General features: G+C 38.5%; 1 protein-coding gene across 1 annotated transcript; it reads right to left on the bottom strand.

Moving 5' to 3' along the window:
• Window positions 1-10,777: 10,777 nt before the first annotated feature.
• On the bottom strand, window positions 10,778-49,573 carry ccnd3 (cyclin D3). The gene is made up of 5 exons (XM_060845396.1): window positions 49,157-49,573; window positions 47,821-48,036; window positions 33,842-34,001; window positions 32,246-32,388; window positions 10,778-21,272 (listed from the first exon to the last, which is right to left on the bottom strand). The coding sequence occupies exons 1-5, from the start codon at window positions 49,352-49,354 to the stop codon at window positions 21,117-21,119; spliced, it is 873 nt and encodes a 290-aa protein (XP_060701379.1). The 5' UTR covers window positions 49,355-49,573; the 3' UTR covers window positions 10,778-21,116.
• Window positions 49,574-72,089: the final 22,516 nt, after the last annotated feature.

The following is a 72,089-nucleotide window of genomic DNA, read 5'->3' on the forward strand; positions in this document are numbered from 1 at the left end:
GAATGCAAATCTCAATTCAAATACCCTTAGTACAAATCTAGCACCTTTTAAAAACATAAATGACTCAAAGGCTGAAAAAAACGAATCGGTCAAGAATATTTAGACAATCTCAAGGTAGGAAATATAAATCTCCACTTGTTATTATTGAAAGCAATCACTATCTTGATATAAGGCGATAAATTGATATTTTAAAGTATATAGCCTTCGCTTCTCAAAAGCTGCATCTCTACACAATTTTCTTTTGCATTGCTAAGTATAAAATAAGCCAGTAGATGTCACCTTTCCTCTGCGTAACGAAGCCTATGCCCGAAACAAAATATCTACTTTATTTCTATGTTAAAAATTTCGAATGCGGGTTGGGGAAGATAAATAAAGGCTAAAAATGCACGGAATAATTTAATGCAAAGGACTCTGTATATTGTACCGTGTTTCATTGTTCTTAACTAGTAAACATTTCGGATGGCTGCAAGTCAATAATTTCAGCGAGCAACCTTTTGAGTGAAGGCCAATAAGGGGTTAAAGAATCCCGCAGAAATGTAGTGGATATTCTTCTATGTAATATTTCGTGCATTCACTCTTCACTCAGTTGAATTTTGTCTTCAGTAAATAAAATGTTATATTTAGTAGCTATTTCATAAAAGAAAGCCCAGAAATTTCATTTAACATAATTTTAAATAGATATTGTAAAAGTAAGTTTCGAGGTTTTAAGTCATCTTAAAGAGTTCAGAGATTGAAAAAATGCTGAGTATTGTGTGTAGTGTTAAGAGTTCACTGCTGTGCAGTGTGCTCGATTCTTAGATACTTGACAATTGTGCATTTTTTTGGCAACTTTGCTACATTGCGCTTTGCTACTTTGTCGATGACGTAGACAGGAACCTCCTCCAACTGCGCAGGCGTGGCAGCTGCAGCCCAGCTGTTGCCGGGCAGATCTGTGTCCTGACGTGACCTCCCGTACACGCATGCGCCGGCGCCTCCTGCCCATATATGGGGGTTACAGCAACGTATTGCCGGGCGGCGGGGGGGGGGGATGCCAACTCGCGCAGGCGTGGCCGTGCTTTCTTGTTGCAGGAATGGCGCTTAGCATCCAGCGCCATGCAGTTCAGCCGCCAGGTTTTGGGGCGATTTTAGGGGCAGCCTCTCCAAGGAGGGTGACATTTGAAGTCTGCTGTGGACATGCCAACAGGTCCACCCAGGAAGCAGCCGGTCCTTGAATGGAAACACACATACCTTTCCCTCAACCAGGGGTAGCAAGTTGGATAAGAGTCACTGCAATCATTTACCAAAGTTCTTTCAAAAGATGCAACCTCAACCCTTAGAACCTGGGGGCGTAGATGGATTGGAAAACGTGCAATAACCCCTCCAAGTTGTGTGCTATGCTGAATTGGAACAATAATGCCCATTCTTCCTGATCAACACCAACACCACATAGACTGGTCAAGAAGGCAGCTCTCTACCACCTTCTCAGGCTCAATTAGGGATGGACAATAAATGTTACTACTGCCCATGAATAAATGTTTTAAAAAGCACAAAGTGAAAATCCAGACGCTGATATCACATGACTATTGGTTTCAAACACGTCAAGAATAGGAGCTGGAACAGAGGCCACATAGCAGATTCAAATCTGCTCCACCATTCAACAAAGTCACGGTGATCTCCCTCAGCTCCTTCCTACATCATTATATCTGTTGATGCCCTTCATCACAAAATATCTTTCAATCTGTGTTAAATACATTCAATGACTGAGCACCCACAGCTCCATGAGGTTGAGAACCCCAGAGATTCCTAGTCCTTTGAGCGAAACCCTACAGTGTGGAAAGGGCCATTTGGCCCAACAAGTCCACACTGACCTGCTGCTAAGTAACCCACTCGGACCCATTCCACAACCTTATTACTCTGACTAATGCACCTAATCTAGCCATCCCTGAACACTATGGGCAATTTAGATTAGATTACTTACAGTGTGGAAACAGGCCCTTCGGCCCAACAAGTCCACACCGACCCACCGAAGCGCAACCCACCCATACCCCTATCCCTACATATACCCCTTACCTAACACTATGGGCAATTTAGCATGGCCAATTCACCTGACCCACACATCTTTGGACTGTGGGAGGAAACCGGAGCACCCGGAGGAAACCCACGCAGACACGGGGAGAACGTGCAAACTCCACACAGTCAGTCGCCTGAGGTGGGAATTGAACCCAGGTCCCTGGCGCTGTGAGGCAGCAGTGCTAACCACTGTGCCACCGTGCCGCCTAAGCATAGGCAATTCACATAATCTACACATCTTTGGATTGTGGGGAATAAAACCAGAACACCTGGAGGACACCCACACACTTTCCCACCTCAGTCCGTAACAAGGTCCACAAACCGCAAATGAATGAATAACCAGTTAATCTGTTTTGTAATGTTTGTTGAAAAAGGAACGTTAGTCAGAAGACTAGCAGAACTTTATGCTCTTCTTCCAACAGGATATCAACTGGAGTTGCAGATGGTACCTGAGTTTACTGTTCTTCCTGAAAAGTGACACCTCTAATAATACATCACCCTAATTGGTGTATTGATACTTTAGTCTGGCATACATACTGATTGTAGGGATTCTATGTGGAAACAGGCCATTCAGCCCATCCGACTTTCTGAAGAATGTTCCACCCAGACCCATGCCATTCCTGTAATCCTGCAGTTCCCATCCTACTCCACCAAGCCTGCACATCCCTGGACACCATGAGCAATTTACCATGGTCAATATACCTAAACTGCACATCTTTGGATTGTAGGAGGAAACTGGAACATCCAGAGGCAACTCACAGAGATACGAGGAGAATGTGCAAACTCCACGTATACAGGTGCCTGGGGGTGGAACTAAACCTTGGTCACTAGCACTGTGAGGCAGCAATACCAATCATTGAACCACCATATTGTCTTAAACACTGAATCCCTAGTTGGACTCCACTTTACTAATCAAGACAAGCTAAGAAGTTTAACTAACTCAACTTACTTTCCACATATGACTAATACGTTGAAGTTGCATTGTAATGTGAAATCATGATTCTGGGTTCCATATGGAATTTTGGCTGTGAGAGAAACAACTGATTCCTTTCTCATTCCAGAAAAGGGATATAAGTCCAGTTTAAAACATTGACTAACTTGGATTTTTGCAACATATCTTGAGTATACAGTACATTTAGAAAAACTATTTATGCTTAAATCCTTATCAAAACTAATTTTGTTGTGTAGTAAAACTGCTTGGACTGGATAAATTAAGTTTCAATAAGAAGGTTAAAAAATAATAGAAATATGGATTTACCATAATTAGTTGAGCAATAGGATAACAAAAATAGAACTGTGAAGTTATAGGAAGAACCTAGAAAATCAATATTAAAGAAGGTTATAATTCTAGAGAAGATGCAAGAGCAGACAGACCTGGATGTATATGTTTGTAAAGCATTGAAGGAGACAAGATAGGTTGAGAACATATTAATAAAACATTCAACATACTAGGCATTAATAGTGATAGTGTATAAAAGCAAGAATATTATGTTAAATCTATATAGAGCACTGATTCTACATCAACTGGAGAATTGCATTTCGTTCTGGGAGCCACACCTTATAGGAAAGATGGGATGGCATTACAGAGAGTGCAGAAGAGATTAATGAGAAGAGATGAGGAAGGTCAGTTACAAAGAAAGACTGGGAAGGTTGAGTGGAGATTTGATAGAGGTATTCTGGACCACAAAGGGTCTGGACAGAGGAGATAGGGAAATGCTGCTTCCACTGATGGAGTGATCAAGAATGTGAGGGCACAGATTTCAGGTCATTTGCAAAAGAAACAATGGTGATATGAAGGAAATGTTTACACACAATAAGTGTTTCAAATGAAGTGAAGGAAAGTTCAGTTGTGACATTCAAAGGAGAATTGGATTATTATCTGAAAATGAAAATTCTGCTCTGAGAGGTAGAGGATGACACTCAGTGATTTGTTTATTTAGAGAGTTGGTATGGGCATGGTGGGCTGAATAGCTTTCTTCTGTGTTGCAATAACTCAGCAATTCTCTGATAAAAGTACATACATAATCAATGTCAAATATTGCTCTGGAAAGGAAGTAATTTTTTTTCAAGTCAACAAAAACATTATCAAACAATATTAGATCTCCAGCAACATGAGGAGATATTAGAATAGAATATTACAAGGTACAGGAAAAGGTAGAAGAATAGCATTAGGTCATGATGCTCATTTGGAGAGCTAGTGTATGAAGGGTTGAATGGTCGCCTTCAGTACCATAACACTTTATTGATTTTGTCAGATGATCAAATGCTTCTTCAAAAAGGTGGCTTTTAACATGTTTTAAGGAAGGAGAGAGGTAGAGAGGTGAAGTGGATTGGGGAGAAAATTCAGCTGAAGCTATAGACATTGATACTGGAGTAAAAGCAGCTGTGGATGCAGAATAGACCAGAATTGAAAGGATGTCGAGATCTCAGATGGTTGAAGGACATTGCAGAGATAAGGAATGGTGAGACCATGGAGAGATTTGAAAGCAATAAAGAAAAATGTTAAATTATCACCCTTTTCCTCTCTGATTAATGCACTTGAATACTTTGCATTTTAGCAGCATGCCACACAAAGTAGAAACTTATCAAGAATCTTTAAAAATGATTGGTCAGTTGAATAGGTCAAAATCCTGAAAATATTTCTCGAAAGACAATATGAATCAATCCACAGCAGGTGGATTTCAGCAATTCAAGAAGGCAGTTCACCACTACCTTCTCAAGGGCAACTAGGGACAGGCAATAAATGCTGGCCCAACTAATGACACATCCATGCCACAAATAAAAGTAAAATTACCAAAAAGCTACTAATGTGAAGACGACAGCACCCGACATGGCTCACTTCAGCTACTCCAGACACCACGTTAAGAAGCACAGCATACCACAAAAGCAGATTTGATGGACCAAATTACCAGCTCCTGAGTCTATTTCAAAATGTTCTTACATTACAACTTCATGGTCATTTGCACTGAGCTGGTGACAGGAGTCTGAAGGGCAGTTGCGGTTTCCCCCTTGATTGCTCTATCTGGGCTATGGTGAACAGGAGCTGTAATATACACAAGCCTTACACAACTAGATTCAATATGTGCTGGGGGCGAGGAATTGAATTCACAGAAGCTTGATGATTACTTCACAAAACTCATTGTGGACAAGGATTCTATTGCCAGAGTCTAGGATATACTGAGAATATACTTATTAGCTGGGTCATGGTATAGGAACAGATGATACTGCTGCCTCACAGGGAGGGGCTACTTCTAGCCAGCAGCCTCAAATGACTAACAAATGGGAGACAGCAGCTAATGCCGCATCAAATGTGTGGCAGAAGTCACAGGGATATCTAATAAAACAGATCAGAGATAGAGACATCTGCAAGCAACTGACAGTTAAGCACCACACTTATGTCCCTGTCCTGAAAGTTACAACTCTCAAGAGATATTGTTCTTACACGGTCAAAGGAAGACATGGAGATGAAAAAAAAGTGGAAGTTTTAAAATAAAGTCTTTACATGGGCAGCACAAGGGCACAGTGGTTAGCACTGCTGCCTCACAGAGCCAGGGTTCCAGGTTCGATTCCAGCCTCGGGTGACTGTGTGGAGTTTTCACATTCTCCCAGTGTCTGCGTGGGTTTCCTCCGGGTGCTCCAGTTTCCCCCCAGACCAAAAATGTGAAAGGTTAGGTGAATTGGCTATGCTAAATTTCCCGTATTGTTAGATGTAGGGGAATGGGTCTGGGTGAGTTGCTCTTCGGAGGGTCGGTGTGGACATGTTGGGTTGAAGGGCCTGTTTCCACACTAAGTAATGTAATCTAATCAATTTAGTCATGTTCATTTATGATGGTGCAGAATAAGGTAGCAACAGATGAAAGGATTGATGTGGATGGCAGTTGGAGCAATTAGAAGTTAGACTACATCCACATTTAGTGAAAGGTTAGCTAAAGTCTAGATTAGCAATTTATTTAGTTTCATCATTCTATGCTGCTGAATTGTTGTTGATGTGTGTATTTTTCCTGCCCAACTTATAGAAAATATGTGCAACCGACAACAGCGTATCATTTTCAGTTTTTTTTAATATTGATAAGGCAAACTTTTCTCTGAAAGAAAAAGCGGCTATAGAGGTGAAGGGACTTAAAGACAGCCCTTAAAGCTTACCTCTTAGAACATAAGAAATAGGAGCAGCATCATTCGGTCCCTCAACCCTGCCCTACCGTTCAACAAGATCATGACAGATCTGCTCCAGGCTTCAACTCCTCCTTTGGGCCAGCTCAGCATAACCATCAATTCTCTGATACTTAAAAAAAAAACTCCCTTCTCTCTAAATACATTTAGTGAGCGAGCCTCTGCAACTCTTTTGGTTGGAAATTGAAGACATTCAGTACCCCCCAGGAGAAGAAATTATTTTTCATCTCAGATTTCAATGTGTACCATTATGCTGAAATTAATTGCCTGTTAGTGGAAACATCTTCTCAACACCTACCCCGTCAAACCCCCTCAGAATTTGTACGTTTCAATAAACATTCTTCTAAACTCTAATAAACATAGTATTAACTTGTTTAGCAATTCTTGATAAGCAACCTCTTCATTCCAGGGATTAAACTCGTGAATTTCTTTTGAACTGGCAATAAATCCTTTTCTTAAAATGTGGGGACCAAAAATGATCTCACTAAAACTCTGTATGGTGATAGCAAGATTTCCCTATTCCAAAATTCTAAATCTCTAACAATAAAAGGTCAAAATTCAATTTGCCTTCTCAGAACCTGTATGAACTCACACTTTGCTACATTAAACTCCATTTACCAAGTTTTTGCCCATTCAGACGACCTATCAATTTCTCTTTACAGATTCATGTTCTCATCACAATATACCTTTCCACCTATGTTTGGTATCATCACTAATCTGGATGTGTTATACTTCTCCTCCAAGTCATTATTATAGGCAGTAACTAATCGAGTCAAAACGTGTGGCGCTGGAAAAGCACAGCCAATCAGGCAGCATCCAAACAGCAGGAGAGTCAATGTTTCGAGCATAAGTTCTTCATCAGGAATGCGTAACTAATCGAGGTCCTAAGACTGATCCTTGTGGTACTCCACTCCACTAACTAGGACTTCAGTTAGTTACACATTCCTGATAAAGAGCTTACGCTTAAACCTGAAAAAGAAAACAAGAGGTCCTGACTTTGCGGTGTATGAACAAATCCTCAATCCATGCCAATACATTACCCCCAACACCATGGCTGCCTATCTTGCATAATAACCTTTTGTATAAGCATTGGGGAACGCTTTCTGAAAATCCAAATGCCCTACATCTACCAGTTCTCTTTATCAACTTTAATTCTCAAACATGATTCCTTTTCCACAGTCATGATGACTTTGTTCGTGTTTAAACTAATCTAAATGTTCTGCTTGTGCTTCTTTAATAATAATTGACTCTTTCATTTTCCCAACTAACTGGACTGTAATTTTCTGTTTTTTTGTCTCCCTCCTTTCTTAAATAGGGTCACCCCATCATCAATTTTCCAAAATGCTGGAACCTTCCTGGAATCCAAGGAGTTTTGGAATATTTCAACCAATACTTACACTTCCTTTGTAGCCACTTTTATACTCTTTTGATGTAGGCCATCTGGTCCTGAAACATGTTCGAGTCCCATTAGATGTCAAATACTTTCTCCCTCAGTTTTGGATAAGGCTGAAGGTAACAGAAACTGAGAAAATGTTTTACAATGGACTGTAATGTGAATGGAATTATGCTGAGTCATTCAACATATATTGTTGTCTCTCAGAAACGGCCAACAAGAATATTGTAACGTCTTTCCTACTATTTACACCTTGTTTATCCCGTACCCTAGGGATGCTTATGGTCTTCTCCACTGTGAAGACTGGGGCAAAATATTGATTTAAGTTAGTTACCATGACCCTGTTTTCCATTATTAATTCCCCAATTGCATCCTCCATGCATTCCACATTGACCTTAGCTCCTCACTAATTTCTTGTATATTCATAGATGATTTGTTCATTTGTATATTTCTTGCCAAATTAATAAGCAATTTTCTCCCTCTTCATTAGATGTGTAGTCACCAGTTGCTAGTTTCTGAAAAATTATCCAATCCTCTGGCCTACCATTAGCATTTTGCCACTCTATGCCTTAGCTTTGGATTGGATACCCTTTGACCATCTTTGTTTATCGCAGATGATTTATACATCACAGAGTCTTTTTGACTGAAGTAAATTTTTATTGATCTGAATGAAATACCTGCTTATTTTTCACTGCTCCATCCACTGACCTTCCCCTTTGTCCACATGCCCAACCCACTTTAGATAACTTTTTTTTCCTATCTCTGTAGCTACCCCCATTGAAGTTTGAAGACCCTGGTTTTAGACAAGAGTTGCTTGCCCTCAACTGGAATTTGAAATCTACCATGTTGTGCTTGCTTCCCCATAGAGGCTTCTTAACTACGAGATCTTTACCTTGTTACAAAAATACTAAATCTAAAATAGCCTGTTCCTAGGTTGGTTCTGCAACATACTGCTCTAAGAAGTAATTCTTGATGCACTCCACAAATTCATTGTCCACGTTACCTTTGCTCATCTAACTTGTCCTGTCAATATGCAGACTAAACTCCCCCATGACAATTAGTGTCCTTGCACAGTTCAATTACTTCCCAAATTTGAGTTTTGTTCTTCAATAAGCCAACTCTTTGGGAGTCTATAAACAACTTCCACTCGTTACTTTGTCCCTTGCTATTCCTTATTTCCATCCAAACTGATTCCACATCACAATCTATTATATCACGACTCAACACTGCACTGGTACCTTCCTCTATTAACATTTCCCAACCCCCTTTCCTTTTTCCTACTTTTCCAAAATGTCACATACCTTTGAACTGAGTTCCCATTCTGCAACCACATCTCAATAATAGGTATCAAGTCATATTCATTTATTTTTGTGTTGTCAACTCATCTATCTTGTTAGAAATGCTGTGTGCATGCAGATAAAGATTAGGGTATGCTTTTCTCTCCTTTGACTTAAATCAGACAAAGCTGGATACTGTGAATCTGTGAAGCAGTAGGACATTATAACTTAATGCACAGGAAATGTGATAGAAAAATAGGTATGAGGCTGCATCTGGAATTTTGGTCTCCTGATTTTAAAACCAGCTTTTGCACTCATTTTGAAAAATACCCACACCACAATGTTTTCATCAGTAACATTTTAGCTTAATTGCATGGTTCCAGTGTAAAACTTAAAAATCTTGTTTTGACATTGAACACATTACACTGTTTTGCAGTTACGCAAAAGTGAGGACTGCAGATGCTGGAAACCAGAGTCTAGATTAGAGTGGTGCTAGAAATGCACAGCAGGTCAGGCAGCATCTAAGGAGCAGGAAAATCAATGTTTTGGGCAAAAGCCCTTCATCAGGGTAATGTCGATTTTCCTGCTCCTGGGATGCTGCCTGACCTGTTGTGCATTTCCAGCACCACTCTAATCTAGACACTGTTTTGCAGTTGCTGTCGCACTTTGGAATTAAGAGGACTTTTGAAGTCTTATGAAAGCCCTGAATGACAAAGTTGGTTCAGCACAAACTTCAATTACTCACTGGAGATACTAAAATCACGAATAGCTCAAGTAATAGCTGACCCAGAGTGAAGAAAAAAAGCACTTCTATTCACATCTAGAGTCAGTAGTGAATACATTTTGACATCAATGCATCAGCCAGCTTAGAAATAGATATCATTTCAAATACATTGATCCCTGAGTTAACACATCTTTATTGCCATGTCATTAGGAGGCAATTTCCCACACCAGAAGACAGTGGGTAAGATATGAGTGTTCTTTGTGAACAATAATTATGATGATCTGGAAGTGGCTTTCCAACTTGACCTCAAAAGGTACAGCAATTGCAGCTCCAGTGCAACACATACAAAGTGAGAAAGTAGAAAGGTTTTGGACACTTAAACAAAACTGCATGCTATCCTACAGCTCATGTTTCCAGGACAATCCATTATTGGCTTCACAGTTTAAATCTTCTGACATGCTTCTTAAATAAAAGACAGAATGATGCTTCAGTGACACGACAAGGACAACTAAAGAATGACATTTGCACAATAGCAAAATACTTCTGCATATATATTGCATTGCACTGTGTAACATGCAATGTTGATTAAAAGGTAAGGAGGATCTCTTAAATTATTACCCAGAAATTTAAACAAAACTTCAAAGGCAATTGTAATGTTCACTATCGGTCTTCTTCAAATCAACACTTAATGAATGCATTGGCCTCTTAACTGAGATTACTTTATTCATGCTGAGGTTTGTTTCAAATTCACTATGCATTTTATTGATTAAACTTCTCTTTTGTTCAATGCCATCAGTGTGTAAATCTAAGTAACCAGGAAAACACAGCACTTAACTTCCTTCGAACCTTATTTTGACATTCTAATGAACCAGTGTCTGCAATTGTTCATTCCCGGAGGGCTATTACTCATTGAAACCTTTTTGTAGTCTACTTTAAGCCACATTGCTAAAAAAAAGGCACACGTTGAGTACAAAAGTACACTAAATCTGATGTACTACGGATGTATGCATCCAGAAGTGCGTGGGAGGTGTAAGGCAGTGAAGAGACACCTTGACTGAAACCCAAGTCTCTAGAGCAAGAAACAATGAAGTGAGACTTCAGGTCACTCAGTTTCTAAAAAATTCATGATCTCAAAAATAAAACAAAATACCAGCACACGGTCAGTTTGGAAAAACTGCATTTATTGTTCAGCACCTCTGCCTATGTCTCACAATGATCATACATTGGAATCATGCAGTCAACTAGGGACATGACTACACATTCAACTCTTCAAAGTATTTTGCATGAGCTTTGATTACATCTTTAGGTTTATCAATGTTAGGTGAAAGCCAAATAAACTCTAAAATATACCCATTACCTTTGGTGACAGTAGAAAATTCTAATTGAAATTAACACAATAGAGGATATTGTATGAACGTTACATTTAAAATAAAACTGATTTCTTCTTTAAAAAGTAGCAGACAGTAATTTCACAGAACTGCAATGAACATTTTGGCAAAATCACTCTGTACTTTTATTTAGGTGGGATTGTTTGCTAGATTTACTCTTAGAAAAAAAATTAACATACTCAGTTGTGCATAAATACAAATTTTATACACACATCCATATCAGCCACAAAACCTAGAATGAGTACAGAAGAGAAAGAATTGTGAAACTGAAGGCTGAACACCCTTTATCTGTGATGCAGCCAAGGCAAACTATTCAAGAAAGGGCTGATGTAACCAAATTGGGGCACTGTAACACCAAAATAGCAACAGGCCTCGAAGTCAAAAGATAAATTTTTCTTTCTACAGATTTCATTTTGATATGCATACCCAATCAGCAACCAGATTTTTGACATTTTAAAAAAAAAATCTATTGCTAAGATAATGCTGTGAAGAGTACAAAACAAAGACAAATCTTACTTAAAGATGTGGTATTCATGACAAACCTAAAGCATTCAATAATGAACAAAAAATACATTTTTTCATTAAGTATAAGTGACAAAATATGAATAACGGACTGAAGCATTATAATTATGGCAGACAATGTCAAAAAATTAAATCAAACATAAAACTGAATGAAACATCAAAAATACCTTCATTATGTGCCATTGTTATGAACACAAGTGAAAGAAATAGCAACTGGAGAGCCCAAGCCCAATGTGTTCGCTTTAGTCTGCTAAATTTGATAACCCTTCTCAAATCTGCTTTACCTCCTGAAAAGTTTCCATTGCTGAATTAGCAGCAACAGGAGCAAGCATTTCAAATCATTTGGCACTTCAATGACCTTCATCGAACTATTTAAAAAGAAAGTTCTCACACTGCTCAATACTCAGGTTGGATAAGGGTACCACTTCAGATAGTTCGGTAACAAACATTTGAATAATGAACAATCGTGGAGCCCCAATTCACTAGGAAAATGTACTGAACAACACAATGAATGAGAAATATAAAATGCCACAACGAAGCACTCAAAAATAAAATGTTGTTGTACTTGGAGTCAACAGGTGAAGACACAAAAAAAACTTTCACAGCAATGAAGGAAGTCTAAAAACATACAGAGTTTGAGACAATAACGTTATGATCCGCCAAACCCCAGTGCACAGTGTTTCTCATTGTAGATGGCTAATGGTAATTAGATTCAGCAACTTTTAATGATGCCCCAAATATTTATTCTTTCCATTGCTCAACACTTATGCATAGAGCTGTGCTAAACCTCTAAGTTTAAATACGATAGATGTAAGAGCCCCTTATCAGAGCAGAGAACAACTTGACTGAAGGAGATTTTAATATAGTTCTATACGTGACAGTCAACCTGTCAAACGTCTACATTTCATGTTAAAAGCCCAGAGTGACTGTGGAGGAGTGATTTTTAACTGCTCCCTCCTCCACTCCGTGCCCGATAAGCAGCCAATCAAATTAAAACCTGAGGTTGGGCAACTTTCACTTGGGCCTAACAATGGGCTCCTTGCACTGGAAACCCCACAGCCAAAGTATTGGTTAGCTGAAGCACCAGTTGACTTCCTGCCTCATCGACTACTGTTGCTGCATGGTCCACCTACTTCACAACTGAATGGAATGTATTATTAAAAATGCCCTAGTGTCAGGAGACATTACAACCAACTTTCATCTGATTTCACTTCATGCAACGGACCTCTTTTCTGCTGAATGCCAAGACTCTGATCATGCAGGTGGGTGGCACTGTCAGTGTAATATTAATGCTTCAGTCCTGCATAACGTTAGAGTATATTTTCCCATAGATAATCTTAAGTAATAATTAAACTATTTTAAAAGAAAAAAAATTCCAATATTCACCTGTTTCTGGTCTAGCTTCCCCAGTCCTGTTACTTTCAGAAATCCTCCTTTAGTCAAGACGACAAACATGGTGATTCGGTTAAGTTGCTTTATAATTGTTGCAGAAGTTACTCTATCATCTGCTAAAGGAGGCTCTCTGGTAGCAGGTTGATAGGGTCATATCTGTGGTCTGCTGTTCTTCCACATTGGAGGATTAAACAGACTCATCTAAGCTCTTCCAGATAGATAGGACTGATGTATGCATCCTCCTATCCCCTGAACTGGTTGGACAGCTATTGTCAGACTTTAATTGCAACTTACTTAAACTCATCATGTTTTTTGCTGTAGCTTTCTTAGATTTACATCTGATTGTAATAAGGGTTTAAGATTACAAAGGAGAAGAAGTTACTGCAGTGATTACAACATTTAAGGAATTTACATTAAAATGGTCAATATACTGGAGTATAAATCAACATACAAACAAAAGCATTACCCTATAAAAATCCAATTTTTTCACGTCACAAAGCTTCTCTGCACCTAATATCATACTTTGTCTGGTATCCACAAATATGTTTGTCCCCTCTCAAAGTTGTACATTCATGTTAGTTGTTGCTTCATTACTGTAGCTCTGAAATTTCAGTGGAAAGGCTCACCCTTTGTATTTATAAATTGTAAATTTGTCTTCTGCTTCATCTATAACATCTTTCGTTACCACCTTGGATCTAAGCAGTTAAGTCATTAGTAAAACATCCTAATGCTGGAAAAACCAGCCAAGCAACAGGTAGACAATGACTATGATTAGGGAGGCATTGATATGGTGCTGCATTTAGTCTTCAGAGACATTCAGAGGGAAACCAACCACAAGCAAAAGCTAAATTCAGATACAATCCACAGATAAGATAACCATCCCTACTGGTCACATCATAAAGAGAGAACTGAATTTCTAACTTTATATTCAAGTATATACAATAGACACAGATGAATTCCAGGCATAACTACTTTCAAGCACTCATTTGTCATAACTCGAAGCTATAATTATTATTGTCCTCCTGTTAATTATTGTACAATTTCTTTTTGTCACAACTTGTAAAGCAATTTCAACATATTTTTCTTGTTGTGCATTCAAGTTTTGACAAGCAGTGGAAAAAAAAGTAATTCATTCTTGCATGCTATTTTGATAAAGAATTAAACCATATTATTTAATAAAGAAATTCAAAATAGCCTGTTATGTATACCAAAAAGGACTTCTTAATGCTAGTCAGGTAATGCACTGATAAAAATGACGCAACATTATGACATGCAACAATGTTTGTACACTGAAATAATCTTAAAATATAGTAGATACTACTTAAACATTGAAGATGCAGTGTCGTCTTTTGGTAAAAGACTGGATGAGTATTCAAATTTCATTGCAGTTACACAGTTAATACTAAATTAAAGCAATTCAATTTTTACAGCTGGCTCACTGTCACCACTTTTGTCATCTAAAGATGAGGGAATAATCTTTACTACTTAATCTAATTCCATCCTCAATTTTATGCCATTGACGCTCAAAGGACCAGGTTTCCATAAGTATCAACCACCCTCTCGTGCCTTATCCAAATAGCTATCCTTTTATGTACACATCTTGGCAACAAGTGTTAGCAGTGCATTTAATGAAGGAGAGGTCACCACAGCTGAGCCTAATTCTATTCTCACCTAACTCAACGCATGCAGCACTTCAGCAGGGGCAAGTGAGAACAAGTAAAATATAAGCACTAGCCATCTTTCTCCGCCAAGGGTAACAAGGCAGTAGCAGGCTACTAAAATAACCATATTGCCACCAGTACCTTAACCATCATACCAGCAACATTAGTCAGGGGTTAAGTTCCACAAATTTGTGAACCAGATGTTTTACCTACATCATGCATAACTAGTAATCGGCACATTAGGTACACATCTATGGAAGTATTATAGTGGACTTAAGTATTTTCAAAAACCAAAGTTCAAATCACTAACATTTATTTTCTGAATGTTCAGAAACACAAGTCAGTTACAGAACAATTGCCATTTCAGAGCAATTGAAATCAAAGCTTTTGGTTTATCTAAGAGTCAGTGAAATGGTTGGAGAATATTACTTTTAAATACAATTCCTGTATTAAGAATAATCCAACCATTCGCTAAAAACTTTGGTCAAGGTGGTGTCATTTTTGGACCAGTTATCTCAAACTGTTTTCATCGCCAAAGCATTGTGACCTTCCCTAACTTTACACAATGACACTTTTACAAACAATACTGTTGCAGGAATTCATTCTACAATCTCAAAAGAAACCATCTGCAACACTTGCTGTCATACGTTCAGGATATTTTTGTTAGTTTTCAAAATGTTAATACCCAAGTATATGGTACATAATGAATCTGGCGGCACCAAATGAGGAAAAGTAAAGTACCCCATCAAAATGATACCAACAGATGCCCACAATGAATAAGACCAATGGTTTACCTGACCAAAACATTTGCACCAATGCCTGTCCCCGAGAAAGGCCTTTCAAAAATGTTTAGCCTTAGGGCATTACAGAATTGTGATGTTTAAAAAGTTGCAAAAAGGATACTGTAAAAACTGTTTAGTAACCTGAGATATTGTAAGTGGAACATCTCCATATAGCAAAGTCTACTGAATCAAGTCAAATTTACATAGGTATTTGAATTAATTAATTTTCTTATAATTCCATTTGACTTGTGACTTTTAACATAAGCAGCAAAAATGTTGACTTTAAAAAAAACATAAAACAATGATTCATAACCAAATGGACTAGTTATAATTGACCCCAGACCTTGAAACACATGCAAAGAACAGCACATCAGAAATGTTCAATATAGACCATATGCCCTTCTCACCAATAATTAATAAATGTTGATTTAACTCCCACATTTACCATATTGATAATACCCAAGACAATTACAGATCTATCTCAAAGTCTTACTGTACAAACACTACTGATCTTCCTCTCCTTCTGAAAACTACTGCAGCATTCAATATCACTTTGAAAACACAACAGGTTTTCAAACAGATTTGATAATTTAAGTATGGCAATTTTAATAAACTATATCCTTGAGACACCAAGATAGACATTTCACTGTCTCTTGAACCAACAGATACTTTGTTGTACAATCCTGTATATAAAATAATCATAGCAGCAAGATTTATTAAATGACAACTAAAAAACATAAGACATTGGCCCTTTTAGCAGCGCAAAAAAAGAAAATAAATCTTGTTCGGTCAAACCTATTAACATGACAAGTTTCAGATTGTTCAAACTTAGCCTCCTGTAGGCATGGTCACAGGTACCAATGTCATGAGCCAGAGATTGCTTTAGTTGTTGAATTTTGACACGATTCCTTAAGTTACCACTTCTTAAATCAGCTTCAAGTTTTTTTTAAATTGATGACAACCCAGTTCACAAACAGGACTATATACCATGTATGCATTGACTAGCAAAGATTAATATATTAAAGGTGCTCCAAATTGAAAGGAGAAAGTGAAGAAATATACGACATTTTTTAAAAAAGAAATTGAAATTGCATGTGCCCCAGAAATTGCGAAACCATCAGTTTTGTCCTCTTTGCATTTTATCACTTATATCTATCTAAGTTTGATATGGCACAAGTATTTGAGCATTGCTGGAAAAAGGTTTGTCGAAGCTTTTCATCTTGCATTGATCAGGGTAAAATAAATACTAAACATAAAAGGGAAAATAGCATTTATGCTGTAGGAAAGTGCTGACTAGTTAGCAAGAGGACTCCTGATTGGTAAAGGTGTTGCCATGGAGAATGTACCAGTTAGATGATGACTGGCAATTAAGTGCCAAGTTATATTTAAAATTTAAACTAGAAGGTTGGCTGACTGGTTAAGGCATTGCCGTGAGAAATTAACTAGATAACGGCTAAGACATCACAAAATTACTAAAGAGCTTCCACATAGCAAATTACTCACCAACCTTTTTATTTTAAACTAGAAAATTTAAGATGTTACTAAACATATCAGAACTATTGTTCAATAGTCTAGAATCTATAGCTTTGACAAGTGTCAGACGTTAATCAAAATATGAGTAATTAACCCAGGAAGGTATGCACTTTTCACAGCATACAGGACCGAAATGCATTACTGTTTCAGAGGCAGCTTGCCAATGTTACATTTGCACTTAGTGTATATCAAGTCTTTGAGAGCGATGGTTGAGTACACCTTGAGCAGAGATGGGTGTCAGTGGGAAATATTCCAGTGCCATAAGCACATATTCAAAAATCACACACTGTACTACCCAAATACACAAACCAGGCAAGCCGTAGACAGCACTACTAGTTAAGAGTGGTGTCTTAATGGTGGCACACCTGTAACATTTCCAATAATAGGCTATTTGAATATAGATCAACAATCTAAAAGTAGCTGATGTACGGCTTAAAATCTCTGCCATAGAGAGAATGTAGCACATTTTCCATTCAACTTGGGTCCAAAATGATTGCTGAGGCAGCATGCAACAGTGTTAGAAGTGACAGGCTCACCATCTTGGCTGTCACTGCAGGTGCAAAATCTATTAAAGAATCAATTATCTAACAACAGATAGCACCTATAGAGTAATGAGGCAACATTAACTTTTAGTTTGTCAGCATATAGTACTCCTAAAAGTGACTGCACCTTTTTCCAAAAGCAAAAGCTGCATGTAAAACAAAAGTATCCACAGAATAGAAATGAAATTCCATCTTTACATGCAGCTTGGAGCAGGAGGAAATGTTCTCAGGATATTATACAAATATAATTCAGAAGAGATAGAACATCCTGTTATGCCTGCTCTTTGAATAACAGACTTGATTTTTTGGAATGTGGAGGATGAAGGAGTTAAAGAGATACAGTTAAGAATCTAAGTGGATTAAATTAACCATGTCATAGCTAGTATAAGCAAGTTCACACAATCTAGTTTCTGCCAAAAGATAATTTTCCATGGTAACATAGGCCCTCAAACTCTCACTAAATATCTGGCTATATGAACTACAAAAACAAGAAGGTACTTCAGTTCTCCTGTTAATACCTCTGGTTCTTTTGGGATACTACTGATCATCTACATTATGAGCAAATATTGCAGCACTCAAAACAATTAAAAATTGGCAAACAAGAACTTTTCACTAACTGAGGGAATAAAGAATGCATAATTACAAAGCAGAGTTAGGAAAAGTAAGTGGCAGCAAATCACTAGATATAATCATTACTGTGATCAATGTCTAACAGACACTTACATGTTTCAATTTTAGGACATTTTACCAAAGCATCATATGCCTCTTAAAGTTGAGTTCAGCATTATTAAATTATATTTCCAGAAAGATACTGCAGTAAGGGATGGCCAGAAACATCAAGGACATGGCTTAAAACGAGCCCAGAAAAGATCAGATGAAACTGAAAAAAAAGTTTGCTCATCACTAGTTCATATCATTGAAAACACCAAAGCACACAAAATTTCCTTGGTTGAAATATTGTGTCTCTTCTGTACAATCTACAGCGAAAAGGATGCTGAGACCATAAAGAGAATGCAGAAGATATTTTCTAAAGAGGATATGAGAGATGATGAGCTTTAGCTATGAGGAAGGTGAAATCTGGAGGTCGCTCAATAAAATAAAGAAAAATTTCCAGTAGCTGCTAAGTCAGTAAGGGGGCAGAAACTAAAAGCTTAGCTTGCAAAATAGAAAGGTTAGGATTTTTTTTTGTAGAGGTTTGTTTACAATTAGCAAAAACAAATATATAATGGAAACAGGTTCAATATGTGTTGAACAGCAATGAAGAAAAACTTAAAAAGGAAATTGCAGTAAGTAGGCAGGTCTTCTAGAGGCTACACAAACCTAATTTTACCTTGCACTTATATGAATTGATTTGGGATAATTTTCTGTTCACGGGGTTATATATAAATGCAAATTGTTGGGCTGGATGGTTGCCTCCTTAGCTGCCAAATTCTATGATGTTACCAACAGTTCCATAAATGTAACCAGTCATGAAAATCAATCCAAAGATTTTTGTATTGAGGGGACTCTGTTTTTAAGCAACTGATCCCGACCTATCACATTTGTTTTTTCATGCAGCTACGCAGACACATGTACACCTCTAAATTAATTTTGTGTACTATACTTCTGATGATTGGAACTGTAAATGAGCTTTAATCTACAAATTTAAATAATTATCTATAAATGATGTATACTGGAACTGCACCACACTCCTGCTCACCAATAATCCCCTGCGAAATAATAGCCAAATTCTCAAGCATACAACTGCCTTCAAAAGGAGGGGAATTTCATCAGGAATGACTTAGTACAACATGGGCTGCTCAATACTTTTCCTTTCACTTGTTATATTTATACAAGGCAGAAATCATTCATTAAGCTGAACTGCCAGTAATTAGCTACTGCACACCCTTTGGCCACTATGCTGCAACTGTACCTGTACTATTTAGTGCATTTATCTACTTGAATATTTGAGCATGTTATTAACTCCATGAGGTGACAAGTGTCTACTCATTAAGCAAGTGATGCTTTGCAGAGATTGTTCTTTTCATAATTCAGCATGGCTTACTTACAAAAATGCAGGCAATTCTTATGGGTGCAGTTCAACAAGTTTCATTAATCTGTAATATAGAACCTGAAGCTCCTCATTCATCCTCAACTCTTCTCTTTATAAAGGACTTGCCACAGGTTGATATTCTGGAAGCAAACAGCTTTAATATTGATCTTTTCCAAAGGACTAAATAGTTTCTGTGCCAACTAACATTCCCTATAACATCACTGTAGATGAAAAAATGCACTTTATTTTAGAGTAATTTTTGATCTATAGAAAAAAATTGTAGCTTTGTGCACCCCATTGTCAAGCTAATATTTTAACAGCTCAGCATAAGTGATGTTATCATAATAATGCTTCAAGAACAATATTGACAAGTCCACTGTAATCTTTACAATAATTAAGTTTAAAATAGATATGAAGTTTGAACTATAAAACTGTAAAGATTATAGTGGACTCTCTCAGCCCTCTGATGCTCTTTGTTTATATACCAACACTTCTGGTATCTGTAAAGTTGTGTAAAAGTAACTAAATATATTTCATTAGATATAAACCAGTTGGTACATATTCTATTATCAAGAAACCAGCACTCCATTTATATGTATGTGTGCAAGTATATATAATATATATATTTTTAAATAAGGGCTGCATCAGTTTCAAAACTTCCAGCAGAAACATTTTGTATAAAGAATTTGGGTCAACATTGCCTCATTTCTTAATTTCTTGCCACTAGGAGAAACAAATCCAATTTCCTGTTACAGCCCCATTTTAAATATATTATATACAATTAGATCCTTGTACATCATTGTGCAAAGCAGAATTGAAGCCTGATGATTTAACTGGTACATCACAATGTCAATGTCCCAAATGAGAGATCCCCACAAAACAAATAAGGCGTATTAATTTATACATTATAGAATTCCCTCCTACACTGTGCAAAACAGTCAAAGTCTGTTAAATGGGTCATTACGACATAAACCTGAAACGCCCCATTTATCAGATTGTCTCCATTAAACATTCAGCATGATATGATGCTCAATGATCTCCTCATTAAATGAAAGTCTGTATTAGATTTACTTTTTTTGAGGTATGTGTAAAGATAGCATGTTTGTTAAATCTAGGGATGAACTCCAGTTAAGAGGAGACAATCTTCATTTGTCCACAACTTTTTGCTTTTTGTTTGAGTGAGACAGAGAGAAAGAGAAATGCTGGATGTTATCAAATATTGTGATAGTACCAATAAGTTAAAGGTCAAATAATGGCTTTAAAAACAAGTACCTTGCACATTTTCTGAGCTATATTTTTTGGGAAGACACTAAAAAATAAAATTTAGAAACCTTCAATATTTATTATAATTTGATAACCATTCAATTTGGAGCTATATTCATGTTGGCTGGTCAACAAATCACAATCAAGGCTTCAGCTGTAGGGTGGAGGAATTTCACAAAATGATAATCACCATTATATTTCACGTGATCCCAAGTGTGCTTTTCAGCATTTTCACCCTACATGTTTGTACAGAGATAGAGCTCATTTATTGTATATACAAAAAAGCAATGTCTTTTCTTCTATCAAATAGCACTAAGTAGTACTAAAAGAGCATTAGATCTGCATCCAAGGAGTTGCAGTTTTTGTCCCCAAAACTGCACGTGGATGATCACAGGTTGACATCCCTTACGTCTGTAGGAGTGCTGATTTGGTCTGGTTCGTGTACAGTTTTAGAGGACATGTTTTGCTCTTGCTGTTGTTGGGACTGTTTTAAGCTCTCTGCCAGGGCAGCTTCAATCTGTTCTTGGCAAGCCTTCAGGCAGTCCTGGTATAAAAAAGTGACATTAAATGAATAGGTAAATGAGATCACACATACATCAAAAGAAAATAAAGCTCCAAGTTGATTCAATCTCTCAGAGTTGGAGAGAACAAGGTGACAGCTTAATAGACTAGTTCCTTCACTGTGCCTTGCTCAATATCTATCCCCTAACCAACACTGCTGGCCACATTACCTTGGTCATTATCAAACTGCAGTGAGGGTGCTTTCCGTACACAAACTGACTGTAAAGTTTGAAATGAAAACACATGGGCTGGAGAAACAGCAGACTGACAGCATCTGTGGGAGAGAGTGTTAATGTTTCAAGTCCAGCATGACTTTTTTTTTTAAAAAGGAAGGTTCTGAACGGTCATACTGGACTTGGAAAGTTAACTCTATTTCTCCCTCTCTACAGAGCCTTGCTGAGCTTGTCCACCACTTTGTTTTTAATTCAGATTTCCAGCATCCGTAATATTTTGCTTTTATTTACCTGTAAAGTTTGCTACATTTCAACAGTGACAACATTTCAAGAGTGTCTCATTGGCTGTAAGAGGAGACTGAGGTCCACCTCCTTGTGGAATATGCCTTTGCAAAGAAGTTGTCGAGAGACACGCAGTGGCTCCTGTCAAGGTTCATTCTGAGAAATTCTAAGTGTTCTGTGGCTGTTCACATGGATGAACACAAAGCCAAGCAACTGCCCCTGGAGTACCATCAATTTGATGAAAGATATTCTTTGCTTTACCCAAAATGTGATGGTCTTCTAATGTAAGGTGCTGTCCTCAAACAAGTCACAGACTAGCACATTCCAAAGTTCTGGGACTACATGCTGAGGGACATACTAACCCTTTGGGTGGCTTCTGCAAAGACATAACTGATACAAGGTCGCTACCTAAAACCTTTTGGCCACAGTGCAAGAAGGGACTAGAAATTATAGAACCCCTCTGGCAGTAAGCCTTCCACAAAAAAGTGTGCTAAATCCAAGTACTGAAAATAGGCACAACAGAATGAAACAAGTTGTGTGAAGAACTTTATATATTGCACTAAATTCCAATTTGAAATGTTTTGCCCTCAGGTTGGATATCTGACATGGAATGCACTTTGCAAATATTAAGACAGTTACAATTGAATTGAGTGGAACATGCTGGATTTATTGCAATTACTGCAGTTTTTAAGTTGAAATCCTTTTGTAACATTTTTGTTTGTAAAAGACTGAAGGTTCTTTAGGATACTCTAAGGTTGGGAAAAATGCTACTCAAATGCGAGACTCTCTCATTAAGATACTGTCGTGCTAGATACAGCAGCACTTAGGTTTTTGATGACTAATTGCAGGGGCAAGTAACTAAAACTATGTATTGCTCAGCCCCAATAGCGAATTAGAAATCCCAAAATCAAATTAAAATTTCACCATTGTAAAATTATTAAAAATCAATTTATATTGTCTTACTTCAAAGATAAAATATGAAATGTATTTAGATTGGATTACCTTCACGCAGTCCAAGGTGCTTAAAAACAGACTGTGCAAACAGAAAAATCCAGTACAGAACTGAACTCCAGCCTACAAATTCCTAACAACTTAGGCTTAGCTGCAATATTAGTGTTTAAAATTAGACAATCGAGAATACTTAAAGTGCAATTAAACTATTGCTAATATACACATTTAAAGCAGGTAATTCACGTGATCCTAATAATGATGTTGCATTCTTCACTAGAAGAGGAGATGGAGGTATACAGTGCAGGCACTTTCATGATGATACAACACAAGTTGAAATCGCAACAGGATAATATCTTAGTTAAGTTTAACTTACACTACCCCTTGCCCTCCAGTCAAGAATGTTTTTTTCTTCAAACACTACATTTGACAAACAGGCAGAAAACTAGCCACCAGGATACATGAACATCAACTAGCCACAAAAAGACATGACCCACTCTCACTCGTATCTTTACATACAGATGAGGAAGGACTCTTCAACCGGGTCAACACATCAATCTAGGACAAGCCAGAGACATGCACGGGAATTTCTGGAAGCAACTGGAACTCTATCCACGAACACATTAACTTGAATCCAATTTACCACCCCTTAAGAAAAAGTACAGGAAATGACATCACCTCTGGAAATGGCATCCACGATCCAAGGAAACCTAAACACAAATAAAAAACGAGCCATACCATCAGCGCTTCACTGGAGGCTCACTGATGTTACCTCATGTGGTGACGAAACATCTGAAAACAAACCTTGTAGCTACATCAAGCAAAGCATGATGTCTCAACAACGGCAGATGGAGTTTAATTCAGATAAATGCACGGTGCTGCATTTTGGGAAAGCAAATCTTAGCAGGACTTATACACCTAATGGTAAGGTCCTAGGGAGTGTTGCTGATTAAAGAGACCTTGGAGTGCAGGTTTATAGCTACTTGAAAGGATAGTGAAGGCGGCGTTTGGTATGCTTTCCTTTATTGGTCAGAGTATTGAGTACAGGAGTTGGGAGATCATGTTGCGGCTGTACAGGATATTGGTTAGGCCACTGTTGGAATATTGTGTGCAGTTCTGGAAAGATGTTGTGAAACTTGAAAGAGTTCGGAAAATATTTACAAGGATGTTGCCAGAGTTGGAGGATCTGAGCTATCAGGAGGGGCTGAACAGGCTGGGGTTGTTTTCCCTGGAGCGTCGGAGGCTGAGGGGTGACCTTATAGAGATTTACAAAATTATGAGGGGCATGGATAGGATAAATAGATAAAGTCTTTTTCCTGAGGTTGGAGAGTCCAGAACTACAGTGCATAGGTTTAGGGTGAGAGTGGGAAGATATAAAAAAAAAAGACCTAAGGAGCAACTTTTTCATGCAGAGAGTGGTACGTGTATGGAATGAGCTGCCAGAGGATGTGGTGGAGGGTGGTACAATTGCAACAGTTAGGAGGCATTTGGATGGGTATATGAATAGGAAGGGTTTGGAGGGATATGGGCCGGGTGCTGGAAGGTGGCACTAGTTTTGGTTGGCATATCTGGTCAGCGTGGACGGGTTGGACTGAAGGGTCTGCTTCCATGCTGTACATCTCTATGACTCTAACCCTGTAGTGGCACTGAAGCCTATATTACGTTATCCTTGATTTCTTGATCCCATTTCTTCATTCTCCATTCTTTCTGACCTGGACCATACAATGAAGCATCCACCTTCGAAAGGTCAGCTGGCACTGTAAGAGGCTTTTCTCTTTCTTCTCAGATTGGACACCTTCATCGCACAAAAGACCCTTCTGTCCTGGTAAACCTTGTTTTCCAATCTTCCATGGCCTCACCTGTCTAACCAGTGAGCTCAACAAATTTCCTCCAAATCTTGTCTTTTGAGTATACATCCATCCCTTTTCTCATTATTGGCCTCATCTTCAGCACCTTCTGAGCCTCCGCTTAGGAATGTCTTTCTTAAATTTCTCTCATGCCTCCTTAGAGATATTAAAACAAACTGCTCTTTTCAATCAAGCTTTTCATTACCCATACTGATCCCTCCACCTCTCCAATAGCAGTTTTATTCAACATGTTCCTATGAAGCTCCCTGGGACAACTTTCTATGATAGATTCACACTTAAAACTAGTTATTGGGAGATTCAAGATGGCGGCGACTCAGCAAGTCTGAGCCTACGGTGCTCCTTCCAAGACTTGGGCAAAGTGGATCTCCATTTATACTCAGGTGTGTGTGTGTGTGTGTGTGTGTGTGTGTGTGTGTGTGTGTGTGTGTGTGTGTGTGTGTGTGTGTGTAGGGTGCTCACTGTTAACTCTAGCTCGGTATTATATCTGAATTCTCCTCATCCTATTAAGGAGCGCCTGGGTCAAGGGTGGGGCACTGGTTGGGAGAGGATATGATGGACTGTTGGAAAAGAAGTGATACCCCCTGGGAACCAGGGGGATAATCTCCATTCAAATATGTTTTTTTTTATTATTTAGAAATAGTTTCCTTTTTATCATACTGTTATGAGTGTATTAGAGAACCTTTATTTTTGTAAATTCTATATGCTCTTTGCTCGGGATGTTTTAGATAGGGTCTCCCCTTCCGGGGGGTCTCGGATTTACCCGGATGATTATGGTTGACCAGTCGGTTAAGTGGTGCACCTGGAATGTCAAATAGGAAGAGATTATTTTCTGTTCTCTCTTTCCATATAAGGAAAACTATTTTAGTAAACTGGGTGGTTGAAGGTTCCCCTGGATTTTCAAATTGGCATAGATTAATCATGGAATGTATTCCCCTTGACTTCCTTATAAATATGGTGCACCGAAAGACCGAATTATTTTTTATAAAATATGGCAGCCCCTTTACATAGATATTTTGGCTATCCTAACAAGGGCTTTTATTTAATTGAGATTACAAACATGGCTGGTCCGGGGCCCCTTAGGAGAGGAATCCCATACGAATACGGGTTTTGTTATATATGATATTAACACATTCCGAGCAAGTATTTTAATATCCAACTTCTATGTTAATCGTTGGGGTTTTTTTTCCCCCCACTTTTTTTTTTCTCTCATTTTCTCTTATTTGAAAGATGTAAGTGACTCAACTCTGGCTAATTGTAGGTTAGATTAGTAGTTAATTGAGTTTTGTTTTTTCTCTTTCGGTATTTTTCTTTTGTTAAATTTTGATTATTGTATATTTAAGATTTATTTCTATATCAATGTTTGTACTTGAGAGTTTTGTTTATTTTCGTAAATTTGTTAAAATGTTAAATTTCTAATAAAAATATCTATTAAAAAAACTAGTTATTGGTGTATCCCTCCCTGTCACACGTTCACCTACATAGATAGCAATGGTATCCAACTAAGAGTTAAACAAAACAATCTAAAACCATACCACAGACAGAGTATCAGCTTTTGTTGATTCTAGAGTGAGGTGCCCAACCACGAATTTCCCCATTTGGTCCCCATTCAAGCTGAACAGCAGCTTGCAAGAAAGTCACTCAATAATTTGGGGAGTGTTTTGATTTCTCAAAGGCAGTGCATTTACCAACTACAGAAACATATTCCCAGCAAAGGTTACTGAATTAGTCTGTGAGAACCACCAAATTCCCCCAGTTTCAGTACCCTACACAGTGTCATGAACCATATCATTTTGCAGGAACATGCATAACAAAAGTAGGTGACCTTTTAAGCAAGGAGTAGGTGGCTGCAGTGGTCACCGAACAAATTTAAACTCAAGCTAACTCAGCTAACACACAAACTCGGTGAAAAATTTGTACATATAAATTCCGTCACAACTGCTACTGTAGAGTTTTTGCACATTCCACGTGTCAAAGTTTACACAGCAACTAAATTTCACAATCATCACAAGAGGAAATCTACAGAGTGGATTTGTTGTATAGATTCTGCTCATATGCTTTAACAACTTATGATTTTATTCTTGGATATTTGTGTTTATTAAGGTGAGGTGGAGCCTCACCTTAATAAACACAAACCTTGCACTCCTCTTTATGGGAAGTTTATATCGGAAATTTAGATACACAATTTTACCCAAGACAAGTGGAACAGGAATGGAACAGCACAACCCCCCAACCTCTGCTCTGAGCTTTGAAAGGTGAGCAAAGTCTATGTAAGGGCCAGCTTCAGTTAATGTGCCAAATTCATTAAGTGCAGAGATCCAAGCTGGGGTCTGTCTTAATGCAAGGGAATACTTTACTTCCAATCACATGAAAATTCCCTTCCCTAGTTGAAGGTCAAGGAGCGAACAACGGAATACTTAAGAGAAAGTGTAAATGGAAGTCTTTTATTAATAGGAGCAGCTGACATACTACGTCACAAAGCTCATCTCTGTGAAAGATTGCCAAATTAAGTTCTGGAAGGGACTCTTTTGCCTCACTGCACTAAACAGTCTAGGTCCTCTTCTGACAATGAACATTCCCCCCTACCAGAGGAGTAACTCCTTTATCCAAACACAGTTGACCCAAGGGAGGAGTAATACTTACTTTACAATGCAGCAGGTAACATTCTTGCCAACAAGGGAACATTGTGTTCCAACCCTAACAGTGCTCTATACTTCATTATTGGTACAATGTACTGAAGTGCAAACAGATCATTATTAAAAGCTCAAAATAAACTGAATACACCTTAATAAAACAAAGGACATTAACTGGGGTTTTAGTTCCACAAGAAATGATTGTCAAATCAGGAGTGCAGAGTTTCAAAATCATGAGTGGCTGGACAGAGCAATCAGGAAAAAATGTGAAAGGATCAAGATCCAGAAGATGCCAATTAAGTAGATTGTCAAATAAAACAACATTGACATGACATAATTGGCTCACACACAGTGGTATGGATCTGGAATGCACTGACAGTGCTCAGCGGAGGCAGATTCAAACATGGCTTTCAAAAATAAATTGCCAAGTTACCTTGAGAGGAAAAATTTGCAACACAACAGACAAAAGGCAGGCGAATGGGATTAGGTGGGTTGCTCATGCAGAGTCAAACTGGATACAATGCACTAAATGACCTCTCCTCCTGTGCTGTGGTCATTCTAAAAGGTTTTAGAATGAGGCACTTCCATTTCATCCAAAGCTCATTCACTTGACCCTTTGATGCTCTGCTCTATTGCCAGCTTCAGGTCATGCCAGAATTGCAGTTCCTTTTGAATTTTAACCATTTGTGTGGTCTTCATTATTGGGATAACCATCATATTGTTAATTTGTGGAACTGCACTTAAAGATCTGCCCTATCGGTCAGGCACTGGATGGAGACTGGTGAAGCTAATTTTCATGCTAGACCCGAACAGGCAATAGCAGTAATGAGATTTTCCTCAAAACAAAAGATTGAAGCGAAGCTCAGCTGCCCCTAGAGCAGTGAGGTCAACCCAGAAATGGGTGGCATCTCTGGTAAGTGGATGCAGAAGCGTTAATGTGGAATATATAATCTTTGGCACAGCACTGCTTTTATGCCACACAGACTTGCCATATATTACTTTGTTACTAACAAGGGACTCTTAACTTTCAGTTATTCCATTAAGTGTCAAACAGTGAAAATGGGGCATTCCAGAATCGAGAATGAAATTTTTCCACTTTGTATAAACCAGGAGAAACTGGTGTATAAATAAAACATTCATTTGCAACTTAAATTATCCAGAGTGATTTACGAAAAGTAAAAATATAATCAGTTTTTCTTTAAAGCCAAGAAAACTTCTTAACGTCCACAAAAACATCAAATCCAGGGCTGCCCATTTTCCAGTCTTTGAGCTGCTATTGCCTTTTGTGGAGTTCTCAATTTAGCCTTTAAAGGCAGCTTTAAATATAGTTAACATATATGTGGGTAAGGGAATGGTAAGGTGCTGTTTCATCACCAACACAATTTTCCACAGTGTGATATCTTCACATGGTGACTGCCAAGAGCTCAATGGAGCCCAAGAACGGTCCCTCCTCCTGCCCTCCCCCAGGAAAGCAAGAGCATGGAAAGGTGAATCGTTCCAGAAGAAACATTCCAAGCCCAATCACCTGGCTGTTGTTCTACGATGGCAAAGGGAACAATGTGACAATACTATGGCTTTAAAGAACTGCATTTGCTCTTGAGGGGGGTTTGACCTGGTCCACAACAATGCAGAAACTTGCATGGTCAGTCTTGGGGCTGTGTTGAGCACTGTGTTGCTGTAGCAACGGTTTAGAATGATAAAGTGGACTACACCTTTGTCTCACTGGTGCCACATTTTTGAAAAAAAATTGAGGGCAGTCTATTCTCACTAGGAATTTAAAAGAACTGCTTCGAGGTTCAAATTGCAGAGGAAGTGGTGAACTAAAATAGTACCTCCACTACGTCATTACTAAGAATTCTCACCTTCTGCACCAATGGAAACATTGGTGATTGCATTTGTCAATCCTAAATGTTATACAACAAAGTCAAGTGTTAAAAACAGTTCACATCCTCACCGATTATATCCATAGAATCAAAAAACCAATTTTTGTTTCGAAGGAAAGCACCCACAATAACTAAAACGGCTTATTTCTAAAAATGCACAGCAAGTATTCAATACAGAACTAATTCATATCCACCAGGTCTTTATGGCTAGAGATTCAGGGATTGCACAACTGCATACATGGAATTCTTATTACAGTAATATGTTTTAGTTTTCATAAGTCTTTTGTATTTGAAGGAAAGAAGAGCCACACTAGTTAATCGTTTTGATATTTTGTCAGATACTACACTCCACTAAAGAGACGAATGCAGCCTCCCATCTGTTCTTTTTCAACCAGAATGCCCCACAAGGCAGTGTACAAATACCTAAGCTATTGGTTTTGTCTGCATCTATGCGGTTGTCGTAACTTTAGAAGTAGCCAGATTCCTTTCACCTATTGCCATCTATTATGCACCACTCGTTCCAGCATTTCCAATCCACAATGCTGAGGCACATCCCTCAAAGAGCAGCTTTTTTTTATCTTCAACAGCTGTCAAGGAGGAAAGCAGTTGAAAACCGAAGGGAACAACAACTCTTGGAAAAAAAATAAAGCCAGCTGGAGTGCAGGTAACACTGCTGCGGAGCAGTGGTATTGAGTGCTTGACAGAAAGCAAGATCAAAGAGCAAGAATAATACACTGTAGTAAACTCATCCCAGTCTTTCTGCTGCAGAATGAATAGCAGAACAAGGGCCTTTGGGGCCAGTCACACCATAATTGGTTCCAATTACCAGGATCAAAGGCAAGGCAGGAAACTAGACTCTGAACAGCCTATCCAGCTAACAGCTTGGCTATTTCTTATTCCTTCCCAATCCACACCCGCATTCACCCCCCCTCCCTGCCCCTTAGCTCACTTCTGTTATAAAAAAAATCACAAAGGGAGATGCAATAAAAGCAACCAGTTTAAAAGACATGGAAAAAAAACAGCATTGGTACATTCTGTGCAAAATATACTTATCCAGGATAGCGCAGCAAACATATCTTCACTGCTTCCTATACTGAAGGGAGTTACTTACTTGCACGTAAACAACCCCCAACCATGGAATTCGAGGACTGATACTCTTTATGCAACAAAGCAACGCATCATTCTTGACAGCGCAACAGTGACCTCTTCTTTATCCTAATTTGCATGAGGCATCACCCAGATTCTGCACTAAATAGGCAATTGTTGCTCAGGCAATCTGATTTCCAAAGCATGTCACAGAGGAGGGCACTGAATAGCTGGATATATCCGGTACATGCCTCCCCCAATGGCTTAGTGGGTAAATGCACCACTTGAGAGTGATGCTGAGACACTGAGTTTAATGCAGACCAGGCAGCTTCCCAGATCAATCTGCAGCTTGCTGGGCTCTAGGAGCAGGTCTCAAAGCCTCTGGGTTTCCGCAGAATGAAGGCGAGGGGGCCGTTTACAGAGAGGAATGGCTCGGAATCCAAAGGTCAGGATTTTTACCCAATGTCTAGTATTGAGAACATGCCTCAGGTAAGCATATTTATCAGTGACGACACCCTCAAATGGTAAATAAACAGTCTGCAAGGGTTCTGGGAACACCTGTAACAATGGACTGGCAACACTGATGGAATAGAGCCCAATGAAGATCAGCAGCCCAGCCGAACAAAGAATAAAACACCTCCGTAGATCCCATATGGTCTAGCGGTTAGGTTAGTATTCCGGTAAATCCGGTAATACCAAACCTTTTACCATTACTCCACTTGTCAAAGGGCTCTCCCTGTCAGAGGTATGGTTGAACTGTCTGCAACATACATCAGTGCAACATTCCAAGTTATATCAGAGTATTCTCAGAGACTGATCTGTATAAACTTTAAAAGGCACTTGTCATAAAACAGAAGGACACTGTCGTGCTAGTCAATTATTCTAACTGGGCAACTCAAAGTTTAAGCGTCAGCACAAAGCCTTGAGCACAATACAAATGGCTGATGCTCCAGTGCAATACTGAGGGAGTGCTGCACTACTGGAAGTGCTGTCTTCTGGATGAGATGACAAACTAAAGCTACCATTTGGACATAAAAGGGTCCCACGAGATTATTCAAGCAGCAATGATAAACATTATCCCTCAACTAATATCGTCAACTATTTGGTCAGCAACACTATGCTGTTTGTGTTACTTTGCTGATGAGAAGATTGCTACTGTGACTGAATCCCAGGATCAGCGGTCAGTGAGTTTACTCTCAACAGGAGGAAGTCGAGCACAAACTATAACTTCAGAACTGACCCCACTGATACAAGAAATTGAAATCCAACTGACAAGCAAAGTGCTTAAATGGTTAGCTTCAACATAAAATATTCTCAAAGTGGCTCAGCCAGTTTTCCAGAAACAAATCAAAACAGCTACGTCTAGTGATTCAAAAAGTACCAGCTGCAAGTGACTGCTCCAACCCAAAGACTTCCAAACACATCTCAGGTACAGTAACAACTGGAAAACTATGTTCAATGTGGATTATGGAGGAATTTAACAAATTGACAAATAAGGTTTTTACTTAACAGGAAAGGGAAATTACAAAGTATGATTAACTTAAGCATGGATATTAAATGGCCATTATTACTCTCCTTAGATCATACCTCTTCAACCAAGTTATTAGTCACCTCTACTAGTATCTTCATGTGGATCAGGTCCAAATGTATTTCATAATGTGGATGGACCTGACCATGAGATGTTTTAATATATTAAGATGATACTATATAAATGCAAGTTATTTTGAAAAGGCAATATTTCGACATCTGTTCTGCAACAGTTTATTTCCGGGGACTGGGATTGGGGAAAAAGAACCTTGATTTATCATCCTCAATACTTTAAATAAAGGCATAACATCCAGCAATGAGCAGGTTTGGAATTTCACCTATAATTTCCTTCACGTAATTGTAACAGAGTTTGATAAACTATTACCTGGATTATATTTGAACGTGAAGGCAGAAATCTTTCTATTTAAAATAAAAACTTCACATTTTGGAGACAAGTCACTCGTATTTTCTTCATTCAGCTCATGGGTCTCCGCAAAACTAGATGGGTCTACCAATTCATTACTTCTGCATCAGTTACAATATTCTGCTCCAAACTCACCAGTTCTGTGCAGGTGACCTTGGCCAGCAGCTCTGTCAAAGACTCATCTGAAAGAGTACGGGATGGGATGCCAAGCCCACGGATTGCTGCTGAAATGCTTCCTGTTGCTATCATTGAAGGTGGATACATGGCAAAATTAAAATCTGAAATGAAGACACAAAATAATTAATTGCAGGACTTTCTAAAGTCTGGACTTGCCTGATTAAAATAACTGAGTGACAAGCCACTACCAATAATTATTCAATTTACATTACGCAGATAGCAAATCTCCAGAGACAAAAACAGCAGCAGAGCCCAGAACTCATTCAAACAGTGTCATAGGATCTAAGATCCACTGGAACTGGAAGACAAGCCCTGAACTCAATACCTGTATGCCTTCATCTTTCACAGTGACACAACCATTCAGTCAAGACTTTGTTGAACTTTGACATAAGGGTTTAAAGTCAATCACCTGAGCTTAAAGTGAACTAAGTTGCAAAACCCCCCATTTCAGGAATTTAATACTGCTCAAACAACTTCCCGAAACAAGTACTGCCATCATCCAAATACAGGATTTGCGTTCCTCAGTCTGGTGCATGTGGGACCCGCCACATCCCTATATTGCTTGGGCTTCACTCAAAAAAAAGGTCATTCAGTCTGTTCCTTTCCCTTTACTGAAGGGGGACAAAGTCAAAATTGCAGGGGCATGGCTGGGCAGACGCTGAGTTTGTGTCTGTATTTGGAATGTGCTAAATTTTGTGTTGTACAGACCACAGTAGTTACAAAAGAAGTTAAAATGCACTTCCTGTAAAATTAAGTTTGTAGTCAATGGCCTTTGATTGCTCCAACAAGCTTTGACTGGCTGAATCTCCATGTAGGTATGGTAGAGCATAGTGACAAGCCCCATCTGGTAAAATGTAGTTTCACTACTGAGGAGAATGAAACCAGGCTATTTACAGAGGACACATCTTTGCTGCATGGAAGGGAAAGCAGCAAGTTACTCCAAGCCATTTTTACACATGACATTTGATGAAACTCACCACAGGCTGACTATCAACTGTGTGTGATCTTCAAGAAGTTATAGAGTCATGGAGATGTACAGCATGGAAAAAGACCCTTCGGTCCAACTCATCCATGCTGACCAGATATCCCAACCTAATCTAGTCCCACTAGTCAGCAGCCGGCCAGTCTGGTGTCTATCTGCTTTCTCATCCCCTATACACTAAACCCAACATCAACTTACGGAAATTCTGGCGAGCATCTTTGTATTAAACATTAATAAAGACTGGGAAGAGAATGGGAACAAAAGATATTATTGCCAGAGATGATACGGTTACCACTATGGTGGATATCCTCCCAGGTTAGTAATGCAGCTGAAGGACAATAGAGAGTTAGCGCTTGATTTCTTGCTGGTAATACCATTAATTTATTATTACACATTCTAAGACAGAACAAAATAACTTGCAAATTTATTCTACAAAGCAAACATAGAAATAACTCCTCCCAACCCCAAACAATTAATTGCTTCTGCTCTTTAATCTCAAGCTTTTCAATCTCTGTATTTATAAAGTAAATTTCCTTTAGTTTTGTTTTAAAAAGAAGTGAAACAGCAAATACCTGTTGCACACATGGCAATGAATGTTTGAGTGTGTTTCTTAACAAGCTCCAACTTGTCCACTGGAAAAGCCAGCTTCCCCAGGATATGTTCAATAAAATCATTTGGAGTAATGGCTGAGAGATCCCACTTCAGTTTCCCAAGGACAATTATCTCCCAATTCTGAGGAAGAGAAAAGATAATCAAAAATCTTAGACAATTGCTGCATGTTCCGGACAGATTTTTATAAAGAAAAGTCTTGTAAATGCACTGATTTCATGCCAGAACATTTAATTATTTCCTGCTCCAGGATTTAGCCATGCCTCATATGACATCTTACATCCTCGATAAATGCCTCTCCCAGAGGGAATGCTCGAAAGACTCTTGCTATAAGCAAACTAAGCTATCTGTAGTTACTATACATATAATGTATAGTACCACAATAAAAAAGTGAGGCAGTTGACCTTGTTCATTTCTCAAAACGTCTTCACTATTAGCCTGTTTATTCCTTTCTGACAACTTTAGGGAGTTTTCTATATAAATGATGTGACTTGCTGCATTTTCCCCTGCCTCATAAAAATAAGAATGAGATTCCACTTCATTAGCCATGCTATTTTAAATTTTGTTATAGTGAAAGCCTTCCCAAACTTCTGGCTCAATTTGACCATGCAAAATCTCTCAATCTGATCTTATATAACCACTCAACAGGCACTCTTCCACTTATTCTAACTCCCAGGCCATTCCCTGATCTGCTAACTTTCCATTCAAAGACCAATGTGTTTGAAGAAGAAACAGCCATCGCACCTCCCATTGGCACCTTCTCCCATCGCAGTCCAATTAAAATAAACCCAGCTCTCCTACTATGTGTGGCCAATATGATCCATTTGTACATGCTCTGAATTGCTATGTACACTAACTTCAAACTCACTGCTACAATGTGCACTGATTTCAGCCATCATTAAAGAGAGAGATCTGTTTGAGTGATATAGACACGTTAACATCATTAGAAACCAAACGAGGGAAAGAGACAGTGATGCAATGAAGTTGAGAGGGCGTTAGATGTCTAACAGAAGTTCAATAGCTGCATGAAAGTGAGAAACATCAGTAAGGTATGTAGATCAGTTAGCTGATGACTGGTGTGCAATCAAGAATGATATGAACAGCAGGTGAGGTCACCACGCATGTCTTGCCTTCCCAACGTTAGCCCCTTGCCCGAGATGGGGTCACCCTCAGGTTAAGCCACAACAAACAGCCTCATGGAGGGAGAAGCCCTACGATTCTTTGGGGCTATGGTTACTTCACTTATTTTACATAGATCAATAATGTCAAAAATCAGAGGTCCACAAGGGAAAGAGAGGAGGTATTGCAAGACAGGGATGGGGATAAACATAGGATAACAGATTCAGATCCAGAAGGTAAAAAAATTAAAGGGACAGAAGATCAGGGAGACTGACGGATGAAGAGAGACCTCAAAGAACAGCTTTTTCAGAAAGATATTGTGGAAAACAATTGTACAATGGATTAAAGACAAACAAGTAGAGAACGTGAAGTCAGACAATGTTTTAAGATACACAAAGATCAGGGAGTGGCAGCAATAACTGCAAGCAGATCCACATTATTTATATGCAAATTAGTTCCTTGTTAAGGCAAAACATTGGCAGTTCACTCAATGGAACTGGGTGTGGTTCCCACATCGGTACTCCTTCCAAAAGCTAAGATAGCACAGAAGAGACAGAAGTCTACATTGACTCCACTTGACAAAGGCTTGGGCATAAACTCTGGAGGTGGAATCAGTTGTGAACTCTCTCCCAGCACACTTTTATTGATATAGTTACTTCAGGAAAAAGCAAAAATTGCACGGCTACTCTTGCACAGCCCACAGTCGAAAGATTTTTTTCCGGAGCATTTGAGGAATTGCAAAAGGAAATAGGCGCACTGAAAAATGGGGATTTAAACACTGCCCAATTCACGCGATGAAAGGAATGAAGTAGGGCTTATCAACAAATGACATAGCATTGTCTTCAGTGTGTGAATGAAGAGATGTATACTCTAACCTCAACAGGGTGAAGTTACAAAAACCAAATGGAGTTCACTGGACCTGAGCAGATCAACTGTTGAGAGAAGACCTCTCTGATGTTGCAACATCCATAGAAGAATCTGAGGGATGATCCATTCCAAGGTACATTGGAAGAAGAGAGAAAAGGCTTGAGATTTCCCTTTATTGGGTTCATCTACACACAATACTGTGTGCAAATTTTAAATATGTTCTGATGCTTCAACCCTGTAATTCTTGCTTTGATCCTTACCTATCACAAATCAGTCAACTTCTTCAAATCTGTTCTGTTTCGGAACTGCATGTACAAGTTGTTTGTTATTCTGCAACTTGTACTGCCTTTAATTCCCTGATATTGGCAGTTTGCTTTAAATTAATTGATGGGGCCTTGCTGGCAATGACAGACAATTTGTTGCCCCTCTGTAGCTGCCCTTGAGAAGGTGATGATCCACCTGGTACAACAGTTTCACTTACAGAAAATAAGGAAAACTGCTTAGAACTGACCAATACATATGAAACTGCAGCTACACCTTATGCACGTGAATCATAAATGTCCCTCGGTGCACCCAAGGATTCATTTACAGAGTTGCCATTCCATCAGAATGAGCTGCCATACTGGATGCCTGTCAGTGAACTTAAAGTGATAATCCAATGTTAGTGTCCATATAGGATACCCTACACCACAAGCACAGTCTATTTTCACCATTTGCATACCCAGATAAGATTACTGTTTTGTATGTCACTGAGAGTCAGGAAGAAGCCTTGGCTTGTACTATGACCTTGCCTTTACTATCAGCACTATTTGATGTCTCATGGGGGCCACTTGAGTCACAGCAGTGACTCGTGTAGAGCCACATTGCTGGATTGAGTCAGACCACACAGGAATCGAGCACCTGTACTAACAATTAATAGGCAAGGATTTTAATTAAGGCACACATGTGACGAGAACAGTGCTGACATTTCTCATCAATCTGTGGATACAAGACCATTATCCACAAGGACTGCTGGCATCTGCAGACATAACATTTCATGACTGGGATGTAAAAGCTGTATGACTGTGAGGAAAGAAGGCAATGGAGAAAATAATTCACCTGTATTTCATGACTTGCTGTGTTCTGGTTGATACAGATGCCGATAGCCAAGAATTAGAAATGGCACCCATATCAATCATGCAACAAAACAAAAGCTATCGCTGTTTAAAACCCACAGAATTAGAATATATTTGCTGCAAATCTGCAATTATTTTCTACACTAAAGGTCAATAGGATGCAGGTCTGCCGTTGATTATCAAGAATCGCCACTGAAGTCAACAAATTATAAATTTGTTGTTATGGGAACCAGAGGCACAAAAGAGCAGCAACAGTGACACAAAAAAAGCCAAATGGGTTGGTTTCTTCTTGAAATCAAATGGTGAAGGAGTTGAAACAAACAGTATATCAAGGTTCACTCCAATCAGCCAAGAGAATTGTAAAATGATTAAGATGCTAGTGATCATTTGTGTATCATTCGCAAAAGAGTGAATGCTTCATACAAATTCTACTCTATAGCAAAGGGAAATTAACAATAGCTACATTAGGTTTATATTACTGATATCCAAACTATTCAGACTCCAGAAAGTAAAATTAGTCAAACCTTGGTAGCAACTGGACCCAAACAGTTTGTATTTGTACTGCTCTCTTCACATAGAAAGACAACCCAAGATACTTCATTGGAGTGTACTCAGTGGGCTGAATGAGAAACAAGGATCATTAAAGTTGAAAGAACACCAGAACTTCAAGAGTATATGAACGGACCAGCTGACTAGCAATAAATCATTTACTGAACCAGCACTCACATCTCTAAATACTTTGCAGTCAGAATGCATTCTTCATGGTATACTTTCACTTAACTGGGCGGATGGACAAGTCAGGCTTCTGTCAGATCATCCCCACCAAGTGTCTCAAGAACAAATGCAACTTTAGAACATAGAAAACAAGCTATGGTTCAAGGAACTGAAAAACCAGCATTATCCTCCCACTATTAGTCTGTACAGAGCGCGGTGGTTTTCTCAGGCCCTAAATGCACACAAAGCAAGGATCTGGTATTTCTACATTTACCAGAAAACAGATTTCAAATTGCTTGCGAATTGTTTACAATGCTCAACACTAACTGTTATGTCTATTTATATTTTTAAAAAGTGAGAATTCAGTCAGGAAACAAAACTAAGGAGGAAGGACATGTTCTGATATAGAACCTTATCTTGGAAAAAGTGCTGTGGAACTCAGCATGTATCGCAAAGCTCCTGCAGGCTGGATGCTAAAAACATTTTGCCAGCACATGATGACACTCACTAAGTTAACTAAACCTTGCTTTAAGATACAGTTTACACATTATTTGCATGTTCTATTCTTGACAAGCAATAAGTTATTACTAACACCCATTGAAGGTGAGACCATATCATGAGTCCTCCATCCTATTTAAATGACAGAAGCTGCACTTTTTCCTAAAGATATTCCAGAGGTTTTTTTCATCCCCTCTAATTGAGTCTCATCATACTCCTGCTTTGTGAAACTTCCAAACTGGACTATTAGCTTAATTAGCCTGTGAACAAATTTAGTAAATAATGACACTTTTGCAAAACATTCAAGGCTTTAAGTTCCATTCATCCTAAAAATTCACAAATTAGTCTGCAGTTTGATATACATTAAAAATACAAGTTGTGTATTATTTGCACAGTGCTGACATTTCCTAGCGCTTGGGTATCTATTTCCCCTCATTCTCAAATCTATATGATCACCTCCCTTCAATATGCGCCTTCTTGCACAACTGTTTATGATCTGCTGTATCCATCTGTCCCTCCTATGATCTATGAGTACCATCTGTCAGTTTTTTGTGCATCTCACCCATACTGTTAATAGTGCTGTCTATGTCTTTTTTTCCTTCTGTGATCTCTCAGCTTCCACATGCTAAAGTTTCTGCCCTACAACTTGAACTCTCCACACACACTGCACTTCAAGACCGGATTTTAGACAAGCAGTAATGGGTGGGGCATAACCTTCTACAGCTAACTTTGAAGATTGAAGCCAGCTTCTTTAGCTCTTGCCACAATACATACACTCTCAATGACTATTCTTCTAACTAACACCATAACAGACTGTACAGTTACTACTTTTTTTTAAGCTGTTTCTGGGACTTGGTACTTATAAATTGGCTGCTGCTTTTCTTACAAAAGCGACAACACTTCAAAAGCACATTCTTGGCTATTAAGCACTAAGACATCATGAAGCGTGCTGAATGGAATTTGGTTTTTTTCTCACTGCTGACTATTAGAGATTGAACAGGAATGTTTGAAATATCAATGTCTTGTTCGTCCTGAGGCGAGCTTCAATTTGCATAACTCTAGCCCACGCTTTACAAACAATTATTGACTTTGGCCTCAAATCATCACCTACCTCCAAGAGCTTACACAATAAAACCGATAGGTGCTTCTGTTAAACCAAACCAGGATTACTCCGCCTGGCTTAGATTCCCATCCTGCTAAAGCAACAGTAAACAGCAGCTCATCTAAAGCTCTGCTAGCTGGTCCCTATCACACACCAAGTCATCATTTGCCCTCACACTCTTCCCAAGATGCTCAATATTGTGTCGTCTCAAACTTAAAACCCTCTACTATGTAACTCCACCTTCTCTAAACCCTTCTGGATATTTTCCAATCAAGTGATATGTTATGACACACCTCTGGATCAGGTGGGACTTGAACCTGGGCATCCTTGCTCACAGGTAGGGACACTAACACCACATAAGAGACCCTGTGACCTCTTCTGGACCCAAGACCTGTACATCCCCTCACATGTTTGTGATTCACCAATTGCCTTAGTCCCACTTCATGTGAATCCTTCACCTCCATGGAAAGACCTACCCAAACACAGAAGCTTTTGGTCATTCCTTATAACAGCTGCTTCATTGGCTCAGTGTTCTTAAAATTGCTGAATACCACAAAATCTTTCTGTTACATCAATGATACTAACTGACATCTTTCCCCCGCCCCACAACCCCATTACAGATTTTGGGATCTGGAGGAGAGACAAGGTATGCCGCTGAGATGCTGGCAGCTTGGGAAACGAAATTGACACAATTTACAGGCTACTAAAGAGATAGGTACAGTTAAAAAGTTCAGTCTAACCTGAAGAGGCTCAACAGTTTGCTGTTTGATGAGGCAGGCTGGGCAAATCCCAAGCAAAAAGCAAACCATTACACTGGAAGTGGTTTAGAGTTTACATAGCAATACTGCCACTTTTAATTCAACATTTCTTTAGTGAAATAGCTGATAATTCAAATTTTTCCACTAAATTTGCTGATGCGTTTAAGTTGCTTACTATAACTTAAATTTTAAAAAGATTTCAAAATGAGAGACTAAATGCTTACATAGCCAGTTTCTACTGTAAACGTTGATCTATAAAAAAAAATTAAATCCTGAAATTAGACAAAACGTGCAGCATTTTAATATACTAGTTTATTTCCCATGGAGAATGTGCAATTCTTATTTGTCTTTGAACTGCTGTTTCTCAGTTCCCTTTTTTTTTTAAAAAGAGCCCTCCTTCCACATATTTTATTTTTCCTTCATTCAGATGGGTGACATTGCAAGGTGCAATATTACAGGAAGCCAACAACTAAAAGGCTGTCATTGGTCTGAAGGCTGCACGGACATGGGATCCTCAAGCAGCTCCCAATCCTACTTCACTTAGGCTGCTACTGACCTTATTCAACATTATATTTTGAAGCCCACCTTGATGATTGGGACTTGCTTTTTCTGTTCTGCCTTTCTCTGCACATCTTTTACAACCTACACACTTTCTCTTACTTGTCCCCCTTCCTTAGGTTGTGACCTTTAACTCATCTGTACACCTTTCCCAACATCTTCCCACCTGTTTCTTCCCACCTGAACTATCTACCTCACCCATTTACCTTAATATGAAGTCTTGTTCTCCTAGTGAGAGTGAAAGAAAGATCAGATGCCCCAAACAACTTATTTGCCTCCCAATCTACTTGCTTTCAAAGATACTTGAAAGACTTTTCTTTTTAAAAGAAGAGGAACTAAATTGGAAAAGGCAAGAATTGTCTTTGCTCATACCTCAGTTTCACTCCCCAAACCCACATGTAGGTGCTAGAGATCTGAATCAATCATCTGCCAAGGTCTCAATGAATGGCGAAAATGTTGAGCGATGAAATGGCTTCTTCCTGTTTCTACATTTCACAGTTTATACACACTAATAGCATTAAACTTTTCTATTTACCAACAAATTGCAGATGGCTGAATTAGCTGGCTTAAATTTCAACTGGTTGACTGTTCTCACCTTCTCCCACCATCGGTAAATTAAGTAACATCAAAAATTGTGTGTGTCTCCTCTCTCATAAACAGCTCTCATTAGAAAAAACAATTTTCACATCAATGATGGTTTTGAAATTTGTCCTCTAATCTCTCAAAAGAGTTTGAACAGGGAACATTACAAATAAAAAAAAATATTCAATTAACTGAACACTGGAGCATTCGAGATCAAGGCATAATTGAACATCCTTTGGCAACACACTCTGGACAAAACTATTAATTCAAGCCCTGGCTAGTGGGATAGACAAAAACAAAATAAAAGACACAAGACAATTCAATTGATGAGTTTAATCATTTTGTTCCAAAATGTGCGTTGTTAAAAAAAAAATCATCTTTATTTGGGCATTAGAAATTTCAGTTACTGAGTAATGGCAGATGAAGCATTTTTGCAAAGTCTGAGAGAATTTGTGAACTCAAGTGAGCAACTTGCAAGGTGACAGATTAACATGAGTATTTTTTCATCATAAACATGGACATAGAACTGAAAGTGAAGAAACCTAACAAACAAAAAGGTGATTCGGTTGCAAGTGCTTCACACATTATGGGGCCATCATATACACTGACCCACCAGTTATTACTGTCCTAAGTAACAGAGTACTGACCAAGACAATTTTCAAAAAAGGTACACCAATAAAAGTTTGAATAGACGGTACTTGTGTTGGGTGAATCTGGAAAACCATATTGGACGATAAGTCTAAGCTAAAAGCAGGAGAAACTAATTCAATTTCCATTCATGCTCACTTCTACAAACAAAGCCCTCTGTTGAAAGTAAACTATTAATAAATTAGATCGAAAAATAAACAGATTTATAGGCTGCTTTAAAACTCAGGACATACCAAATGCTTTGAAACTAAATCAAGAGCTTTTGAAGTATAGCTAATTTCCATACAACAGTGAGTTAAATGAACAGATTATCTATTTTACAATATTGGAATTACCTGGGGCTCCATGTCTACAAGATTGGTAGACACAGAAACGATCAACATTTTCAAAAGGGGATTGGGTAAGTGGTTGAGATAAACACATGTACAGGTGAGAGAGAAAGAGGAGGAACAGTATTGACCAGGTTGCAAAACAGAGATATGGCATGGATTTAATAGGTGAATGGTCTCCTTCTGCGTTACCATGGCTTTAGAGCTGAGGGACATTTGCTGATAAAAACACCAAGATTATGTCCATGGGGGCCATTATAGACACCTAAATAGCCTTGGTCTGACCCAAAATAATTCCTCAGGACAATGATGAACTCAAGTCTCTGGAATGCACCTTGATCACAAGTGACACTATCATGAGAATGTTTTAATAAATTTGTCACAAGAATTTGATTCTTTACAATAAAATTTTGAGCAGATATTCCGGTGTTCATTAACTTTAAATTTAGATCAGGATTAACCCATAAAACCCATTCCAATCAGAGTTAATTTAAAATTATTCAACTCCACATTACACACTCATAACCCTTTATGTAAATACAAATTATTTCCTCAGATCTAAAAGGAAGAGATAGGACCCAATGATGACATAACTCTAGATGACAGACAGTACCTTTGCTTAACCACAAGATGTCTCTCTCATCATCCAAACCATTTCTGTTCTAGAATCAACCAATAGAGAACGTAAGGCTTAAAAAAAGATCATTTGGATCGACTCGTCCCTGGTGGTGAAGGGCTTTTGCCCAAAATGTTGATTTTCCTGCTCCTCGGATGCTGCCTGACCTGCTGTGCTTTTCCAGCACCACACTCTTGACTCATATCTCCAGCATCTGCAGCACTCATTTTTGCTTGGTCCCTCTGGTGCTTATACTCTGTACATACCTCTCATTACCCATCATCTAATCCAATCAGCACAACTTCACTTCTTTCACGTCAACTTCCCTTAAACCCATTTTTGCTTTTCACTTGAACTACTCACGACAATCAGTTCCTCATTCTAAAAGCTCTCCCAGTAAAGAATTTTTTTTCCTGCACTTTCTAGTGGCCTTTTAATTATGGAAAGGAATCTTGGTTTCTCACAAGCAATAATATCGTCTCCATATGTACCCGATCAAACTCTTTCACATGCTTCAGACTTAATACAAGACAGCACAGGAACAGGCCCTGTGGCCCACCAAACCTGCACCAATCCCTACTCCTTATTTAGGCCTACTACTTATTCCACGGTTGCTGTCCCTTTGTTCACCTCCCGTTCATGTGTCTATCAAGATATACCTTAAACATTGCTAACGTGCATGCTTCCACCATCTCCACTAGTGGTGCGTTCCTGGCACCCACCACCCTCTGTGTGAAACATTTTCCCTACACTTCGCCGCTAAACTTGCCTCCTCTCATTTTGAACCAGTGCCCTCTTGTAGTTGATTGTTCCACCCTGAGAATAAGCGTCTGACTATCCACCCTGCTCTGCCTTTCATAATTTTGTAGACCTCTATCAGCCTCTGTCTTTCCTGGGAAAACAATCCAATGTTATCCAATTTGACCTCATAATTAAAACCCTCAAGACCAGGCAACATCCTGATAAACCTTCACAAAATCCTCTCCAGAACATCCATGTCCTTCTGGTCAGCACTGCACACACTATTCCAAATGTGGCCTAACTAATGCCAGTACTCATCTAAGTATTTCTTAAATGTCTTAAGGGTTGTTACCCCTCTTTTGATGATAATGTCCTCTCTTCCAAGGAAACATTTTCAATCTATGCCCCTCAGAAAAGTTTCTCCTCATCTATTCTGTCCATGGCCCTCAGAATGGTGGACGCCTCAATCAGGTTAATCCTCAGCTGTCTCTGCTCTCAGGAAAACAACCCCAGTCTATTTAATCTCTCTTCATAGGTGAATCACCACAGCCCAGGGAATATTCTGGTGTATTCCCCCCTCAACCTCTCTTGGGCAATCACATCCTTAGCCACATGTATGACACGAACCACAGTTGGAGTACTGTGCGCAGTTTTGGGCCCCATGTCTCAGGAAGGATATACTGGCCCTGGAGTGTGTTCAGAGGAGGTTCATGAGAATGGTCCCAGGAACATGAGGAACGTTTGAGGAGTCTGCGTGTATACTCAATGCAGTTTAGAAAGATGACAGGAAATCTAAATGAAACATACAGAATACTGAATGGCCTGGACAGAGTAGATGTTGGGAAGATGTTTCCATTGGTAGGAGAGACTAGGACCTGAGGGCACAGTCTTAGAGTAAAGGGAAGGCTCTTTTGAACGGAGATAAGGAGAAACTTCTTCAGCCAGAGAGTGGGGAATCTATGGAATTCATTGCCACAGAAGGCTGTGGAGGCCTGGTCAGTATATTTAAGACCAAGATAGATAAGTTCTTAATTGTCAGTGGATCAAGGGTTATGGGGAGAAAGTAGGTTCAGCCATGATTGAATCTGCTCTGCCATTCAATGGGCTAAATGGCCTAATTTCTGCTCCTGTGTTTTATGGTCTTATGGTAACAGAGATCTTTTGGCCCAATGAGGTTATGCCAGCTCTGCACAGACTGTAAATAAAAAGCAGTCCCACTCCCCCACTCGATCCCTTAGGATCGTTCGATTCCCTTTTTGAAATCATTGATAATCTCCATTTTCACTCCCACTGAGAACAGTGAGTTCCACATCATTACACCTCCTTGCATCCTCACATTCTGCATGCACCCCTTGGCCAAGATCTTATATCTCTGCCCCCTAACCCTTGTGACATCAGAAAATGCGAACAATCTTCGCTTATCTAACTCTAGAGAGGTCTGTCCGTCATAACAACAACACTAGGGAGGGAATTCCAGACAGAAGGGTATACAGGGTGAAAAACACAGCTGCCAATTAAAATTAATTAAAATTGGGAATATATGAGAGGCAATAATTCAAGGGACTTCTGGGAGGTCACCCTCCCCAGCCATCTCTCTTCTTCAGAAAAAGCCCAACTCTGTAAATGCCTCGTCATAGGAGTAGTCTCTCACTTCTGATGACCCATTATATATTTTTTTTTTGCACGTTGACCAGTGCCTTGAATAGCTTTTACACATTATGGAGACAAGCACTTTAAAATTACCCAATATAAATTCAAAAGGACTAGATAAACACTAAAATGCAACCAAATGAGAGATCATACCTCCAGTTTATTACACACAGTTCTTCAGAATTTGCTCAGTCATTGAAGAAACTACTTCCTCAAAAAGGAAGAGAAAAAAAAATCAGTTGTGAGTAAGGCAGTAAGGCTTGCACACCCTTCAGCAGCTGTTTGCAAAGCATTATTGGCAAGTGTCTAGGAAGACAGTACTGTTCTGGGTCCCAAGTGAACTGAAGAAAAGATACAAAGAGGAAACAAAATTGGATCATTCCCATTCATGCAGCCAGAGATGAGAATGTGGACTTCAAATCTCCCAAAGTGATCCTATGATTGGAAATAATTCAAACCAGCATCCTGAGGAAAGCAAAGTTACTGATGAGTGGGAATGGAAATTGAGGCCACGATTCCCAACCAAGGTGCTGTGGACTAATGCTTCAGCCATTCTCTGTGGATGGGAAATGGGCAAGGTGATGCAAATATTTCCACTCACCATGAAGAAACTGATGCTTCTTTCTCAAGCAGAGAAATGTCAAGAGAATAGCTTGTCCCGTGAATTTACCAATCCAAAGTTAACTCCTGTTATAGTGAGCAGTAACGTGGATAACAGAACGGGTTGCTCTCACAACCAAAACCCACTCCCAGTGGATGGTGAACAGAAATGGAAAAACTAAATGATTTTCTCCCACACATTAAAGGCAAGCAGTCAAATAAGCTCAACTTATTCCATGTCACTTAACATGCCATCTAGTGACAGTAACAGCCTGACCTATATTTTGGTTATTCTTACATTCCAGAGACGCAGCATCTAAGAGAATTAGAATTACAACGCAGAGGGGGAGGTCATTCAGCCCATCGAGGCAGTGTTGGTTCTTCTGAACAGCAATTCAGTTAATTCCACGTCCTCACTCTTTTCCTGTATCCCTTTAACATGTCTCCTTTAGGTATTATCTAATTACTTTCAAAGTCTACAAATGACTTGGTTTCCACCACCCTCAGCAGTGAATTCCATACCTTAGCTCCAGAACTAGCTGAAAATGTTTAGACTCATATCATCTCGGTTCCTTTTGCCAATGACTTCACATTTTTATTTTGCTTTCACACGGTAGTCGGGTAAAATGGTTGCAGGATATTAGGAGCAGTGAATGGAAACAGATAAAAAGGACCACAGTTTGCAACCTCCATTCCAATTTGACAATGTGTAGACTTTTGATAGGAGGCAAGGAAAGAATCTGCCATGTAAATGGCCACATAACTAAACAGCACTTATCTCTAACACAGGATCCAGCACCGTATCTTGGCCAAGTTCTGTATTAACACTTAAAGTTCTGCATGCATGCAGCTAACTGCAATCATGCAGTTTGGCAATTTATATTTGGCAATTGCAAGGGTCGAAGAAACAGAATTTTACATTTCACGGAATTAGGAGGTCCACCAGCTGACATCTGTTTTAGCATCCAACAGTGCACATTTCTTCCTGGTTTCTAATTCTAAGTTAGAACTGCTGGTGCGAGAAGCAATGGGGGTAAAAACTTATTGAAGCATTAAGATGAACTGTGCCAATGCAAGATGACTGAGAATGACCTGTAGACTATCAGAGGAATAGCTATGGTGTGAAGGCAACACGAAAAAAGACTCTAAAGGGAACCCAAAAGAAAATTGGTAACAACCTTCCACCACTGCAGGATGCAAGATGAGGAAACTTTATCTGTGTGGTCCTGCTGACCCAGTTACCATAGTAGTGCACTGTACACAGCCAGATGCAGCAGACTACCAACCACAACCATCTCTGAAGAATCACACAGGTGTCCGGTGTAGCCTGGCGACTTAACAGCGTGCCACCCCATGAATTCTTTTCAAAATATAAATTTGCAAGCCTCAGATGCCCCAGAAAAGAATTACAGCATTTTGTACATTTGCCAGTAAGAACCTAAACTAAAACGGACTCCCTCCAAATGCAGATTTGTCGGCACGTAAACTTTGATCAGCTCAAAGTTGACAACCCTGGACATAACTTAAACAATTTTCATCCTTATGACAATAAATTGTTACACATTATAAAATAGTTATAAAATACAGTCCAAACTCCCATGCAAATACTACAGCCTCTGCTGCTATGTTTGCATTGACAACATCTCACCAAAGGACAAACTGGAAAGAATTACTAATTGTAAAATTAGTATCACTGTACTTTATTTGATGGCACCTCGGTACAAGTAGGGTGGCAAATTTGCACCAGAGGGCGCCAGACGCTTAGTCATAAGTGTCAGTCTGGGTTGAATTCTGATCAATAACTACAGACACTACCAGCACATAAGCTCAATTAATGGGAGGTCGGAAGCTTTCTACCTTGGATATAAAGTTTACTGCGCACCTGAGTATAAAGTATTGTTTTTTAAAAATTAAAATGTGAAACAGAATTACAAAATAATATTTTCTTTAACTTTGTCGTTCTCAGAAAGGCTCTGTAATAGATTTGGGGGAAAAAAAAGCACAAAACAAGACGTGTCAAATTGTTGAAATATTGGTGAATTTACCAGGAGGTCTTCTGGAGTGATTGAATTGTCAGTGTAAATGCAGAGTTTCTCAGCTGTCAGGGGGATCGTCTCTTTCAGTTTTGATGCTAAGAACATGCAGACTGCCCCTAGCAGCTGGAGGTGACATTTTCGAGTGGGAACCGAAGATAAAAATCTATCCAGATAATTCATAGCCAACAGAAAGACTTCCTCTTCGCATTTTTGCTCTTCGCACACCTAGAATGGGGCAAAAAAACGGCGAAAAGTAGGGGAGATCAGCCCAAGTATCTATTCGATCACAAAAGACAAAATCGTTACAATCGCACGCATTTTCTCCAAGCATTACAAACTTTAGCCGATAGCCCCAGCAATTTGAAAAACAAGTCAAAAACACTACCCTTTCCCGACCTTTCCCACATGCCAAGCTATCTGCTCAAAATTCGCTTTTTACAAGATTTAACAATCCTGGGCGACAGCCTCCTTCTGCCCCCGACGACTGCGGATTTTCTAAAATATTAAAATTAAATTAAATAAAAAATATCGCGTGGCTGCCAGCAGAGTTACCTTTTGTTCGCAGTAAAGTTTCAAAAAATCGGGAAAATTAGACAGTTGCTCCGCCAGCGATAATTTTTACATGTAAATAAACAAGAAATCCTGAAGTTTAATTGGGGTCAGGAGCTGACAACAAACTCTTTTGCTGGACGGAGGAAATTTAAGGTACAATGCAAGAATTTTGGGTGGTCTAACTCGCTCTCTGCACCAACCATTAAGAGTCCAGGAGTTAAGATCCAGCGGACTCAGTGCAAAGGACAACTTGTGAGACGGAGAATAAAAAATGCAACATCTTAAAACACCCATTAATAACCCTGCAGTTACTGACTCTCTTATTAATAAAGCCAAAGCGACTTTTGATGAGCCCAATAGAGAAACGCAAGAAAAAGTTTTTTTTGAAGTCGAGTCAACATGGCGACACTATGTTGTTTATCAGCCATCATCAGCTCTTTATAAATTTTGCGAGAAAAAATATTTTTAAAAATATCAGCACAATTTTGCATTCGATTCCAAGAAGTTCTCTGCAATTGGGGGGAAGAGAAAGAAAGCTTGTTAAACTTGCACGCACTTCATACAAAAGCGACGCCTTTTTTTTTCCAATATGCTTTTCAGAGGCAACATTATAAATAACTTATTCTGAAAAAAATTATAAAAAGATTAAAATTAAGTAGGTGACACCGACACAGATTCCCAGCCCAAATACTTTTGCAAAAGCTCTTGAGACAGGCAGGCATGAATAATACTGCATCTTGAAGAGTGCTCGCCTTTTCTCTTTTCCTCTAAAAAAAAATTTCTTTTTTTTTACCTCTAGCATCCAAAATGCAACCATTTTTCTCATGTAGGGTTCGATTTCTTTCTGGACACATTTGAAATAAGAAGTCCTGGGGATGTATCTGTCCTCAGTGTGCAGCAGGTTTTGCAGGACTCGATGGTCAGCGAGGAGGGTAGGGTCCGGGAAGGCTCGCTGAATTCTAGGGGCATTTTCCATGCACAGGAGCTCCATGTCTGTCTATATGTGTGTATGTGTGTGTTGCTGATATGACTGTGCTGGCGAATGAGCTCCGTCTGCCTCTGGATGCACTGGGGCTCCCTCTGTATGCGACAAGAACCAGAGTCAGAGAGAGAGAGAGAGGAACCCAAGCACGCCTGCGCGGGACCCTGTCGACTTGATTGATACTCCGGCTGTGTATCCAGCGCGCAGCCGTCACCGGAGCAACCCCGACGTTCCATCGCGCGGCTCCCACCCAGCATTCCCCACCCTCGCCCCGCCCCTCACTGACATCACAATCGCCGTCCCGCCGCCGCCGGCCAATGAGCGCGACGCTGACGTCACCGCTATTCGATACCCCGCGCACGTGCCCTGGGAGGATGGGGGAGGCGAGGAGAGGTGTGTTGGCATGTGGTCCATTCACACCGTCTTAGGCTCGATGAGAGTGGTCGCCCCCCACCCTCCCCCTTCTTGCTTCAGCCAGGTAGTTGTGTACTGGGACATAATGTTCATCATTTCCCCGGCAAGTTTACCTCTGAAATACAACCTCCATTTATTTCTTGGGTATTGCTGGTGTTTGCTTTTCTTTGCAAATGAAATGGCTCTGAAGAGCAACCAAGGAAAGGTGATAAATGCAGGCCCAGTCAGTAATGCTCACATATCATAAAAGTATTAAAAAAGGGAACACCCAAAAAACTGACAAAAGACACATTTGGTCCAACTTATTAAGTTTGCTTTAGAATCGAAGTGCAGTATGACCCAAATAAAAGATCTTGTTCATTTCCAAGTATTACTTTTAATTTGGTAATTTATTTTTCCCTTTGTAAGGGTGTGACATTTTGAGGTGCAGTAGGACCTGAATGCTCATTTCCAAGTGATTCTGCTTTTTAAAAATCACACATTTTCCTCTCTAAATGTGTAATATCATCAATTGTTTCAATGGTGCACAGAGTGGGTGGTAGGGGTTATTACTCAATCCATGCTGTCGTTTATGAAAAGTGCAAATTGCATTTTTTTCTTGCAGTTGCTACTTTGGTAAAACTGAATACATTCATTTTGTATAGTTAGAGAAATGATGAACCCCGTTTGCTATTACTGTGCAGACTGAGAGTTAATTATTTTGGGGGGAATTCCTATATGCTTACAAATGTTCAAATATAGTTAAACAAACATCATGTGTAATTCTAAGAAAATGTATACTGAATAAAGTAAACCACATTCTTATAAAGTTTGACTGGTCTTGGTGAAGACAGCTCAGAAAAATTCTGCTTCTATTCATTTAGTGTCTGCACTTATGGGTTGAAGGTACAGAACATAAATTTCACACATATTTAATGTATTTAAGTATTTGACACTGTTGCAAACATCAGGAGAAAGGTCCAGTCACCACAATAATAAGCACAAAACATATTGATTTTAATAGATTGTATTGCAGTACAACAATGCTTAAAGGTGTCATTTATTTGTGGGAAATGCAAGCATGTAAGTTTACACAGAATTTTCTACAGTTTTATTGTAAAATAAATAATTCCTCTTCAAGAGGAGTTTGCATTTTTGTTTCTACTAGAAGTTTATGGATGTTAAAATGCTCCTTTTAATACTTTCTTATTTATAATGGAGAAGATATTCTTTGTATAAATCCTTAAATTATGCATTCAAATTATAATGTACAGAAAACAAATATTTTTAAAATATACATATTTGTTTTGTTTGATTTTGATATTTTCGATTTGTTTGATGTGAAATATCAAAATAAATAAGCAATTTGAAATTAAATTGGAATTAACATAGTTGATTTCTATTATTAACCTGGTGTGTTTCTATTGTTCTTTGTCAAATTTTTTTTATGTTATGATTCTAAAATAAAGTATTGCATTTTTGTGAAAATTTGGATTTATTTTAAAGCTGATTTTGATCAATCTTATCTTTCAACAATTAAACATTTGGTAAAATTTGAATTCTATGTTGCTATCAGACAATATAAAATGAAGGATAATGAAGCCAAAATATTATTTCTTGCCTAAGCTATCAAAGAATGTGCCATGGTAGATGCTGAACATCTGATTTGTCTTACTGATGTCAAAAAGTTGATGGAATTCTTTTTATGGGATTAAAGAAAATAGAAAGACTTAAATCTACACATCTATTTCAAAGATTCAACCATTATTAAAAACAATAACAATTACTAATATATTTTTGTTATGTATGATTCTTAAATGTTTTTATTGAAATAGAATGTGATAAATAGTATTTTTATAATAAAGAACTTGAGTATTGCTGAAAAAAATACCCATTTGTCAAAGTTTTTTATCTTGCACTCATCAGGACAATTCACAAGAAATTTCCCTTTACTTTGATATTTCTTACAAGTTGTATTATGAGTGCCACATGAAAAACGTTGACAAATGTGTATTTTTTCAGCAAAACTCAAGAATGTGAGACCTTGAAGAGCACTTATTTGGATGAGTTACAGGGTGGCTAGCTATATTTCAATGTCAATTTAGTTCACTAGCAATCCACATAAATAGTTATTATTAAAATAAATTAAAACAGAAGTGGTAAGAAAAAATATTACCCTAATCTTAAATATTAATGAATTAGAATTAAATAATCCCAAGTAATGTAACTCCTATTACAAATCTGCCTCCTTCTTTTATAGGTGTAGTGATGTAACCATGGACAGGAAGTCATGATAGAAACAAGACTTGTATTGTCTGCAATATTAGCTTTGCTTTGATGGTAATCAAGCAAAATTGCCACCTGGAACATGAATACTGGAATAGTTTCATTTAAGATTGCCTTGTTAAAGTTTTTTTGATTAAATAAATTATTAAGGAAAAAATACTTCCTGTGTAATGTACTGCCAACACGTATCTATTGGCCACAGCTGCATTGTGAAAAGATGGTGTTGTTAGATTAATTCCACAAAAATAAGTTTTCAATAGAAGAACAAACTCTATTGACAAAAACAGTTCTGATCAAAAATATGCCATATCTTCATTTTGATTGTCTTTTGAATGGCACCATATAAATTGTTAAGGCAATGTTCTGCTACATAACCCCCAGTGGCTGTTATAGAAATATTAAATGGATCTAAATAGGTAATTGTCATGCATTTAAAAATCATTACAAATAATAGCAATGATAACAGATAAAAATGTATATTGAAGACTACAACAAATTTATTTATCTTTCTGTAGTTAAGATCTTCGTTAAAACAAAAACCAACAGGTTACGGTTCAGGTTTATGCTTCAATATTTTCTCTGGTGCTTACTGTAAGATGGCAGTTTCCATAAGATCCAATTACTATATCACTCTTCACAAAATGTACCAAATAGAATGCTCAAGTTGAACAATAAACTATAAATCATGGAAAATCACTAACATTGAATGCTTACTGCCTTATACTACAACTTTCAAAGATAGAAACAGAAGATGACAGATCAAGATAAACTCTTAAATCTAATTTTCAGTTATATGTACAGTTTAAATAATATGTACAAGTAAAACCGAATGGTAATGCATTAAAACAGCACATTGAGTAAAGAAGAACAATTAAAATAAGGGTGTTGAATTTTTGTTGAATCTTGGAAAACATAAGGTAAGTACCACATATCATAATAGATATTCATATTGGTTTCTCATGGAGCTCTTATTTCTATGTTAGATGTAAACAGCAACTTGATATAGCAAACTGGAAAAATCAAGGATATCCCTGTAGTACACTGTCATTTCTTTTTTAATGATGAGAATTCAGAATGCTGTACCTATACACATAAAACACCCATTAATGGTGCAGGACCTTCTCAAAACGCAAGGTTACATGGTGAATGATGGAGAGGTGAATTAAGGGATTATTTCTCTGCCTATGAGTGTAAATCAAGAAAGACTGATTGAGCTAATCGACCTGTTCCCCTGTTGTAATATCTGCATATTTCTGTATGTCAGAACATGCATTATTCACTCTCAACTGAACTTGAAACACCTTTCAAAGGATCAACTTTAATCAGTGTATGAACATCATACTCATCCTTAAACATAACTTAAAGACTACAGAAACTTTCAGTTTGGAATAAATGCCAAATTTATTCCCAGAGTATGAGCAACATCAGTCAGGATATAGCGACCGAAGATACTCAAAGAATAAGCACCACATTATTTGATCCCAATCTGTATATAATTCTGAAGTTATAAAACACAAATGCACCTTAGGTCAGACTATTACCACAATTCACCCTCAATCATCACCAAAAGATTATTTCTGCCCCATGTGTATAAGAATGCTGTTCTCAGCATAACTCAGCCTATAAACTCAATAGTTACCCACAGTCTATGAAAAAGAACCATATTTAACTTCAGAGTATAAAAATCAAAATCACATTCAATTAGAGTAATATCACATTCATCTTCAGTCAGTTTACAAGTACCTTAACGATCAGCAGAGAGTGTGTACGCATTGTAACCATTTTCAGAACATATAGATCAAATTTACCTTGAACCAAAGTATAAATACTACAACCACCTCCATAATATAAATGCCATATCCACCCACGCACTAATCTTAAGCAATACATTGAGACACCATCATTTTAAAGCACATCTCAGTCAGATTTTAAGCAGGATATCCACCCCAAATATAAACACCATATCCACCATTAGTTAGAGAATAAATGGCATATATGTCATCAGTCACATTTTAGACATTATGTTCAATGTTATTTCCACAACTGATTTAAATATTGAGATAAAAACAATGTCCAAACATAAACACCGTCAACTCTTAATTACTGTCAGAAGTGACCCTACAAACCACTTAGTTGTATTAAAAGTAGTTGAAGTACAAGAGCCATCTCTACGCTCACAGGGCAACTAGGAATGGGCGATCTTTGCACTGATGCCCATGTTACTATAGAACAAAAACACACACAATAAACTGTATCATATTTACTGAATTTGAATTGCACCAAAGATATACTGTTGCGTCATTATAGTTACTTATTATTACTGAAAAATTTGGATATTTTACTCCAAATAAACCATGATTTTGAACAAGTGGACCTTGTGCTCAGTATAATGTAAAGGCATGTGTGCTCTCAGCACAGAAGCAGTATGTCCATCTTCAGAATATCATATACAGTCTTGGCAAATATATGTTTCCTTAGTCAGAATGTAAGCAACATATATAATGCTCTCAATTAATATATAAATTACAAAGTGCGCATAATCTCAAGCTGTGCATAACCAATATTTGCTCTTTCATGGATAGAAATGCCTATGGTCCTTTTTTTTAAACCTTACTGATAGTCATCTGATTCAAATATTAACTATATATTCATGCTTAAATAATATCTCAACTACATTGAGGTATTTAGAGTATAAACATTAGCCTTTGTATTGCCTTCTTAATAATACTTTCTGATTAGAATGATTTCAACAGTGTATTTAATCAGCATACATACCACATTGTAAAGAAACGAAATATCAAAACTGAAGTGATGAAAATGAGGTAATTGTAAATAAAGGAAAAGTTAAAGATCAAGGGATATATTTTGCTTCCACGTTGTTCACATTTCAAGTCTGAGACCGAACAAATCTAAGCCAACCTACTAGGATCCATTAGAGATGAGCGCAACTCAACCAAGTCTCCAATTTACTACTCATGAGGAAAACTAACGAAAATTTCATTAATCCTGACTCACATTACTCCCTTAACAAAGACCTCCAATATCAGATGACTCCACCATCCATTTATTTGTGCTGTATAGGTGAAAGCTGACTCTTAAGTTTACCAAGAATGGTTGCGCTTCAAATTCATTAATTGGTGCATGACATTTTGATATCCTGATATAAGGTGCTATATAAATTACAGTTGTTTTTCTAATTCAGCTGTGAGAAGTGTTTAGTTAAAATAATCAAATGAAGATTTTATCTTGCACCAGGGAGTCATGGACTAAAAATTAGAACCAGATCTTTCAGAACTTCAGAAAAAAAAGTAAGGTGGTAGAAATTTGGAGTTTGATTCCGCAATAGACAATTGATGTTTGATTAATTGATAATGCAGATTGTATGTTCTTTTTAACAGAAATGGTTGCTGTTATCCATCTAAGCAGTCATGCCTATGATGTTAGTTCATCATAACATTAAAATTCTAAACTATTTGCAAGGTATAGCATAACTTTTAATTAGCTTGCCAATTTCTTCGATTGGAGAGTCCCAGTTTTCAATGAAAATAAAATTGATTAATTGTCAGACAACATCCCACTATTCCTGCATGGATACAAGTCTACTTAAGAGGCATCAGAAGTGTTGTGTTGCAAAATAAATTTGTTATTATGCTTTCCTGAATCTTATAACTAATTTTACATGAAATGTGAGAAATTGTTGCAAAAATGGATATTGTTTTCTGCTTGGAATGAATTTCAGTCCAACAACTATTGTTAATTTCGCTGATAGCTTCACTCAGGTGCAATTCTCTCAATTCTTGAACTCATGGACTGCAACTCTGCATTTTGCAGTGGATTTGCCCATAACTGTAGCCTTTTGCAACACATTACAATGACATAATACAGCACAGGAACAGGCCCTTTGGTCCACCGAGCCTGTGCTGATTCCTAAGCCTTATTTAGACCTGCTACTTATTCGCTGTGCATGTTATCTATCTTTCTGTTGGCCTCATGTTTATGTGTCCATCAAGATATGCCTTAAACGTTGCTAATGTGGTTGCTTCCACCATCTTCACTGGCAGTGTGTTCCAGGCACCCACCAGCATCTGTAAGAAACATTTTCACCGCACTTCTCCCCTAAACTTCCCCACTCTCACCTTGAACCTGTGCCCTCTTGTAGTTGACTTTGACTATTCCCCTATCTATGCCTCTCATAATTTTGTAGACCTCTATCAGGTCCCCCTCAGCTTCTGTCTTTCCAGTGAAAACAATTTGAGCTTATTCAAACTCTGCTCACAACTAAATTCACTCTCCCCAGACCAGGCAACATCTTGATAAACCTTCTCTTCATCCTCTCCAAAGCATCCGTGACCTTCTGGTAATGTGACAACCAGAACTATATGCAATATTCCAAATGTGGTCTTACTAAAGTTTTGTACAGCTGTAATATACCTTGAAAACTTTTATATTTGATGACCCAGCCAATGAAGACAAGTGTGCTGCATCCCTTCTTGACCACCTTATCCATCTGTGTTGTCATTGTCAGTGACCTGTATGCCTAGATCCCTGTATTTCAATGCTCCTAATGATTCTGCCATTTATTGTATAAATGCATCGCCTCATATTTGGCTGGATTAAACTCCATCTGCTATTTCTCTGCCAAATCTACAAACTATCTATATCCTACTGCATCCTTTGACAATCCTGCTCACTATCTGCAATTCTGCCAATTTTGGTGTCATCCACAAACTTACTCATCAGACCAACCACATTTTCCCTCAGAACATTTATACACATATTACAAACAACAAAGGTCCCAGCACTGATCCCTGTGGAACACCACTAGTTACTGATCTTCATTCTGAAAAAAAACATCTTTCCACCACTACTCTCTGTCTTCAATGAACAAGATGTGGAGGTGCTGGTGTTGGACAAGTTAAAAATCATATCAGACTACGTTATAGTCTAACAGGTATATTAAGAAGTACTAGCTTTTGAAGTGCTGCTCCTTCATCATGTAGCTGTGGAACAGGATCATAAGACACAGAATTTATAGCAAAAGGTCTATGGGTTGAATTTGCAGTTGCAGAATTGTATTTGCAGATGCATTCTATTTTGCTCAAAAAGCACACAATCTGCAGGCAGTCAATCCATGTAACATTTATAAATTCCTACTTTGGAAATAGAACCAGCCTGACTCAAGATTGGGATACAGACAGATTCAAACCTCACACCTTTAATACATTGTCTGAGCTGAGATGTCACTTATTTAAAAATAAAAACTTAAGTTATCTCAAGAGTGTGACTTAGAAGAATTTCTGGGAGTGACATATTAAAGAACTGAAACCTGCAACACATTCTAAAAGATGAAAGACTTAACAGCAATCTAGGTTTGTTCAATATATCATTTCAGTTGCATGATCCTGTCATCTTTTGATATAAATTCTGTGTCTTATGATTCTGCTCCACAGCAGCGCTCCAAAAATTAGTACATCCAAATAAACGTATTGACTATAGGTTTGGTGTTGCGTGATCTTTAACTTCTATGAACAAGCCAGTTTTGTATCCATCTAGCCAGCTCAACCACATGCCACAAGACTTTACCTTCTGCCATGAGGTACCTTATTAAATGCCTTACTAAAGTCCATGTAAGCAACATCCACTACCCTTCCCTCATCATTCTTGTCACCTTCTCAAAAAACCCAATCACGTTGGTGAGATATGACCTTCATGCAGAAACCCATGTTGCGTGTCACTAACACATTCATTCATTTCCAAATGTGATTAAATCCTGTCTTTCAGTATCTTCTCCAAAAGCTTCCCCACACTGCTGTCAGGCTCACCAGCCTGTAATTATATGCATTATCTTTATTTCCCTTCTAAAACAAAGTAAAAATACTGGCCATTCTCCAGTCCTCTGGAACCTGTCCTGAGGCCAAAGAAGATGCAAAGATATCTGTTAAGGCCTCAGTTATTTCCTTCCCTGCCTCCTACAGTATCCTGGGATAGATCCCGTCTGGCCCTATATTTCGACACTCAACACCCCTGGGTTCTATCTCAGGGTGGCACAGTGACTCACTGGTAAGCAATGCTGCCTCATAGCACCAGGGTCCCAGGTTTGGTTTCAGCCTTGGGTGACTTGCTGTGTGAAGCTTGCATTTTCTCCCCATGTCTGTACGTGTTTTCTTTGGCTGCTCTGGTTACCTCCCACAATCCAAAGATGAGCCGGTGAAGTGGATTGGCCATGTTATAATGACTATAGAGTCCAGGGATGTGCAAACCAGGTGGATTAGCTATGAGAAATGCAGGGTTACAGGGATGGGGTGGGGGCATGGGTCTGGATAGGATGATCTTTAGAGGTTCAGTGTGAACTCAACAGACTGATGTCCTGTTTCCACACTGTAGGGATTGTATAAACATATCTTCCTTCATTATGTTGTCCTACCTGAAAGAATTCACACACCTTTCCCTAACATCAACATATCTCACATCCATCTCTTTGGTGAATATCGATGTAAAGTACTCATTAAGGTTCTCACCCATTTCCTCTGGCTTAACATATAACCTTCCTCCTTTATTCCTGAGTGGGCTTACTCTTTCTCTTGCTGCCCTCTTGTTCTTAATATGTGTAGAAAATGCCTTTAAATTCTTCTTAACCCTGCCTTATTGATATTACACCCAAAAGTGACAGATTATTGTTAACCAAACATATTAAGAGAAATGGGGCAAAGCTAGGTATTGGAGTTAGGTCACAGATCAGCCATGATCTCATTGGAGGTAGATTGGTTTTTGAGAGGTTCAATAACCATCTCTTGTTCATATGTTCCTACATTTCAGAATCAAACTTACCTGACTCCAGATGTTCATGTGAACATGATTAGATAGTATTGCAAATGGTCAGGTGAACCTGCAAATTGCGAGTGTTAGTTCATATCATGCTTTGAAGGAATTCATGACTGATGAGTTCATAATCTTAATTAGAGTAGTGCTGTATGTGGTTTGTAAAATTAGCAGTATCAGGACACTTAAGGTGCCAGCTAAACATTCACTGCAATAAATTCTTTCAATTATGTTAGTATTTCATTTATTTTCTTTGAATCTTAAATCTCTGACACTTTATCTTCATAAATCACAATCTCCTTCACATTGAATGTGGTTCATGAGTGATTATCAGGGGATTCATTTGATGTTTACGTTAGGATTCAGTAGGCTTATGGATGGTGCTTGCCAAAGTGAGATACGTGTGACATCAAGTATGGTCACAAACTGAAATGTTGGAGTCCTGAGCCCAGAGGCAGCAATGATGGCCATGGTCTTTTTTTTAGATTACTTACAGTGTGGAAACAGGCCCTTCGGCCCAACAAGTCCACACCGACCCGCCGAAGCGCAACCCACCCATACCCCTACATTTACCCCTTACCTAACACTACGGGCAATTTAGCATGGCCAATTCACCTGACCCGCACATCTTTGGACTGTGGGAGGAAACCGGAGCACCCGGAGGAAACCCACGCAGACACGGGGAGAACGTGCAAACTCCACACAGTCAGTCGCCTGAGTAGGGAATTGAACCCGGGTCTCAGGCACTGTGAGGCAGCAGTGCTAACCACTGTGCCACCGTGCCGCCCACGGTTTGACTGATTTGTAAGAGCTGAACTCCCAGTATAATAGTCTGCTGCACTCGTTCCTTGCCCTACTCTCGCAGTCCTCTCTCAGGGATCACAATAATATTCAAGCCTTGATATTGGGGACATAGTGGGGAAATATTTTGGAAGGGCTCCTTTGGAAGTTGAGGCAGGTAAAACAGCTTAAATCTAGTTCAGGAATTCAAATCTCACTGGTGGAATTTAAATATAATTAAGAAATCTAGGAACATAAAGCTAGTCTCAGTAATCTCAGTAATAATGTTAAAAATCACACAACACCAGGTTATAGTCCAACAGGTTTAATTGGAAGCACACTAGCTTTCGGAGCGAAGCTCCTTCATCAGGTGATGACAACCACCTGATGAAGGACCGTTGCTCCGAAAGCTATTGTGCTTCCAATTAAACCTGTTGGACTATAACCTGGTGTTGTGTGATTTTTAACTTTGTTTACCCCAGTCCAACACCAGCACCTCCAAATCATGACTACTATCGACCTCAGTAATAATGACCATGATGATGATCAGCAAGAGTTGTACCCATTTTATTCACCGATCTATTTTCAGGAAATAAATCTGTGACTCTTACTCAGTCTGACCTGCATGTCCATAGCAAGGGGATTGATTCTTAACTGCCTTCTGAAATGGGAGAAAGTGAGGACTGCCGATGCTGGAGATCAGAGCTGAAAAATGTGTTGCTGGAAAAGCGCAGCAGGTCAGGCAGCATCCAAGGAGCAGGAAAATCGACGTTTCAGGCATAAGCCCTTCTTCAGGAATCCTGAAGAAGGGCTTATGCCCGAAGCGTCGATTCTCCTGCTCCTTGGATGCTGCCTGACCTGCTGTGCTTTTCCAGCAACACATTTTTCAGCTCTGCCCTCTGAAATGACCTGGCAAACCATTCTGTTCAAGGGTGAGTAGGAGTGGGTAACAAATGCTGGTTTTGCCAGTGACATCCATATCCCATGAAAGAATGTAGACAATAATGGTAGAGTTGCTTTTCACATTGCCCTTAAATCTGCTTTGGACTCTGTCTGTATAGTGTTTAAAATTTGATACCTTGTCCAATTCTTGTGTAAGTGGGAATAATGAACATAGTTTTTATGATCTCTTGGGTAAATCCGCAAATGCTTCTCTTGAATGTTCTGGAATAAATAACAACTGAGCACTTAAAAGAAAGAATTATATTTACAGGACACTTTCCGCAAATGTCCTGAAGTGTGTTTCTTTGCAATTTAGTCACTGTTGTAATGTCGGAAATGTGGGACAATGTAAGCACACAGCAAAGTCCCATAGACAGCAAGGTGATAATGCCAGTTAACATGTTTTTTGATTATATTGGCTCAGGTATAAATGTTGGCCAGGATTCCAAAATCAATTTATTTCTTTGAAGTGGTGCATCTTAACATTCCACTTTCACGTCCTCAGCTCTGCATTGAAATGTTAAACCAATTTTTATACTCAAGTTTGGAGAGAGGGAATCGAACCTACAGCTTTCTAAAGACAGAGGCATTAAGCTACAGCTAATACTTTGATGCAAAGTCTTTTGCTCATTTCAGGGTCACATATTAGCATATTAGCCAAATTCTGAACAGAGATAATAACAGACTTGCCCATCTTTGCATTTTATTGAATTAAGCTTTCGCCGTGTCAGTAAATATAGCATCAAAAGGGGTGAAATTATAAGAAAATAGTGGGACTGATGAAGGGAGTAATAAAATAGCAAGACAGATAGGTTTATTAAATACATGATCTGAACCATTGACTTCAACTAGTTCTGCGCTTGTGACGGGGAAGAATTCTTACTTTTTTGGTCATAATTAGAGTAACTCATCCACTGACTATTATTTGAAGACTGGATTACATATTTGTTGTTTGCAACAGTAAATGAAATTATGATACTAATAATAAATAAGCCATTGAGTTAAAGGTATTTTTCCCAATGTAACAGAAAGGAATGTGCATAATGTGGATAACTATGTCAAAAACATGCTTGTTTGGGAAAGCAATCTGCCTTTACCTTCATTAAAACTTAAAAAAGACAGCCAATCATTGTATGGAAATAATTGCTTGATTGTACAGAACTCAAACATTGCTAAATAAGAGATGAAGACTTAGCTCTTTGTCTTGCATTCTTCAGGACTAAGATGTGACAAAATCAACTTAGAAAACAACCACTACTTTATAAAACATGAGAAGAGGATGTCGATTGATTGGGTCATCATTGGCAAGGAGTTGTAGTAAGAACAATTAATTATCAATCTTAGTTCACCGACCAGGCGGGTGGACTCTGATTGGTCAGGGTGTTGCTTTGGGGAATGTAGCAGTCACTAAGACCTGTTTCTACTGCATCTCCTTGCCAATTATATCCAGCACTGTCTTCTCATGTCATGTAAATTAGTGTTCCTTTTCCAAGTCTATTTCTTGCATCTTTGTCTTGATGCATGCAAGAAAAAGTTGCAAATTCAAGTTTCCTTTTTGCTATGTTTATGAAAATTTTACTGCAATCATAATCACTCTGGGTTTCATAGGTCTAGAGTGTTCATTAATAAAGTACTAAATAACTTTGGCTAGAATCACAACATGGAGACTGCGAAACTATCCATATTTTCTTGGGCAGAAATTAAATAGAGATTGCCAAAAAGCAAATGAAGCTAAAATAACTGTCTTGCAAATAGGAGCATTCCAGTCCGATAAATTTGTAGAGCTCAAGCACAACTTCAATACCTAGAATGAACTTTACCATAAGAACTTGTAACTTCATGATTAAATTCAGCTGGGGATATTTGTAATTCATATAGGTAAGAATAATCAGAAAACTTAATGTTTACAGTTGAATTCTCATTGATCAACTAGTTTACCAAGGAATGTTCTGGATGAATCACAGTTTCTATAACCTCTATATGCAAGCAAACAATTTGCAAACATCACAATTTATTCATTGTGCTTAATGATACTTGAATTAATGGAGTCAAATGGATGACCAGCATTGTGTCACAAAGCTAACATTACAAACTGGAAGTGAAAAGCATGAGTACTTTCTGATGCCAAGGTATTGGTTGTGCAGCATAACCTGAGGCATGTTAACGTTTCAGGTAAAGAAAATTATGATTTAACAGCTTTCTTTAAACGTGAATTTTCCCATTTATACCTTGAACAATACTACCTCTGCAATAACAAAAGATGAAATTGATGCAATTATTGATGAAAATTATTATTAAACAAACCACAATTACCAAAAGATAATTAAAACTGCCATTTGCTAGCACAATTGCTGTAAAATCCTCAATTATGAAGTAAGCTTAGCCCTTGAATTTTATTTTGGTATCTTCTTGTAAACAAGTTTGCTTTGTTAGGACTGCACATATCTGAGTTTTCTCTACAACTCTTACTGTAGCTAAATATTACTGAGCCCCAAAGTTACATCATTTAACAGGAAGAACACAATGTATTTTACATTACTCTGATAAACTTTTATTGGAAACTTTATTTGTGAAACTAAGAGAGAATTTTACTGCTAATAATATGCGCTGACCAGTTCAGTAAGGTGTAAACTCTGATTTGCGCTATGCAATTTGTTATCTTCCAAATAGTACAAATTCCGAAATGATGTGTGTCGACTAACTTTGTGCCATATACTTCAAAATAACTTACTCGTGCAATACTTTTTTTTTGTTCCAGTGTGGGTGGCAGGCAATAGATCCAGAGTAGTTTCAGTGTCAATAGGTAGGAGAAATCTAATGGAAAATATTTGAAATGGTGTAACACTTCTTTATTTCAGTTGTTTGATTAATATCAAACTTGCAGATAGCTCTACCACTCATTTGCCTGAATCCTTCCAGCTGGAAATATTTGATAGAAAACTATCAAACTGTGTAACAAAGAAAATGGCAATAAAATGAAAGGAAAAGATGGTCTAATTTAAATAATGCAGCAATAACTTTTCTGTTCAGCAACTAATTAATTTATTTTGGTAGCTTAACCAATGTTGGACCGACTTATTCAATTACATGAGAATGATTTATTCAATAATCTGCTCTGCAAAAATATTGACAAAGATTGAAATGAACCATTGTTTTGTTTTCCATTGACAAAAAAAACCCTTTTGAGTTTAAAATGAATGAATCTTACAAAACACAAATAGCCTTGTTGTTGCAAAGATAGCAGACAAAAGAATTTCATGTAGGTTATGTATCAATTTTATATACGGTCTTGCTAGCTATTAATGGTAACCATTCAAATTTCCAGCTAAGTTTGTGCTATATTTGTTCCAGGTTGCTGGACTTTGTACACAGTTTGCTCCCCCTCAAAGGGTATTCTTACTTTGCTTTGCATTCTTGTGGTTTTTGGGTTTGAAATTTTAATGTGACTGAAACTGCTCAATAAGCTATTGTGCTTTAAGGTTTTTGGGACGCTGTTCTTTTGGGTACAGCCATGTACTTTGGGAAAGGAAGTGACACTCCCACCATCTGTCTCAACCTGTAGCAGCATGCCTCAGTGTTAGTAATCATTTATAGTCGCATACTCTCAGTACCTCTTTTCCCAGCAACAACTTTTATTCCAGAACCGTAGTCAATTTCAGCAGCCACAAGTTATTTTAGCTGATACAGCATACATTTAATGAGGTCTGTCGTATTTGAACTAATTTTCTTTTTCAAATGGCTGATGTGTTGAACAAGTCCTTAATTATTCATCGGTTGTTCCTTCTGAAAGAAGGAAGCTTGGGGGGTGGAGCAAGTGTTAAAATGGTAAAGGGAAACCAGTAGAAATAACAAAAGAAATTTGATGTGTTGGTTAACCTACTATTGGGAAGATATCAGAAGCAAAAACAACAACTGTTACCTTTTAATGGTATTTTTGAATGCTGAGCAGAGTTAATATGGAGCATTTCTCTAGTGGATGGCAAAGAATGTATAGATAAACTGACAAGAAGACAAATGCTACTAATATAATACATTTTTTGAAAATATGTTTAATAGATCATAACCCTCAGTGTTAGGACCAAATAGTACTAGCCAAGTGCTGCTGAGAAACTCGCACTATTGTGAAGGACTCTGGAGTTTCCAGCTCAATTACTCATCACTAGCCTGAGAACAAATGTGATATCTTCATTAAACCTTGTGGTTGGGGGCTGGACCAAGGTATCCTCATGTAAAGAAGCAGATGGTCCCCACCTACAATCTTTAACTTTACTGCATGAGTCAATTCGTGCTTGATTTATTTCACCTTCCTATTCTTTTAAAAAAAGTAGTTAGCACCATGTGATATCACTATATGTTGAAAAGTATACAAACTGAAAAGCAAGACAGAGTGAGTAAACCAGACAGACAACTAGAAAGCAGTGTTATGACAGTGAGGTGCTTTGGATGTTACACAGGGTGGCGGAGTTTGATAGTTCAGTTAGCTAGACAGCTGGCTCGTGACACCAACAGCATGCTTCAATTCCCACATTGGCTGAGGTTATATGAAGGACTCTACTTCTCAATCTCTTCCCTCATCTGAGGAATTTTGACCCTCAGATTAACCATGAAGAGTCATCTCTCTCTAATGAGAGAGCAGCCCTATGGTCTCGTAAGACTATCTGTGACAATTCTGCTCGCAAACAACCTTCTGGCAAAATGTTCTTATTTTAAGTAGACAATGAAGAATAAGGAGTGTTCCATGTGCTGGGTTTAAGGTTTTTGATTTCAATTCAGCAAAGCACCTCATCAGATGTTGTAAATTACAGTGTACAACTTATAACGTACAAAGATATTTCTCCTTTCATTAAAAAAAAATGCACAATTATTTGCATCTGCAAAATACCCAAACTCCATAATCTATAAAGCAAATCATCACTCAAGAGTTATTTGTTCATTTTAATCTGTCACACTTCCATCTGTCCTTGAGCGTACATTACATTCATAATTGTAAAAAATTTCTTCTAATGTTATGCACGTAAGCTGTTGTTGTTTGTTTGACTGGTGTCTGCTCATTCATGGAGTAATGCTCATTTTTTGGGGGAATATCATTCAGTTTGTATTAATACCCCGAATGCAATGCAACTGTTTGACCTTGCTGTATGAGAATTGCTATTCACCCTGATTCACTGGCCTCACACTGCAGGGTCATTCCATCACTCCACTGGAGCAGTAGAAATGGCATCAAAAGTACTTGGAAAACTTCTGCTTTTGTCCCACTTCACTTGCCAGTATTAAACCGTTTCATCGAGGGCAATACAGGACAATGCCTTGGCCAGTTGTGGTCAATGTTTAGCAAGGATAATGAGATTTCTTCAAAGCCTTACTCAGATGCTTTGAGTCCAGGCAACCTCTCAATTGTTCTAGAATTTCACTGTTACACTGGATGTTGTAAATCCAGTTTGTGAGTGTTGTCACTTTCATGATCACTCTCTTCTTTTCTAGTTCCTCTATCTTCTCTTTCAGGCTGGACTTGAAGGCAGCCAGAACTCTCCTTGAAAGATGCTGTGTTGGTCTCCACTCTCATTTACTTCAAGATTACATTCTCCATGAAGACACCTAAGACTAGCGATTTTTAGGATCTGTTCATTAATCAATTTCTTGATGTGCTGTGGAACATTGCAAATACATGTAGGGTTCTCAATCCAAGCTTTCAGTTGTGATGAATGGATTTTGCATTGGGCCTTAGTTTGCCATTTTGGGTTTAGCATACTTCCATCATCTGACTTTACCTTTGAAGACTTAATTTTTAGGTCATCATCTTGAGTCACTTTACAAAGATCTGTGATACTCATAATGTGGAATGCAGCCTGACCCTTCACCATTAACTAAATGCTCTTATTCTGCACTCATTATTCTAGCAACCACTTACCAGCCTGAGATCAGATAATGCCAACATATTGTACTGTGAAGAGCAATTGATCTGAATCATTATCTGAATGAAAGAAGACATGAATTAGACCTCAGCTGCAGCACTGTGTACATTTCTGGGGGCAGACTTTTGGAAGAATGTTAACACACTGGAGAGAATGCATAAGAGATTTAAGAGTGATAAAAAGCTTCTATTATGAAGATAGAGTGGAGAGGTTGGACAAGAGAAGGCCAAGAGGAAATTTGATTGAAAACTTCAAATTTAATTGAAATCCAAATGAAGTAGTCATGGACAAATTGTTTCTGCTCATTAAAGGATCAAGGACGAGGGACAGAAATTTAAAGCGATTTGCAAATTAATGCAACATGAGAAAATGATTTTTCACATGCTCAGTAGTTTGGGTCTGAAATATGTTGCCTGGAATTGCAGTGGAAACAGGTTTAATTGAGACATTCAAGGGGGAAATAGAGAATTGTTTAAATAATGATTAGAAATAATGTGCATGGTTATGGGGAAGGAGAGCAGAATGGCACTAAGTTGTCATGCTCATTTAGAGTGTTAGTGTGGATATAACAGACCAAATGACATCTCTCCAGCAGCGATATTTATAGCTTCCTTTGATTATTCCCAGCAAAATACCTGCATGATAATGGGTTCAGCACTTTTTCAGTAAGAACACGGCTTTCCCCATGTTGAACATGTTTCCTTAGCCTTCAAGTAATACCCTTTGAAATATTTACATCCTGAACTTGGGTCTTGAACTTTCTATTGGTTTTCTGGAAATACTTCCTTTTTATCTCCTTATTCTTGTTAGGCCAGAATAACACCAAGCCTAATCAGTTATCCAGTTAGTATGCTTAGTTGGTCATTTACAATCTCAGAGCTTTTGTACATGTCAATTGTTTTCTTGAGAGTAAGTTTATCTTCTGTCAGCAGACATGCTCTAATGGCTGGATCTCTTATTCCTAAGGCAATCCTATCTCTGATTAGAGCATTGTCCATTTGCTCAAACATTTAGGAGTTAGCTTGAAAAAAATTGAATGCAGACACATACTGGTCTGCAATATTCCCTGTCTTTTCATGAGCTTTGATATTTATATTCATCTTTTATTTTATTATTCCTTTTTAAATTCGAAAGTTCCATTTGCGGTATATTGAAAAGTTTTGAAGCAGAGCACATTTAAACTGATTTAAATTACAAGCTCCCAATAGTTCTGGGATGGTGAAATGTAGGTTGCAGAGAATTGAGATTAAACAGTGTCAATGTTGGATTTGGAGTGCACGTGTGAAATTGCATGAAGTGTGGTTAACAAGTTTAGTGAGATGCAGCTGCAAATAACTATGTGGCAGTATAATGTATTGGCAATAGCTTAGACCTGCCTGAAGAAGAGTCATAGAGTCACAGAGACATATAGCATGGAAACACACCCTTTGGTCCAACTCGTCCATGCCAACCATTTGTCCTAAATTAATCTAGTCCCATTTGCCAGCACTTGGCCCACATTCTTCTAAACCCTTCCTGTTCTTGTACCCAACCAAATGCCTTTTAGATGTTGAAAATGTACCAACCTCCATCACTTTCTCTGGCAGCTCATTCCATACACGCACCACCTTTTGCATGAAAAAGTTGCCCCTCAGGTTCCTTTTAAATCTTTCCCCTGTCATGTTAAACCGATGTCCTCTAGTTCTGAGGCAGGATTAGAAGCTGAATTTTCCTGGGTACTTGGTATTCAGGAAAGAAAGGGTGCAGGATAAGGAGGACAAATAGCAGTATTGACTTGTGAAACAGTACAGTGCTAGAATGGGAGAATGTCCTTGGGAGATTAAAGAGAGAATCTCTTTAGTTTGGGTTCAGAAAAAATAATGATTTCTTGTTGCCAATCTAAGAGTGAGAAAGTGGCTCTTACTTGCACTGGACTTGTTCAATAAGAACTGCTGTTTGATAAGAATAAATCGATGGCTAACATCAGAATGAACTCAAAGGTCCTCCATAGGCATACTGGCAGTTTGAGAATTGTTAGATGGGTTAGTGTCGGCACTAAAATGGAGATCTATTTGTGGTGGTAAAAGGCATAGCTTCAGTACTAAATATGTACTTTGCATCAGTGTTTAATACAGATGAGGACTTTACCAAGGCTACATTAAGTGAGGATGCTGTGAAGATACAGGATAAGAAAGAAGTAAATAAAGAGTTGGTAGATAAAAGAACGGTTGCACTCAAAGTGGCTATGCCAGCTGGTCCGAATGGGATGCATTTCATGGTGCTGAGGAACGTAAGGTAACAATTGCAAAGGACCAGATATCAAATCTAAAGCTTCCTTAGGTTCAGACTGATGTCACAGGACTGGAAGATTAGAAATGCTACACTTGTAGTCAGAAAATGAGAGAAGAACAAGCCTGGCAATTAGGGGTAAGGTCAATCAGTTTAATGTTGTTGATGGGGAGACTTTTAGAAACAATAACCTAGGAGAAAATGAACAGTTAGAAGGAGAAGCATGGACTGATAAAGGAAAGACAGATTAATTAAGAGCATGTTTAATGATGCTGATTAAGTCTTCGATGAGACAAAAAGAGGGTGCATGTAGGTAGTGCAGTTGATAGGGTATGTATGAACTTGCAAAAGTGATTTTTTAAAATGTCTACACATTAGGCTCGTTAGCAGAATGGAAAGCCCTTTGATAAAAAAGACAGTAAAGCGATACAAAATTAAGTCCTGCAGAATGTTTGTTTTCCAGACTTGTGTGAGTGTATATTGTGATGTGCCCAAAGTTGCAAAGCTCGGAGTACTAACATGTATTGAAACACGTATTAATGAGCTGGACTTTGCAGTACAGGATAGTTGTTGCATTAGGAATGATGTTCAGGGTATCCTTGATAAGACAGTACGCAGACATGTGGGTAAAATCTAGCAATCTTTATTATTTATTTACATCTTGTCCAGGATATCTCTATAACCTGCTGCACTCAGATCCCAGCTCCATGTATTCTGATATTATCTGAAACCACTAACGATACAGCCAAGCTATTAACATATAGTTATTGATTACATGTAATTCAAAGAGGACATTTACAAAACGTGCCAATGTAGTAAACAGTGAGGAAGACAATAATATATTTCAGGCAGATGTGGACAGGCTGGTGGATTAGGTAGAAGCAGGACAGACGAATTTCAATGCAGAAGATGTGAGGTGACACCTTTTGTAGGAAGATAAACAAAATGATTCAATTTTAACGGGGTGCAAGACGCGACTTGCATGTGTATATGCACAAATCTTTGAAGGTAAATAGAAAACAAGCCGTTAAAACATATGGGCTTCTGAGCTTTATAAATACATGTATTAAGTTTAAAAAATACAAATGGATGTTCAACTTACATAAAAAGACTGGTTCAACTTCAACTGGAATATTGTATGCAATTCTGTACACCACATTTTAGTTAGGACGTGAAAACTCTGGAGAGATTAACGTACATTCCAGGATAAGGATTTCAGTTTTGTGGATAGATTGGGGAAACTGAGATTGTTTTTTTTTGAACAGGGAATGTGACAGGAGAATTGATAGTGGTGTTTAAAATCATAGAATTTCAATCGAATAATAAAGTAATGACTGTTGCCAATAGGCCAAAGTTTGATAACCAGCTTTAGATTAAGATGCAAAAAAAATCAGAGGTGAGAGGAAAAAAATCCTTTTGGTGAAATGAGTGGTTAAGGTTTACAATGCACTGCCTGACAGTAAATTAGGTATAGAGTGAACAGTGGAAAATGAGGACTACAGATGCTGGAGAGTCAGTCAAAATGTGCAGCACTGGGAAAAATACAGCAGGTCAGGCAGCATCCAAGGAGCAGCAGTGTCGACGTTTTGGGCATAAGCTGAAGGGCTTATGCCCAAAACGTTGACTTTCCTGCTCCTTGGATGCTGCCTGACCTGCTGTGCTCGTGGTCTCAACATTAAAATAAATAATTTCCACTCAATGTTATTCACTTTTGACATTTAAAGAAAGAAGTCGGGTTGAAGTGTGCCATAGCTGCTAATTATTCTCACATCGGCAACAATGATCTTTAAGGAGGAAAAGTGAAGAATGCAGATGCTGGAGATCAGAGTTGAGAGGGTGGCGCTGGAAAAGCACAGCAGGTCTGGCAGCATCTAAGGAGCAAGAGAATCAACGTTTCGAGCATAAGCCCCTGATTTGCCTGACCTGCTGTGCTTTTCCAACAATACACCACCAGGGTCCCACGTTCGATTCCAGCCTATGATGACTGGCTGTGTGGTGTTTGCACATTCTCCCCGTGTCTGCGTGGGTTTCCTCCAGATGCTCCGGTTTCCTCCCACAGTCCAAAGATGTGCAGGTCAGGTGAATCGGCCATGCTAAATTGTCCATCGTGTAATGTGCAATTGTCAGAGGGAATGGTGCTGGGTGGGTTAATCTTTGGAGGGTGTGTGGACTTGTTGGGCTGAAGGGCCTGTTTCCACACAGTAGGGAATCTAATCTCATCTAAATGAACTTTAAGTTCGGAATACATTTCTAGATGCAATGTCAAAATGGTAGAACAGATATTCTAAAGCAGTGCAGTTGCAACTGGGGCAGAAGACAATGGACAACTGCATAATCACCATTATTTCACACGTTAAGATGCCCAGAGAGTCCAATAAATTTTAAAAAATGATTTGACCTTTCAGTTATTAGCAAAAAGAATAATCTGACAAGGTTTTATTTTTTACAACTTGTATAAATGACTAAACACTACTTTGATTTTGTAGACAGCATATACTTTAACTACAAAAGGAAATATATACATTCCCTTTGTATACTTGTCACCCACTGTAGTCTCCATGAAATTACAGTCCTTTTAACAAAGAGTCTGTAGTTATTCCTAATTTCCTGTTTGTTCCCATGTCCTTGTTTGCCAAATTGTAATCCTGAGAGATTGCTTGAAGGTGTTTTCCTTAGTTTTTGGAAGAGTTCTTTAAATCGATCAGCAGCAGTGAGTCCTGTTCCAATGTTTCTTCTTAACTCAGCCATGCCAGGGCACATCTCAGAATCTTCCAGGCTGCAGACTGAGTATCCATGTCCCTCCCACATCTGGCAGTGGTAACTTGCAAAACCAGTGGGCGGCACGGTGGCACAGTGGTTAGCACTGCTGCCTCACAGCGCCTGAGACCCGGGTTCAATTCCCTACTCAGGCGACAGACTGTGTGGAGTTTGCACGTTCTCCCCGTGTCTGCGTGGGTTTCCTCCGGGTGCTCTGGTTTCCTCCCACAGTCCAAAGATGTGCGGGTCAGGTGAATTGGCCATGCTAAATTGCCCGTAGTGTTAGGTAAGGGGTAAATGTAGGGGTATGGGTGGGTTGCGCTTCAGCGGGTCGGTGTGGACTTGTTGGGCCGAAGGGCCTGTTTCCACACTGTAAGTAATCTAATCTAATCTAATCAAACAGCCTTTTCTCAAGTACAATTATAATGTTTAGAAGACATTTGGATATGTTCATGAATAGAAAAGGTTTGAAGGGATATGGGCCAAGCAGTGAGACTAATTTAATTTGGGAGCAAGGTTGACATGGTTGGACATAAGGGTCTGTTTCCATATAACTCTATGACTCTGCTGGTCACATAGAATTCTTG

Source organism: Hemiscyllium ocellatum, chromosome 26 (genome assembly GCF_020745735.1).
Source record: "Hemiscyllium ocellatum isolate sHemOce1 chromosome 26, sHemOce1.pat.X.cur, whole genome shotgun sequence".
NCBI lineage: Eukaryota > Metazoa > Chordata > Chondrichthyes > Orectolobiformes > Hemiscylliidae > Hemiscyllium > Hemiscyllium ocellatum.

Excerpts from the sequence above, each read along its gene's own strand:
- ccnd3 (XM_060845396.1), bottom strand. The coding sequence starts at position 49,354 with ATGGAGCTCCTGTGCATGGAAAATGCCCCTAGAATTCAGCGAGCCTTC. Across the intron at positions 48,037-49,156 it reads TTGCATTTTGGATGCTAGAG|GTGTGCGAAGAGCAAAAATG; the intron begins GTAAAAAAAAAG and ends GCCCCATTCTAG. Across the intron at positions 34,002-47,820 it reads TCACTCCAGAAGACCTCCTG|AATTGGGAGATAATTGTCCT; the intron begins GTAAATTCACCA and ends TCTCTTCCTCAG.